The 72089-nt window shown below is 41.4% G+C and overlaps 2 protein-coding genes across 2 annotated transcripts; one reads left to right on the top strand and one right to left on the bottom strand.

Moving 5' to 3' along the window:
* Positions 1–27464: 27464 nt before the first annotated feature.
* On the bottom strand, positions 27465–42428 carry LOC307139834 (nuclear GTPase SLIP-GC-like; the record flags this gene model as incomplete). Its single annotated transcript, XM_079838953.1, has 16 exons — positions 27465–27968; positions 28379–29602; positions 29690–29863; positions 29961–30088; positions 30228–30321; positions 30431–30514; positions 30615–30654; positions 30830–31008; positions 31105–31299; positions 31417–31611; positions 31715–31773; positions 31833–32024; positions 38712–38768; positions 38878–38906; positions 41155–41321; positions 42411–42428. 15 exons carry the CDS (start codon positions 42426–42428, stop codon positions 29444–29446), a joined length of 1770 nt encoding a protein of 589 aa, XP_079695079.1. The 3' UTR covers positions 27465–27968; positions 28379–29443.
* A 4272-nt stretch (positions 42429–46700) lies between these two features.
* On the top strand, positions 46701–48176 carry LOC307139825 (general transcription factor II-I repeat domain-containing protein 2A-like; the record flags this gene model as incomplete). The annotated part of the gene is made up of 1 exon (XM_079838935.1): positions 46701–48176. One exon carries the CDS (start codon positions 46701–46703, stop codon positions 48174–48176), a length of 1476 nt encoding a protein of 491 aa, XP_079695061.1.
* Between the last annotated feature and the right edge of the window lie 23913 nt (positions 48177–72089).

Raw genomic sequence — 72089 nt, 5'->3', positions numbered from 1 at the left:
GCCCATACATTCGCACACAGTCCTACAATCAATATAATGGCCGGTGATACAGTGAGCATTCAACAATCACACAGATGGTCGGCCGTCCAGAACTTTTCTTTTTTCGTCAATTTGTTTTTTGTAGCACAGGGGAAAAAAATGCATTTTATATATTATATATATATATATATATATTTTTTTTTTTTTTCTGTGTTTGCTAGAAAAAATGCTAAATATCAGTATATGTATAATCTATACTGGTATATTGTAATTTTTCTAGCACACAGGAAAAACATAAAATAAATACAGTCTCAATATATATATATATATATATATATATATAAACAATTACATGTGTTATATATATATATGTTTTATTTACACACACATGGGGAAAATCGTTAATCGGTTATCGGCAAGTGCGGTCCAACCTAGTTATCGGTATCTGTAAAATCCACTATCGGTCGACCTCTATATTTATATAGCGCTTTTTACAATGCAGATTGTTTCAAAGCAGCTTCACAATGGTTACAGGAAAATAATGGAAGTAATTTGTAATGGACATTTGGATTCATAAATATTTATGTTTTGTTATTATATATTATGATTCATAATATATAATGTTTTGTTAGTTAGTGTTTGATATTCTGTATAAGTTTTGTTTTTGCCTGCCACTATTGTCTAGGTTTCTATGCAAGGACTTTTATTTTGATGTGTTTCCACGAGCGACGCACAGTGGGTACTCAACATACCTTTGTGATTCATCTGATTCAGTCCTCCTTTTAAACCCTGTCGAAATCATTGGCCCTAAGTTCGGCTGTACCCAAACCAGAAGCCGTGGATAAATGGGGATGTTCGCGCGGCACTCAATGCGCGGACCTTCACTTTTAACTCCGGTAATGCGGAGGAGCATAAACAAGCAAGTTATGCCCTCCGTAAAACCATCAGAGCAGCAAAACGCCAGTACAGGGACAAGATTGAAGGACAGTTCAACACCACCGACTCCAGAAGCATGTGGAGGGGAATTAACACCATCACGGACTATAAAGGGAACTCAAACTCCACCGTGAACACCGCTGCCTCTCTCCCGGACGAGCTGAACACCTTCTATGCTCGCTTTGAGGGAACTAACACTGCCCTCGCCGAGAGAGAGCTCGCGGCTGAAGATGCAGAGGTTAGTTCAGTCTCTGTAACTGTAGCGGATGTAACCCGATCCTTCCGGCGGGTGAACGTCCGTAAAGCAGCGGGTCCAGACGGGATTCCGGGCCGCGTCATCAGAGCGTGCGCGCACCAACTGGCTGGAGTTTTTACGGACATTTTTAACCTGTCCCTCTCCCTGTCTGTGGTCCCCTCATGCTTCAAAACGTCCACCATTGTTCCTGTACCTAAGCAGTCAAAAACACTCTGCTTAAATGACTGGCGTCCTGTTGCTCTGACCCCCATCATCAGTAAATGCTTTGAGAGACTAGTCAGAGACCATATCTGCTCTGTTCTCCCCCCCTCACTGGACCTACTGCAGTTTGCATACCGCACAAACCGCTCCACTGATGATGCCATTTCATCAACAATTCACACTGCTCTCTCCCAACTGGAAAAGAGGAACACATATGTGAGAATGCTGTTTGTAGACTACAGCTCAGCATTCAACACCATTGTGCCCTCCATACTTGACATTAAACTCCGGGCTCTCGGCTTAAACAGCCTGTTATGCAGCTGGATCCTGGACTTCCTGTCAAACAGACGCCAGGTGGTCAGAATGGGCAGTAACATCTCATCACTGACTCTCAACACTGGAGCCCCTCAGGGCTGTGTTCTCAGCCCACTCCTGTACTCCTTGTACACACATGACTGTGTGGCAACCCACAGCTCCAACACCATCATCAAGTTTGCTGACGATACGACGGTGGTAGGTCTCATCACTGACAATGATGAAACGGCCTACAGAGAGGAGGTGCACACTCTGACACGATGGTGTCAGGAGCACAACCTCTCCCTCAACGTCAGCAAGACCAAGGAGCTGGTGGTCGACTTCAGGAGGAATGAGAGAGAACACCGCCCCATCACCATCGATGGAGCACCGGTGGAGAGAGTCAGCAGCTTCAAGTTCCTCGGTGTCCACATCACAGAGGAACTGTCATGGTCCGTCCACTCCGAGGCCGTTGTGAAGAAGGCTCATCAGCGCCTTTTCTTTCTGCGACGGCTGAGGAGGTTTGGAATGAGCCGCCACATCCTCACACGCTTCTACACCAGCACCATAGAGAGCCTGCTGACTGGCTGCATCACCACCTGGTACGGCAACAGTACCGACCGCAGCCGCAAAGCCCTGCAAAGGGTAGTGCGCACGGCCAGCTGCATCATCGGAGGTGAGCTTCCCTCCCTCCAGGACATTTTTGCCAGGCGGTGTGTGAAGAGAGCTCAGAGGATCATCAGAGACTCTAGCCACCCGAGCCATGGGCTGCTCTCACTGCTGCCATCAGGCAGACGGTACCGCAGCATCAGAACACGCACCAGCCGACTCCAGAACAGCTTCTTCCCACAAGCAATTAGACTACTTAACTCCTGATCCATCAGGATCATAACACACACTGGACAGAATATCACTCAGCACAACCCACTGTAGATACACACACATTATATACACATTTATTTATCATTTATTATTTATCATATAGCACCTATTGTACATTGGATTTCTACTGTGAATAATAATGTAAACTGTACATTGTATATTATTATTACTATAGCTTAATGTATACTGTTTAATGTATGTTAAGTGTATATTGTTTAAAGTATATGTATATTGTAAGTATGTGTATATTGTTTAAAGCTGTGAGAACTACACTCACATTGTGTAAATTATTTATTGTTTATTGTAGTGTTTACTGTGCTGTGAGTAATTGTGGGCGCATCAGATGTGTAATCTGATGCTGCTTTAAATGTTGTACATGTCATGTCGTGACTACTATGTTGCTCGGAACTGCACCAAGAATTTCACCGGCTGTTGCACTTGTGTACATGGCTGTGTGACAATAAAGTGATTTGATTTTTGATTTAAGTTTATCCAAATAATCTATCCGTCTGTAATATATTGTAGGAGTTCAAATGTGATAATCAAAGATGTTTATGTTATTGTGGATTGGCGCTAATGTGCTGTATGCTTCTAACGGTCACCAATCTTTCTCTATACATTTACTTGTTATATTGTTGATAAGTATGATGCCATTTTGATTGTTAATACTTTTTTTTATACTTCTTTTATTTCATTTACAGTTTTACTCGGTTCAATGGCCGGCGTTTCTGCCCATGTAAACTGCTCTATTGTTGAGATTATTAAAGGAGAAAGACATATCCTCTTATCCTGGCTCTTGAACAGAGTTTGGTTTGCTGTTTATTTATATTCATGCAAGGAAACAAACATATAGAGAGAACAGTACAAATATAGTTAAATATTTAGTGTCTCCATCTGAGCAAGCCAAAGGCAACAGGGGCGATGGTGGCAAGGAACCAAAACTGCATCAGTGACGAATGGAGAAAAAAACCTTCCCAGATAGCATTGTGACATTGAGTCAATGTTGAAATTCCATCAGAATCATCAGTTTGGTTGAGGTTGATATAGAAGTAATATTGAATCAATGTTGAAAATTCGATGCTAAAAAAATAATGGACCAATGTTGAAAATTCAGTGCTAAATAATATTGGATCAATGTTGATAATTCTATGCTTTTCAGTGTTGAAAAGACAAACATTGAATCAATGTTGATTTTTAGTCAGCTTAATTCTACACTGGTGAGGCTTACTCAGTCTATCTGTCCCATCATTCAACATGTTAAAGCAAATCCAAAACAATTGGGTACATTTCAGTGAAATGTGAGCACATTCATTATCCTCAAGGGATGAATCTCTACCAACAAGTGTGTGGATTAACAAAGAACCACTACCATAAATTGAACTCATTGGGACAAACCAGTTGATTATTATTAGGCATAATGTTATTAATATTTTAATTATTGTTTTAAAATCTCCTCCATCATGGAAGACATCTCCAATCCTCTAGTGTTTTCGGCTACAGCACATGCAGTGAGATATAATGACTGTCACAGAGTCCTTAATTCTTGTGGTCATCCAGTATAAATCATAGCCTGTTTTAAATTTATAAAATGTAGGCTATTATTATTATTATTATTAAAATATTGTATAATTTACATACATTTAATTACTTATCTAAAGAATACAGGGTTAATAAAGAATGTAGAATATTTTCCCCTACCGATCGAATGCGCCACAATCCAATCCACTAGGTGGCGGTAATGCACCTTCAGATCAAAGCGGCTTCACCATTTCATCTTTAATGCAGCAAGAAAGAAAACGAAAAGAGGGAGATCTTTAAAGGTCCTGTTCTTCGTGATCCCATTTTTCAAACTTTAGTTAGTGTGTAATGTTGCTGTTAGAGCATAAATAATACCTGTAAAATTATAAAGCTCAAAGTTCAATGCCAAGTGAGATATTTTATTTAACAGAAGTTCCCTTTCAAAGCCTACAGCGAACGGTCGACTTGGACTACATCCTGGTACAGCCTGCTTTAATTACGTCAGTAGAACAGTTTGTTGACTAACCTCCGCCCACAAGAATACGCGAAAAAGGGGGCGCGGTCTTGTTGCTGTCCCACGTGGAGAAGAGGAAGTGTCGCGTGGAGAAAAGGAAGTGTTGCGTTTGAGTGTGTTTGTCGCCATGTTGTCGAGACGCTGTTATTTTCATACTGGAGTCAAATCACCTTTGTTTGGCTTTCCCAGGGACGCTGTACTTAGAGATCATTGAGCGCATACATCTCCCCGTTACGGTAAGAGGCGTGACCTTTCCGTGCAACGTGCGCTAAGTTGCTGTCGAATCACAACACGGGAACCGCTGGCACAATCAGAACTCGTTACGCATTTCTGAAGGAGGGACTTCATAGAACAGGAACTCATCAGTCGTTTTTAGGACAGTGTAAACAGCGGTATACAGATAAGTAAACTGTGTGAAAAATACTGTTTTTTTACACGCGAAACATGAACACATGTTATATTGCACACAATCAAAGCTTAAAAAAAAACACGAAAAACGGGACCTTTAAGTTCTGTAGGCAGTTATCAAATAGAAGCAATTTATCAAACTGTTACATGCCTCCAGTTTGTGTTGTAAAATGGATCATCTAAGTCTTTCAAACCACCATGTAGCCTATCCAGTGCCTCTTTTATTCATTTAGCTCCTAGATCATTAATTTACTTGTTTTACTTTCACAATTTATTTATTTATTTACTATTATTGAATAATTACTTCATTTTATTATCACGGGAAATGTGAACCGTTGTCCATCATTTGACACAAAATGTCACGTTGCAATAGCCTATAGATGTCATTTTAAATCATGAAGGCGAGTCAGTAGATATCACGCGATGTGCAAACGTGATATCTACTGACTCGCCTTCATAATTTAAAAACGAAAACATTTTGTGTCAAATCTCCATCTTTTCGTTTTCTTGCCGATCGGGAGAGGTTTGTCGTCTCTTGTTTCCCTCTGTACACTGCACAAACACTCAAAAAAAGAGTTGCACGTGTCAGAATTCGGCTCGAAATCGGACAGAAATCACACAGTGTATGCCCAGCTTAACTGATGTTTATCCACTGTATGATTATATGGTAAGAGAAAAACAGTTAGGAGAATTTGTCCATTTGTTCTAACAAATATTTAGGAAGAACCAATTACATTTGTGTTCAAATTTTCAGATTAGGAGAAAGCACAAATTGATTACTGTACTATGCAGTAATATCACAATGTTACCTTGAAAATGTAAAAAAAAAAAAAAAGTTTGATGTTGAATTTTGGTTCCCTGTTACTTGGGACACAGGTTTAAGACTAAAAAGTGTAACAAGAGTCATAACCACAGATGGTCCAGGCATGAGACTGAAAGTAAACAATTAAAAAACATACAAAACTTAATTTGTAAAGTACTGTATTATGTCCTTCTTGCATTTTTTGTTTTACGTGAGACTGGATGTTCCTTTAGACTCGGAGCAATTGTACCAATAAATGTTTGAAAATTTAACATGTTTTTGACTGTTTATTAAATAGAATTAAGGAAATGTAAGATAGTTATATAAAGCAAGTAACAACAGTTTATTTGAAACAAGTAAAGTTTATTTAATACACAATCTTAAATCACAGTTCATCAGTTCACATAAGTTATTTAATTAATTCACGTCAACTGAACCTGATGGTGAAGCTTAAATAAAATGTTAACTTATACGTTGGATTTATGTGATTAAATTGGATGGAAAATTGTCATGTCATTGAAATACATAAGTTTTAACTTTTGGGGTGAAATATTTTTTTAAGTTGTTATTATTCATCTTTTTTTGTCCCTTCTGGACCTCATAGTCACTTGTAAACATCTTTGATAGAGCAGCTGAACTGGGTTTTAGCTCTCTGTCTGAGTGCTTGTCTCATGTTCATGTTTTTTTATTTACTTTAGAAGTATTTTGTCAATAATTGTTTATTTTTCTGTTGCTTCTAACTATCTACTGACAAACACTCAAAAAAAAAAAAAGGTTCTATATGGCACTAAAAGTGGTTCTTTGTCGTAATCATAGGGGAACCACTTTTGGTGCTATATATAACCATATCTTATTATGTGCTGTATATGGTAGCGGTGCTTTATAGCACCTTAGTCCGTGGTGCTATAAAGCACCTCAGCAAAAAAAAAACGCTGAAGAATCATTTACTTTTATGCTAAAAGTACTTTCAAAGAAAAAAAGATGAGATAAGAATAAAACTATATTATTCACATAACATTGTAAAGAAAGAACGGATATGAATACAAAAGAACATGTTTTAGAAATGTCTGTTTATATCTAAATGTATTACAATAAAGAATATTGAAAATGGGACAGCTATATTAAGCTTTTAAATGTTTCCGTTTCTTGCTGTAAAACAGCTGTGATAAATAAATACAGTCTAATTTGTGTATCATACATTGTCAACCAAAAATAAACCCAAATTTCAGAGAAATCTAATAAAAGCTGACCATTTAAAATAAAACTTCCACCAAAAATATACCAACACGTATACCATATACAATTTCTCTTGGGCTCTTGGGCTTTTCATTGCGCCGACAGGCTCTCCAGCTGTTCAGTCTCTCTGGAGACATCTAGAAAAGCCATAATACAGGATGTTGATCATTTCACACATTTCTGAGCGCTTGTGATGATTGAGATGAGACCGTCACTGGGCATAAATAGTCTATATTTCTTTACGTATTTCTTTGGTGTAATATGGCATTCACACTTACCCATAAATGCGATTGTGCTGCTTTGGGACAGTGCGAGTTTTATTGACATCTTTAGTCCTGATTCAAGATCATTCTTTATGTAGAGCTTCACAAAGAACAAGAGAAGTTTCAGTTTAGTCATTGTACAAATGAATACATGTTTGCCTTAATGATTGTGAAATTAATACCTTTAAGTCATTGAACTTTTTAAGCGCTTCATTTTTTGCCTTGTTGAACATGTCTTGTTTTTTCTCATTGACGGTGGATATTAACAGTTCTGCAGGAAAGACTCGGGAGAATTATATCGACAATAGTGCATTTAATGATAGCTCAGCAAGCTAATAATATACAAAGTCAATTTGGCGTAGGCCCCGTCCGTAGGCATAATCCGAGGGTATCGGATCTGCAATTCCTGCCTGAAGACAAGGGCAGGGGCGCAGCCGACCCCCCGGGAGGTATGGACAGGACCATCCTGGTGGTGGTGGGGAGGATGGGGGTAATCGTCGCTTCAGATCTGCGTAATCGTCGCTTCAGATCTGCGTAATCGTCACTTCAGTATCTGCGAACTCAAACATGTGTAAGTACTGGGCTTTTATACGGTGAGCATGAGAATATAATTGGGTTAGAATGAAGGCAATAAGTGACGTAGTAATTGAGTCTCCCCAGCAGAACTTATGCTAGAGCTTTCATTTCTTGCCTTTTCTTCAAAGATCCTTCTCCTGTTATAGCTGCAGCTTCTGAAATATGCAAAACTAAGTATTCATTCATTATCTTTCTCATGGAAACACATCAGAACAAAGAAATGTGTTTACAATAAAACAAGTGAAAATGATGGCAAGTAGAGTAAAAGCTGGTCTGACTAAATTATCAGAAAACTCAACTGGCTTTTATTTTTTTGCCATCAAGTGCATTTTGTGGCACCTAATTGATTGAGTTCACACAATTAGTTGGGTTACACTTGGCATCCCATACAGTGACAGCTACTGTATATAGGGCCACTTGAGTTGAGCTCACATCCTTTAAATCAGCAGGTCTTTAAATGCTTAAAGTTTTAGTTCACCCAAAAATGAAAATTAGCTTTATTTAAAATTAAAATAAAGTAAAAAAAATTGTGAGTAAATTAGATTTACTCACCCTCAAGTCATATTGAGGAACGCAGAAGTGCAGAGGATAGAGCAAAACAAAACACTGGTCATGAATTAGAGTCTAAAATTAGAATTTTTAAAGAGAAATGGCGGAGAGTTTTGATATAAGAGAAGAGGGGCTTGAGTTTGTTGCCCAGTACTATCTGGCACTATCCAGCTAGAGGCGTCAAAGCTAGAGATGCTCCAGTACATCGCGTCAGGGCTAATTTTCATTTGAACTAACCTAAATCTTTTGCTGTAAGTTGACTTGCGTACCGCTGACAGCCGGAAAGCTAGTTATTTATTTTAGTCTATAAAGTTTTAAATATGGATATGTATCTTACACAAACGCATCGCTTCAGAAGCCTTTATTTACCCCCCAGAGCCATGTGGAGCAGTTTTATGATGGATAGATGCACTTTTATGGACTTCAAAAACAACAATTCACTGCCATTATAAAGGTGGGAAGAGCCAGAACATTTTTAATGTAACTCTGATTTTATTAGTCTGAAAGAAGAATGTAATAAACACCTAGGATGGCTTGAGGGTTTGTAAATCATGGGCTAATTTTCACTTTTGGGTGAACTATCCCTTTAATTATTATGACAACAGATCTTGACCTAAGTTACTGTACTGATCACATTTATTTATTTATTTTTTGTTATATTTTATACATGGTTTTATGTTTCTTATAGTGATTATTTTAATTCCTTCTTTTAACTTTGCATAAAAAGAGCCAGCGTTTAGAATAACTGTTTTTATATAAAATTGAAATAGTTTGTGAATTACTAAAACTTGAATGCCCAGATTCACAGACAAGGCTTAAAGCTACACTGTGTAACTTTTTTAGTCTATTGTTAGCTAAAAACACTTAGTTCTTTCAAAAATATATGTGCTCATTAATGTATATTTACTTCTTTCAAGTAATAAAGTATTCTCGTAAGTTTATAATATGCCATTGAAAATACATAAGGTAATGGGATCTAACGGTGGTCGCCATGTTGCCCCTCCATTTTGAAAGTACATTAGCCAAAGAGGGACATACCCGTAAATTCAAGCTTCGCTTTTCGCGTTTTAACCGGTTTTAACACTCGATGGCACTGTACAAAATTCTCTGCCTCGCGCATGTGCGCGTCAACTTGTTCAGACTTGTCTGGTGCATGTGCAGAGAGTTTTCATCTCAGCAGCGTCCAGTAACAGAGTTATACAGAGTTTTCCTGGCTTGTTTATTCCTCAAAAGTCTGTTTTTCCTTGTGTGGTATTTCTGTGCTCGTAAGTAATAATAGTTATTGTCATTGTAGATGTGTTTCAGAGTGTGTCATCGCGTAATTCAGTTGATGTCACCTCAGAAGTATTTTTGTGTCAACATAGGGTACAATAGCGTAATGCTCACCTATTTGAATAATCATTCAGTTATTTTGTTATCAACAATGTTTATTCGTTTATAGAAAATATTTGCTTGTAATGTATGTTGATGGAAATATGTATCAGGTCTGATCGGCATATTAACAATTGTTATACAGAGCGCACGGCAGTGCTAACGTTAAAGCTGCGCACACACTTTTGTAACCGGACACCGCTTGTTAGCAGCGGCAGCTCCGCTCCTTTTAATGCAGCTGCCTTTAGCGCCTATATATGGTACAATAAGCTCTGGTTTACGGTTACATTATACAAATGTAACTTATAAGTATAGTTATACAGTTCTTAACTGTGTATGTATATTTACCATCCTTATTTGTTCTCTCACAGAAACCACATTTATGTACATATCCACGCAAACCTGTTTATGCCTTGCAATTGGATGACTGAATAAACATTACTATCATCAAAGTTCACTCTGGATTAGCTGCAGTTCTTTCTAGCCGAATAATTAGGCCAGTTGAGTTCCAACCATCCCACTGCGCACAGAATATCCCACAGGCACCGTGTCGAATGTGGACGAGGTCGAACTGGAAGCCATGTTAATCTTGGACTAAATCGGCCACCGTAGGAGTTGAAACGAAATCGGAATTGAGAGGAACAGAAACTAAAATTCACTGGATGGTCATATACCTTTTCACCACTAGATGGGGGAAAATATCACACAGTGTAGCTTTAAGTCTAGTCCCAGACTGAAATGCATGTTTGAGCTTGTTTGAAACCAGGCCTTAATGTTATCTTACGTTTATAGCAAGACGCCATTTCATTCTCAATAGTTGTTTGGATTGATGAGTAGATGTCATTCTTTCTCTCAACAACTTCGCTTTTGAGCGATGTCTTCAGTTTAGTTTCCTTTCAAAAAGTGGAAAAAAGCCACATATTAGTCAGAAAAATCTTGAAACATCAAGAGGCTGAAGATATATATATATATATATATATATCTCAGTTTACATATTTTTCAAAGAAAGTAAAGACAAGCACAGAGGAAAAGGCCCAGATTACAAACACAGACTGAACTAACCTCTGTTTTGATGAATTTCAGAACGTGACTTAACATGGAAGATCTGAAATAAGCAGAGTCACTCTGGATGATACTGAACTCATCAATCTGTTCCTGCACTGACTTCCCTATTTGTCCACTCACACTGAAGCCAAGAGAAAACAAAATAGAGTTTCATTTAAAAACAGTTTACAAAATGCTGTTGTAACCCCTGTGAAATAACAAAGGAAAGAGTGATGTAATTTTGGATTATCTTACTGACATGGATCTTTGAATATCGTTCTTAACTAATCATAAGTCAAGTCAAGCCATTTATTGGAGAAGTAAATTATGAGTGTGTGCAAGTGGTAGAGCGTTTGTCCAGCGAGCGTGTCTGATCTTCAATTGTGGGTTCGAATCCACCATCGTATAGTATTTTTCCTCATGAAAATGAAAGGTGTTCATCAGTGATTCTGTATCAAGAGCAGGGACACATTTGTGTTCATTTTATTTTGTGATTTATCCAGAACGAATAGAGTACAGGGCCGGCCCGCAGAATAGGCAAATAGGCAAATGCTAGGGGCGCCAAAATGAGTGCTTTTTTCCCCCCTTAATTTTATTACTAATACTATTTTATTAATAATAATTTGAAATATTACCAAATAAAACAGACTCATTCCGGTCCACCGCATCAGTCGTGTCGCCTCTCGCCGCATCTAAATGTAGACAGGATTGCTTTAGTTTGAGGGTGCTTAACACACTCAAGAACCCCGTAGAAGCAGGCCTGGCCACTCGCGCCAGGTGTAGACACGGTGAAAGTTGCCCTGATTTTGACGGATAGGTGAATTCACATGACACAGTGTCAAAAAGACCGAAGCCCTCTGATGCAGGGAAGATAAGGGATAAAGACAGAGGTAAAGTGATGTAATGAATGAACAGTTAATCTAATTAGCATAGTAGTAAAATACTAACTAAAATCATGTCAGTATTTGAAACGCATGTAATATCACTTTATTTATAATGTTTTTACTTTACAGTTGTGCTAGCCCGGCTGCATTAAATGCCTGGATTTAATTTAGCCCTGTCCACAACATTTGAGTTTGGGAAATTCGGTCTGGAATTGATCCGTTGTGGAGAAACTATGCCCAAACAGGACCAATGAAATTGTCAGGGCGGGCTTTATATGATGATGGACAGATGATAAACAGTCTTGGGTTGTCCCAAGTCCCAATAGTCCAATTTTTAAAACGACAATTTAAAAATAAATCAATGCGTTACAAATGTGTGCTAACCCTTGATACAAGGGGCACCAGGTAAATTCTTGTCTAGGGCAGAAAATTGGTCAGGGCCGGCCCTGAGAGAGTATATGATGCGATGACATGTTTTGTGTGCGCGCACGCATGACACTTTAGCTCCACGCATGGCACAGCTTTTTTCGGAAAGAGTCGGTACAGCGTTATCTATCTTTTATAAATCTAATTAAACTAAAGACTTTTTTGAGACATGAAGGATGCAAAACTACTCTGTAGGTACTCAAGTTTAACATGAGATTGGCTGAAACTGTGTGTGTTACCCCCCATTTAAGGTATCTTGCTTTATGAATGTAAATTTCTCTCTCATCAACCCTAAGTAATATTGTAAATATTAACAAATTTTTGTTTTCAGAACCTATGTAGCTGTCATGTGAAAAATGAACAAAAGACTTGAACCAGAAGACACAATGGGCGTTCGGGAGGTGAAACAACTGATTTCTGTTTTCTCATTTCTGAGTGAATGTGACCCATCGCTAGAGGGAAAACCAGTACAAGCCCAATCATATATTTGTTCCTGCCCGGACATCATAGGAAAAAAAACCATGGATGTTTACTTAACAAAACATTTGGCCTCAAATTAATCTGGCATTGCCACTAAACCCAATCTGTTTTTTTCCTGGGCAACAGTCATTTACTGGTTTACTGCTCTAATGAAATCTGCAGTTGGTCCATGTTTACAATCATTAATCATTGTCAAGTTTTGTGTGTTTTCTGATTGACCACAGCTCTGCCCAAACTTGAAAACGGCTTTATCTCTGATGAACGCAAAGGACAACTCAAATCTGTTCACTTTATGATTTTTTATTCTCTTAAAAGGTGGTCTGATAGATTTGGGATGAAACAGAATAGGTTGATAACCTTTAAGATACACAAACAAAACATGAATTAGTTACAAATAAATCTCAATAACACTCTCAAAGTAACAATACAAAAATGGTACTGAATCCTCAAACCAAACAAAGTAATTTAGATCTCTAAACCTAGGATCTCTAATAGTTAATAATTAAACAATACACATGATCCCATAATTAAATGTATAATAATTAAACAATACACATGCTTAGAGTAATTTTACTTCTGTTAAGTTCTACATTCACATAACAAAGTCTGCACTATTTAATTTAAATTACACATTACAACCAAGTCATATACTCACAATTCACAAAAAGTCATATACTATATACAAAGAGTCATATACTGTAGAACTCAACACATTAAATCCTACCAGTTGCGTCTTTGGATGATCAGGAGCTGTGGTCACAGTATCTTTCTTCGGGAACAGGTGAGAGAGCTAACAGAGCTGTTACCAAACATTTTAATGCCATGCCCTCCCAGTGGGTGCGCAGGTAAATATGGTCCCAAGAGCACTTCCTAGAAGTTGGTTCCACCAACTCTGGTTGCATGGTTGCCCCCTGCAGTTTGGGAGTGCCCAGTACAACTTGTCCATGAACTGACACAACACCTCCCACTTGACCTCCTGGTTCTTCAACCCAAGGAGGTCACACCAGTACTGTGATATGTTGGATTTAGTTACTCCATTTTTGATCCTGTTGTTGCTGCTGCTCTTCAACTGGAAGCAGGACAACTATCCGTCTGACATCCCTGTGAAGAACTGTTGCAGGTATCTTGGTTGAATGTTTTTTCATCTTTTTGGTGGGCTTCACAGTTGCGACTGGGTAGCTGGGGAAGGATCGGAGATATACATCCCTTACAATTCCCTTCCTGTCAGTGTTGACGTCAATGACTCTGGCAAGCCTGAATTGACCTCTCAAGGCGTTCTGGTCAGCCAGCCAGATGACATCTCCAATTGCCACATTCCTGTGAGCTGTGTGCCACTTGGTCCGGACAAACAGGTTTGGTCCGGCTAACTGGCTCCATTTCCTCCAGAACCGGTCAACTTCTGTTTGGATGGTTCCTAACCTCTTGTAAGAGTATCCTTCAAAGTCAAAGGTCCCTGGATCTCCTCTGGGTCCAGTTCTTCCGAGCAGAAGTGAATTTGGGCTAATGTATTCTACACAGTCTTCCCGGCTCTGAGTCCTGGCATCAATAGGTCGTTCATTTGCGAGGTTGGAAGCCATATAAAGGAAAGTTTGAAACTCACCCCATGTAAAGACTCCATTACCCCCCAGATTTTGCAAAGCCCGCTTCACAGTCCGGACAGCAGCTTCAGCAGCTCCGTTTCTGTGAGGTGAGTCTGCAGGATGGATCTTCCAGCTCCATTCCGTGCCATGCTTGGAGACTTCATCTTCAAGCTTTGATTTCTCCAGTCGGTCCGGAAACATGTAGAGCTCTTTGAGGGCAGGTCTGGCTCCGACAAAGTTCTTTCCAGGATCCGACCACAATTTCTTTGGATGTCCTCTCAGTGCCGTAAATCTTTGGTAGGCTAACAGGAAGCCTTCAGCTGACTGGTCACTGACAAGGTCTGTGTGCATAGCTCTGGACGCCATGCAACAGAAGACGATTCCCCACACTTTAAGTTTCACCTTCTTTCTCACCTCATCCTTCACTTCGTAAGGTCCAAATAAGTCCACTGTCGTGTACTCAAACGGATTAGCTGGTGTTATTCGCTCCAATGGAAGGTCACACTGCATGAAAAAAGGTGTATCCGGACCAGGATACTCCTGTATACACTGCTGAAATTCGGAAGAATCCAGGAGTATACTGGCCGGATAGGTCAAATTCCATGGATCCGTATATGTCCGTATTCATCCGAAATGGTACCAAATCGGATGTATGTTGTGGCCATATACTCCCATGCTACAGCCATTTGTTGCCATGGCAAATAATCCCATCAAGTTTTTCCCAGGAGACATTTTCACACCTCTAAACAGCTTTGCCTTCCATCCCCTATTGGTCCTTCATCTCAAACTGGATTGGTTGTTTTTTTTAAAACCACTCCCAAAACCCAGACTGCTATTGGAGGACAGGACGCATTGAAAACCCAGTCAAGTGACTTTATTGGTTACTTCTAAGGCTAAGGGTGGGCTAGGTTTTGTAGCATAGGGACTTGATTGGTTATAGGCCAGCTATGCAGATTTTGCTAATTAATATATAATATATATATATATATATATATATATATATATATATATATATATATATATATATATATATATATATATATAATAATCCCCTCTCCCTCCCAAAAGAAAAATACACACAAAACAATTTGAGAAAGTCTGAAATATTTATTAAAAAGGTATAAAAAAAAAAAAAACATTCTTAACAGCATTATAAACGAACATTAAAACAATGGTGAAACAAAAACAAGTGAACTAAATGTATTTAAAAGGGATGAAAATGTAAAGGAACAAATGTAAAAATATAAACAGTCCAAAGAACATAAATATACGTTAAATTGAATTGGTAAAGAAACAAAAAGGGAAAAAAAATTAACAAAATGCATTTAAAAGACAGATGTAAAGGAATAAAATACACAGTGAACATAAAAAGGAAAATAATAAATATACAAATTAAACAATATAAAATGAGAACAATACATTTATAAGACAAAAAAAAGTGTATATAAAATACACATAAATATTCCAAGTAAACAATATAACCAAATAAAAAGAACAAAGAGCATTATAAACATACATTCAAATGAATGGGGGAAAAGATAAGTGAACAAAATGTTTCTAAAGGAAGGCGACGTAAGAGGAACAACAATACAAAACATGGAGATCAAAAGCAACATGGACATCTAAAAAGGAACAAACATACAAAGTATACAATATAAAACGAGACAAAGAAATCTATAAATTAAAAAGTGTATATAAAATATATGTAAATGTTCTATATATGGGAACCAATAAAAGTATAAGTATATAAACATAGGAATAAAGAAAATATAAAATGGAACAATTGAATATTAAAATTATAAAATAATTGTGACCAACTCTAACACAATGTTGTTTGAGCTAGCCAAACCATCCACACTGGCCTTCCATCAACAACAGCATCATCTTCATCTTCATCAGGTCTATAGTTGCGGTCTTCCACAGGTTATGTGTTGGTTTCTGCAACCCTGGACCTGGTCTCCAGCAACTGCAAAACATGACAGTAAGTTAACCACTAAAACTCAGAGAGGAGTATAGTAACATTCTGGAGGGAAAAAGCTTAACCGGTTTCTTAACTTACCCGTCTCTTTCTCTGACGGTTCTGTGTGATGTTCTTCATAGTGTTTCTTTTCTGGGCCTTTTCAGACTGAGCCAAAGAATACTTCCTCAGCAAAGTCTCACAAAATAAAATACATCTTGCAACCTGCCAAATAAATCATGAATAATATATAGTTAATGTAATTAATAAAAGTAAGTAAAACAATTCAATTCAAATTTATTTGTATAGCGCTTTTCACAATACATATTCAGGGTTTTTCCTGGGTCAAAAATGGTCTTCGGTGGTGGCTGACAGACATGGTCATCCATACATACACACACACACACACACACACACACACACACACACACAGTAAAAAAAAAAAAATACCCTACCCACTTGATCTGCAAGCGCAAAACTGACAATAAATTTGAAATAAATTCAAAGAAAGTTTGTAACTTTTGCTTATCTTATTTTGATACCTTGATGTTTGTTTTTTTTCCTCATTTTTACACTATTTACTGATAATTGTTTGTTTTGGTAATCATATCAATATTAAAAAAATGAACAAATAGCCTAATTTTCTGCCATATACAATCAGCTAGCTAACAACAACTTTGTTCTGGGAACCAGTCGTTAAAATGATTCAGTTCAAATGAGTCATTAGGTGGCGAATCGGACATTAGCAGACGCGTTGTGTGTGAATCCCGTCTTAAGAACATCGCGAAAGATTTGTCAACACACAGAAAACACTTCATAACCGGATAGGATTTGTTTCCTGTTTATTTAAAGTATGCTTTATGCAGCTGGTCAGAGAATCAGTCAATGTTTTTTGAGCGCATTTCACACCCAGCGGTAATTAAAGGAAGACGTCTGATAGCGCCACGCCTGATAGCGCCACGTGCAACATGGATTCGGTCTTCCGACCTTTTGATTTTGATTAACGTAATTTGTGAAACATTAGAAAGCTAAGAATGCTTATTTTGAAGACAGAGAGCATGCGAGCGGGAGGAGCTCACTGGTCGTTCTCTCTGTCACTCAGTTAACTCAAGTGCAGCAGTCATCTGTTCTACATCACTCATAAATCACAATAACTGATCAAATAAGGCTTTGGCGGGACAAAAATTTGTTTTGGCGGCCGGCAAAAAATTTTCAATGTAGGAAAAACCCTGATATTGTTTCAAAGCAACTTCACAGAAAATGCATGCGTCTACATTACAGAAAAAAACAGAGAACATTAAAATAATTTTTAAGATTACCTTTTACACATTCAGGGTCAACATCTGTAAAAGTTCTTCAGGATCATGGATCCAAAACTTCTGGATCATGAGGGGGGAAGAAACATGCACACACACAAATGAATATTAATTTGTTTGATAAAACATTAATATTAATTATCAACTTACGGACAAGGACTTGCAAAACATACTCACCAGGCCCATACAAAAACTTCACAGTAGATCCAAAATCCTGGTTTGCCTATAATTTTTCAGAGTCCAAGTATGGTGGTTTCCTGTCCTCTCTGCTGAACAAGTGTACATGACAGTGTTTTCGGATAACTCATTCCAAAACTCTGTTACATTTTATGACAAGCTTGATCTTAAAACTAGCTGACAGTAGGGATGGGCATTATGACCATATAATTATACATACATGAGAAATTATATTTTACAATAACGATATCACAATATATTTATTTTGATGGATATTTTATTAAAATGCTACAGAATAATACTGCTTTAAAAGTCTTCACTGTATGATATTCAATTAATTAATATCACTTGATTCTTAAAGAAGCAGAAGGTCTTCTCTATTCTTTTGTTTTATTAAAATTATGACAAAGCTGCAGCCCCTTTAAGAACGGATGCACATAATGACACGCATCCGGGTTTCCCCACGTTAACTTGAACTGTTTGACTTTACTTAAGACATAACTGACTGTTTAAATCAAGTGAATACCTCACATGACAAGGTTTCTGAGATAATTGTGTGCATTTTACAGAAAGATAATTGATTTCGGGATCGCATGCTGTCTGAGAGAGGCTTATTTTAACACATGCATGTCCCGTTCATTATTCTACATTCATGCATGTTTCCTTGTCAAAATGTCAAAAAGTTTTAGTACAGTCAGTGCTGCGTTATATAGGCTACGCTATATTCCCATTCCGCAATATAAAAAGGTAATGTTAACGTTTACAGCAAAATCGCTAACAATAGTCAGTATCATCAGATCGCCATAACACCCAGCCCTATCTTAACAATATTACAACACAACAAAACACAGAAACAGAATATGTAAGTTAATCACGATTAGTATATGACTTTAATGCACTAACGTTATATCTTGATGAGCAGTAGAAACAATATAAAGGGATTTACGTTACCTTCTGCCGTCTGCTGTCCGCCATTGGAAACTTAGTCTGTTCGTATTCATGTTTTTTCGTTCTCAGTCGACATCCCACCATCAAAATTCGTCCAAAATAAGATTTTAACAGGTTTAAATGGTCCATGCAATGCCATTAATAGACCGACGTGAAGATTAGAAGCCGCGATCGCGTCGCGTCCCCGCGAGCCACGAGCAACTCCAACGGCAACGGGTGTATAATTCAAACTGAAGGCGCGCACTGTCATTGGCCAGATTTCTGGATGACGTTCAGATTGACCAATCACGCTCAAAAGAACACGGAAAGACAGCAAATAGCCTTGCAAATATAGAAAAAAACTTGTTTTAAACAACAGTTAGAAAATGTGTATATTTATTTTTATTTGCTGTTATATTTAATTAATTGGTCAAATGGTGTTTTGTGGTGTGGGCAGAGGCCTGGAAGTTTCAACCTGGAGAGCAGTGCAGATTTGTACTCTTTAAAAACAATTATTGTTTGATATTTAGTTTGCTATATATTTTGTTATATTTGTATCCAGCATTGAATGTAAAAATACACCTTCACTGTAAAACAGAAAATTAAAGTAAAATATCTTAATTTAAATAAGGAAAAATCTGTAAACTAATAGTGTTTTCTCTAAAACGTTTAATGTAAATTTCTGTGAAGTTTTTTAACTTTATTTGACTTAAGATATTTGACTTTAATTTTACGGTTTTTGTTTTGCAGCTGTAGCTGCTGTTTTTTTAGGTTTTTATTTTTACAGTGTAAATATAAAACTAATAAGATTTACTTTAAAATGACAAAGAATAATGTTAAATTGTTAGTATGGACATAAACATAAACCTTTAATATAATGAGCTAAATATTGTATTACAGTTGTTAATTTACAGATATTGTTTGTAATTTTGCATGAATTTGTTATTTATGAAAACAGAAAAATAATACAGTGATGTTCCTGTATAAAAAAATGAGAATTACTGTAGTTTGTCATTAATGATATAATCCTTAAAATAACAGTCAAGTTGTTTATTTAGATATTGTTTGTAATTTTACATCGTTTTAAACATAATTCAAAATTTTAAATAATAAATAAAAGTTCATAAAACAAACTTTTTCATTTTCCACATTTCATCTCCTTTTTATTTAATTCTATTATTGCCTACAATTTGTAAAACTTTGCAAAAATTGTTTGGGGATACTCTAAAATGTTTGGTTAATTATCCTTTGTTAATTCCATTACATTTCTTTGTTTATTTCATTACATATTCAGATTTTTTTGTGAACGTATATGTTCAGACAGGGTTTTTATTTTGTACTGTTTTTATAAAAAATATTTGATTAAGAGACTCTTTTCATGCAGTGGCTTTAAGGCCCTGACACACCATTCTGATGGTTTGGCCCAGACCCAGGCAACGTGAACCAACCCCACAGTCGGCTTTAGTCATTGCTAGTTCAGTTTAGTGTTTCAGGGCCTTAAGAATTCTTTTTTCTGTGTAAAAAGCTTGTTTGCTGTAGCCTACAGTAGACCAGAGATAATTCTCAATCCTGAAGTGCTCCCCTGCCCCCCCTCCCTCTGAGAACAGCCAGCACAAGTGTCAGTCATTAACATATGAAAGGTCTTCTTCACACCTAACAGTCCTCAGTCCTAGCACACCCAGCAGTGTTTCAGCTGTATATGTCCGTGAAATTTCACGGATTCCTGTATACGTCCGCATACGTGAGGTTTCCGGGTTTTTCTGGAAATATACTGTTCCGTGTTACTCTGATCCGCTTTTTCCCACATACATCCGGTAAACATCAAATTACACAGGAGTATACCATGCCCGGATAGTGCCGGATTTCAGTGTTTTCATGCAGTGTCACTCATGATCTGTTGGCATCTTCGGGCCTTAAGTCTCCTGCATGTCACACAGTTATCAACGATCTTCTGAGCTAGTTTCCGGCCTCTTACCACCCATGCTTTTCTTCTCATCCGGAGGAGTGTACCTGCGATTTCTTCATGATTTGCCCTGTGGGCTTCTTGAGCTAGAAGAGTGCATATCCATGATGTGCAGGGCAAGATTGGTACTGCAGTTTTGTCTTTATTAAAGATTTGGAATCTTCCTCCACAGAGCAAAAGTCCAGTGCTTTCCTCTCTGACCACAGCAAGCCTGCTGAGTGTGGTGTCTGGCAAGGTTACCTCCTTTTGAGCCGCAAGGAAGAGATCCCTGAGTGCATCTTCACACTCCATGATGGTAAGTGTAGCTTCCTTACCTCTGGTCTTGATCTCAAGAGCTGAAGGAATCTCCTTCCTCTTTAGCTTGCTTGTGGTTGAGGTCTTGGTCAGCATTTCTTTCCACTTTGTGGCAGCTCTCCACACCCAGGCAATGACTCTTATCAACCTGGTTAAACTGCTGAACTTATTAACGCTAAGGATTTTCCTTACTGAAGAACCAGAAGGTGGCCTCCGGACTTGGATTTGGTGCCCTTTTCCGCTAGGGCTGTTTTGCAGGTCCTTGCTTTGGTCAGAGGTTGGAGACATTGGCATTGCAGTTGCAGGTGGAGCATGTTGTTTTTTTCTCACCTGTGCTCGGGTCAGAGCTGCTGTAAAACATTTCCTTTGGAGCTTGTTTATACCTTCTTTGGCATCTGCAGCAACATCTTTGGCTGACTTTGTCGGCCACTTCTCCACAGGTCGTTTCAGAAATTCTGGGCCATTTTGCCACACAGAGTTCTCTTTGAGGTCTTCTGGGGTTGCTCCTCTTGTTGTGAGGTCAGCAATGTTTTGCTCACCTGGAATCCATCTCCAGTCTTCAACTGATGTGGACTTCTGGATCTCTCCCACTCTGTTTGCAAAAAAGCTCTGGTACCCATAACTGTCCCTTTGGATTGCACCCAGCACAGTTTGACTGTCCAGCAGATGAAACCACCGTTCGACTTGCATCCGACTGTGCTTTTCAATGTATTTCTTGAGTCTTGCAGCGAACACAGCACCACAGACCTCAGCCTTCACTGGTTCTCCCTTTTGGTCAAGTGGTGTGAGCTTGGCTTTGGACTCAACAAGCCGGACCAGGACACCTTGCTCGGTCTCCCACCTGAAGTATGCAACAGCTCCATAGCTCTGGTCACTCCCATCTGAGAATGTTATTCCCCAGGGTTCTCCAATACTTTCGACTGGTCTGAGGCTTCTATGGAAGGTAATTTGGTTGAGGCGTGTGTACTCCTCAAACAGATGGATGGCTTCTTCTCTAAGTCTTTCAGACAGAGGTGTGTCCCATGTGTCTCGTGTTAGAGTTTTGCCTCCAGCTTCTTGAAATGCTTTTCTGACTAGAATGGCTCCTTTCTGTTTGGCAGGTGTTGCAAGCCCTATTGGGTCATACAAACTAGCTACTTGGCTAAGCAGTTGTCTTCTAGTCAGTGGATTTGGAGTTTTCCCTCTCACCTCTTCCCTGACGAGATTTTGACTGATTCTCATCTTCTGTTTTCTCTTTGAGAAGTTTATCGAGGTCATGAGGTACAGTTTGTCTGGTTCGACCAGGTAACCAACTCCAAGGGCTTTGTTGTCTCCTTCTCTCATTTGGTTAGGGAGAATGAAGACTTCATCTGATGATGCTGGATGTTCTGATGTAGACGTCTGCCTCCCACTTTGGCCTGATCGGACCCACGGCTTAAGAAAGAATCCACCTGCCTTCAGAATTTCTTCGACTTTTTTGGTGGTTTCGTCTAGCTTTTCCAGGTCATTATGGGATGTCAGGATGTCATCTACATAGGAATCCTCTTCAAGGACTCTCCGTTCCTCCTCCAGATGAGTGAACATGGGCAGCTTTGCTGTCTCTCTCATGGCCAGTTGTGCGATGCACCCTGCTGGTCGATCGCCAATGTTGACCCTGGTGATGGCATATTCCTCAATTTCTCCATCTTCACTGTCTCTCCAGAGAAATCTATGGAGGTGCATCTCCATATCTTCAAGCCACACAGAATTGTACATCTTCTTGATGTCGCCGAGGGCAGCATGGACTCCTTTCCTGAACCTTAGTAGCACTGCTCGGATGGGATTAAGTACATCAGGCCCTTTCAGGAGAAGGTCATTCATGCTGATTCCTCTAAACTTCTGGCTGCTGTTCCATACCAGTCGGACAGGTGTTGTTACAGAGTGTGGGTTTGGCGCCACCAAGTGACTGACGTACCATACTGGTCCTTTGCAGTCAGCAATGGTCTCTCTAGTGAGTTTCTTTGCTGCCTTCCTTTCCACCATCTCATAGACTTGAGTTGTGTATGCTGCACGCCACTCTGGTTCTTTCTTAAGCTGTTTCTCCGTCCTCAGAAACGTGGCTTCCACTGCATTTCTGTTGTTGGGCAGGGAACTTGGATCTTCAATCCAGGGGTATTTTGTGTCCCAGTGAGGCTCCTGACTATGCTCATCTGAATTCACATAGCTGAGGCCTTGCCTGATCATCTCAAGCTCTCTTTCTTCACTCAGAGTCATGTCTTTGCCTCCTGGTTGACAGTTACCACACCGACAGCCTCCACACATGGGTTCGCAGGCCGCACCAATGCTGTCCCATTTCCACCAGTCCAAGAACTCTCTGCCCATAACAGTGGTTTTGGTTTCAGCTCTAGATTCTTGCATCTCAGCAATTTCTTGATACTTCACTGCTGTGGTTCTCATTGATCGTGCAAAATGAGTCTCAGAAATTCATCCAACCCATAACAGATCAGCTCATGAGCTCTCTCCGTGCCTCTAGGTGTCTTGACTCTTACCTTGAGTAAGTATCTTTTGGTCTTTACCTTCATGGCCATGCCTCCAACTCCATGGATGACAAGCGTGATCTTTTCACTTTGAAGCTTCAGTCTCCTGGCAGCTATATGAGTGATGTAGTTGGTATCTGATGCTAAGTCAATGAGAGTTCCAATTTTCTGTCCTGCGTTGGTGGTTACTTCAAGAAGCATAAGAATAACTGGTAACTCACGTGTGCTTGAGTCCATCACTCCAGGAAGGCTTCTTCCAGTGCAGTGTGATTTTTCAGCCATGTTGGTGAAGGCTCTCCTGAATTTTTCTGCTATGTCCGGGGTAAGCTCGGATATTAATTTCTCTTGCTCCTCTGTGAATGTTTGCCTCCTGGTGCTGGGTTTTCCCACTTTCACAGATTCTTTCCCCTTGAATCCTCCTTTCAGGCAGAGAAAGAAATGGTGATCTGAAGAGCTTCCTCTTCTGCAGGCTCTGTTCCTGCACAGGTAAGTGTCCGTACATTCATCATCCTCTGCATGACATCTGAGGCATCTTCTGCATGCTCCCAGCCTTTCGACAGCATTCAGCTTCTCACCAGGCTCTAGTTCTTTAAACTGCTTACAAAAGAAGATCTTCTCACGGTGCTTTTCATCTCCACAGACAACACATCCTCCTTTCCTCGTGGACTTTGTGGAGGCATACCTCTTCTCCAGGTACGTAGCTTTCTTTTCAGGTTTTTCACCTACACCCAGTTGGTCTAGTTTTTCTAGAATGTCCTCTTGTGTCTTTAAGAATGTTAGAAGGATGTCGAAGTGATTGTCAGGTGTGACTCCATTTCTTGGATTGACCATGAATGTCAGCCAGTCCCTCTTTATATTATCTGGCAACTTGCTCTCTATGGATCTGATCACAAGGGGATTCTTTATGGCTCCAGTGCTTTCGAGCTCCGCGAGGTCATTCAGGGCCTTTTCCACAGCTTGAATTAGGTCAATTACCTTCCTTGGCTGGTGTGACTTTAAAGGAGGGATCCTCTCTAAGTCCTCAATTATCTCCAAGGCGATTGTTGGCTTGTTTCCATACCTGTTTTGAAGTACTCTAAATATGTCTTCAGCACTGTTGTATGTTGACAGGCTCAGGTCTCTACATATTCTCTCGTCCACACTGTCAAGGAGTTGGAACTTCTTCACTTCCACTGAGCCAGTCGGCTCTCCCTGCTTTTGCAGACTTTCCCAGTCTCTCCTCCATCTATGGAAATTCCTCCTAAACCCAGTGAATTTAGGTAGACTGGTTGGCTTTATTCTTACCACTGGTTGTGGAACTGCTGTTGGTTGAGGCTCTGGACCTCTTCTTTCCTCGTCTGCAATTTTTTGTGCGGTAAGGAATTCTGCTCTTCTGGCCTCGAGGTTGCTGCCGAATGTTCTCAGGTCTTTTAATCTGCCTTTCAGGTGTGCTGTCTGATCATGTGGGATCCATTTTTCCCAGTCTTTCAGGCTTACAGTTGCATCATGGATTAGCCTCCTCGCTCTCTCCAGCTGCAGTTCATAGCCGTCTCTATTGATAGCAGTGATAGGGCTTGCTTGGGCTCTGTCACAGGCTCTTTCCCCTTCTTGGATTGCAAAGTCTACCTCCTCTTTACCATATCTTGGCCAGAGGTTGGATTGGACTGCTTCACGGATGTCCCCCAGTCTCATGTCGCACTCTTCCATTGTCCTTTCAAGCTCAGCCTCCTGGTGCTTGTCGAGCTTGACTTCTTCATCCTCCTCAGTTTCCGCTTCAGCCTGTAAGCCAGCCCTGTAGTCATCATTTGCATCGCTGACATACCTTGCCAGGGAACTGAGCTTGCTGAACTCCTCTTGTAGTTCATGCTTTATCATACCATCTACAGCTTTGCTCAGGTAGTTTGCTTGCTTGGTGAAAGCAGATTTAGCTAAGGTCCGCTCTTGCTTCAGTTGCTTGACTGTTTTCCCAAGAGTTTCCTTTGCCATGGTGAAGAGTTTTCAGTCAATTCTTCCTTTGCGTCGACAGCTTGACTTCAGGCCTTTGACCCTTGTTCTCACTGCCACGCTGGTTATCAACTGTCAAGTTTTGTGTGTTTTCTGATTGACCACAGCTCTGCCCAAACTTGAAAACGGCTTTATCTCTGATGAACGCAAAGGACAACTCAAATCTGTTCACTTTATGATTTTTTTATTCTCTTAAAGGTGGTCTGATAGATTTGGGATGAAACAGAATAGGTTGATAACCTTTAAGATACACAAACAAAACATGAATTGGTTACAAATAAATCTCAATAACACTTTCTCAAAGTAACAATACAAAAATGGTACTGAATCCTCAAACCAAACAAAGTAATTTAGATATCTAAACCTAGGATCTCTAATAGTTAATAATTAAACAATACACATGATCCCATAATTAAATGTATAATAATTAAACAATACACATGCTTAGAGTAATTTTACTTCTGTTAAGTTCTACATTCACATAACAAAGTCTGCACTATTTAATTTAAATTACACGTTACAACCAAGTCATATACTCACAATTCACAAAAAGTCATATACTATATACAAAGAGTCTGTGGCAGAGGGGGCGTGGTTCAGCGAGGTTTGCAGCAGGAGAGAAAGGCGGGAGACGAGCGGTAAGTGAGTGGGTTAGACACAAACCACCTACACCTGTCTCTCATTCCAGTAATGGGCGCGGGGAGAGTATAAGAGCCATGGAGAAACGGAGGACGGGGAGAGAGAGGAGGAACTACTGACGTGCCTTGAGTTCCCGGATGGACGCAACCCGGAAGTGTTTATGACGAATGTTATGAGTTGAATGTGCACTCTAGTGCGAATACGAAACGACCTTGAGTTTATCAATAAAAACGTCAGTAGTTCAGCCGACCCCTGTGTCCTCTTCCTTGCCCTCCTTACCCGAACCTCTACAGAGTCATATACTGTAGAACTCAACACATTCAATCCTACCAGTTGCGTCTTTGGATGATCAGGAGCTGTGGTCACAGTATCTTTCTTCGGGAACAGGTGAGAGAGCCAACAGAGCTGTTACCAAACATTTTACTGCCATGCCCTCCCAGTGGGTGCGCAGGTAAATATGGGCTGCGTTCGAAACCGCATACTTCCCTACTATATAGTATGTAAAAAGCAGTAGGCGAGAGAATAGTATGTCCGAATCCATAGTATTCATAAAAGAGTAGGCGAGAACTACCAGGGTTTTGGACTATTTCTCGCGAGATTCGGACGTGCGTATACTGATGTTGCGTTCGAATATGCCTACTTACCTAATATATAGTAGGCGAAAACAGTATGTGAAAGGAGTAGTATGTTCGAAACCTCAGTAATCATAAAAGAGTAGGCGAGAAGTTCCCGGATGGCCTACTGATTCCGCCCAGATTGTGAAGCATCGTCGGATACTTTTCTATCCCTGCCTTCCCATGAGGCCACAGGAAAGGATACGTCAGGCGGAGAAAAGCCAATCAAATGTGAGTATTACAAACCAAAATCACGGTTCCTTGTGTTAAAATCGCATTTGTTGGACTACTGTAGAGTAACGTTAAACTGTTGAATTGTTGAAAGTGTAAAGACGACAGACAGTATAGTGTAGTTGTGATTGGGCTGTAAAAACACGTTTTATTATGTAATCCAAAGTGGATTTACATAAACGATATACTTAAAGATAAAGATGCTTACTAAATGTTTATTTAACATCTGACAGGAACATTTTCGATAAGTATTGCAGATGACATCACAGCATGAAATAGACATCTGATAAGAGTGATGTGTGTGTGCTATAATGTAGAGTTCACTGTGGTCAACACTGCTTACTTTACATGAACGTCAGTAATGTTAATAAATCTACATAAAGTAACTAAACATAAGTTATCTTTTTTATTTGTCCATTATACTGTTGATGAATTGAGGAACATTAACACATCAGCAACTACCTCAACATTTAAGGCTATTGAGCACATAAACTTTTATGCTTTTATCAAGGTGTTGTTTAAGATACAGGTAACATGAAAGTTGTCTGATGTTACAGGTGCAGAAGAGCACGTGTGTGTTTATCTGGTGGAGACTGGAGAGAGGGTGATGAAGTAAGGCTGTCATCAAAGGCTTTGAGTATACTACAGAAATTAATAAAACATACATTTAAATATTAAGTTCTATTTTATTTTAATTTCAAACAGAGTTATTTTTAGCACTTTTCTGATTCTTGATGTCTGTGCATTTGCTGCAGAGCTTCTGTGGTTGAGCCTTGCTCAAGGACACACTGGTGGTGACGGCTGCGGAGATCCAAGCAGAAACCTTCTGCTTATCAGTTCAGTGTTTAGCCCACAAAAGTCATAAAGCTACAATACAAATAGCATGTAATTGTAAAAATATTAAATCAAATATGGCAAGAAATGGGATGCTGACAACATGAATTGTAAAACGTTTTAAGTAGTCATGCTGATGGAGAGCAGGCACACGGATGTTTGGAGCAGACATCAGCAGTCAGATTGTCCCGCACATGTTCTCCACTCTTGCTTCAAGGTTGTGGGGTTCAGAAGGGACAGGAGGGACATGATGGACGGCTAGGACAGGCGAAGGTGTTCACGGTGGTCAACTGCTTCATCAAGCTGTGTTGAGATGGCAGCAGATGTGGTGTTCACCGTCTGTAAATGCGTGATGGTTTGTTAGAACAATACGTTTGAATAAAGCTTTGTTTCATGGTGACTTATTCATTTGTGATGTTTACTTTTATTCATTCTTTTACTCATTAATTCATGTTTCGTATTGTTGTCAGTAAATAAAATATTTTATTAACGCATTTATTCATTGCTTGACTGAAAATTGGTATTCACATCGGCTGCATTTGTCTAGTGTGTATTCATGCATCGCTATGTCATATGACAACAAGTTGCATTTTGCTTGTTTTACTAAAACAATATAATTTTCAGTAAAAAAAAAGTAATATAATTAAGTATTGGTCAGCATTTGTTATTATTATTATTGTAAGTGTTTTAGTGGGCTAGCAATGCAATTCATTCTGGGGTAATCTTAATTTTGAATAGTGATAACTTACATTTTAAGAGCATAAAATCAACAGTGTTCTCCCAAGGTGAGATCTTCGAGCAGCTGAAAGAGGTCCTCGTTGCAGACTCCGAGGGAAACCGCACAGGTCGGGCTGTGGATGCTTTGAGCTGTTACTGCACCTGTCACTCATAGGCCTATCTTTTATTTTATAATTACATGGTTGTATCTTTAACAATCCTAATAATAAAACAAATATCATGGGTTTGCATACATTATAAACAAAGAAAAAACAAGAACAAGGTTAGATATCTTTGAATAATTCATCATAATGCAATTAAATTTTATTTCATAAGCTTGAGGGGTAAAACAGGAGTTAAATTTAAAAAGGAAAATATAAAGGAGATTTAGGCCAATTTTGCTTGTGGATGAAATGTTTTGCATATAAAATAAAGAAATTAACAACATATTTAAGAGATCACGATTGTGGGTTTTGGTAAGGATAAAACTGGGTCAGATTAGTAGGGTTAATATGACAAAATAAATGGGCAGCTGTTTCTTCAACAAGCCCACAAAATTAGCAAGTTTAATCAATATTAAGATATTTATAGATCGATGAATTAAACCTGTCACTCGTCTTTCAAGTTGTTGCGCTTCAGATAACGTCGTAGGTCACATGATAACGTCAACATGGCGCATAAAGTGCGGATCACATTCATACTTAACGAGATCAGGCAATATAGTACCTACACTTTTAGCGCTCGTTAAGTAAGTACTTATTGAAAATGAGTACCTACTCAATGAGTATGCGGTTTCGAACGCAGCCATGGTCCCAAGAGCACTTCCTAGAAGTTGGTTCCACCAACTCTGGTTGCATGGTTGCCCCCTGCAGTTTGGGAGTGCCCAGTACAACTTGTCCATGAACTGACACAACAATCATGCTACAATTTAATGTTAACTGTAAATGTAGTGTCAACAGCCTCATCTTAATCATATGCACTTATCTATAACTGATCATGCTGATGCCTTAAACATCCTAAATCACTGACTAAGCATTGTAGATTATTTATTCTAAACTAAAGAAAGGGGGACTAAAAATGGAATTATGAATCGGCTCTTACGGAAGAATCTGTTTGAAATCTCCTTCAACACATTCATGCAGGTTTTCAGCCAATGCCTTGTTTAGGTCTAGGAGTTCCTTTCTACTGCTTGAGAAAAAACACCCACCATTCCTGCACAAAGCTCCAATGATATCATGAAATCCACTGCCTTTATTCTGAGTGACAGCACAAAAAAATAATACCAGTGTTAAAAAGGCAAGAAAATTGTGACTGATTATTCACAACACTTGATTCACACTCACAGGTAATATCATTGCTTTTGTTGAAGCAACACATAATTTGACAGATTTTTCCACTCCCTCTGAGAGACACTGTTCCAGAACACTATAAATTGTGTCCAAACGACTGTCCAAATCATTCAGTGCCTTCATTAGGTTCTCCTCAAATTCCATGCAGACTTTTTCTTTCATTTTAACCTAAAACATCCATGTAACAGCAGTGAATTACAGAATAATGTATATTGGCAGCATTCTGTAAACATGCATGTAAAATATATGCTATTCATACTCATACCATTTCCCTATCTGTGACACTTTGGATCAAGGACAAAACTCCCTTCGCTTCATTGAGATAATCTATGGTAAATTCTCTGGTAATGTTCTCGTTAAGAATCCTCAGATCATCCTGCAGCTTTGGGATTTCTACAGGCACATACCATTTCCAAAACACAAAGGCAAGATTTGGATTAATGTGATCAGAGCTGGTTCATAAAGTATTTAACTTTAGATTAATCAAAAATGTATTCTTGTCATAAATAATGTGGTAATAGGGATATTTTACCTGTTTCCTCAGGTTCCAGATTTAATTTAGGGTCAAAGAATGCTCTGGAATTTACAGTGAAAACTTGAAAATCATTGTCAGTGCTGAATATTTTCTAAAAGAAAAAGATAAAAAAGAATGGTAAAATATTAAAGAAACACACATGTGAGTAGAAATCATTCAAAATACTGAAAACAATACATAGAATTAGGAAATACAAAAACCTTAATATCAGAATTTTCAAACTTTTCTTTGACACTCATCTTGACATGTTTATTTCTATGAAGTATGCATAATTTTTCCTGATCCTGAAGAATGATTCAAAACACCAAAATATGAGCATAAGTTGTTTAATACAAACGTATTGTGAAATAAATGTATGCTATAACATTTCTAAATGTTTCAAACCTGATCTCTTGTGAGTTGTTCTTTAGTAAACCTTGCATATCTAAAAAGAAACGTTCAAAGGAAATAAGTCACAAATTATTTCTTTTTAAATTGTGATCTTTGCACCATACAGAATTAAAACACATGCTGTATTAAGAGGTGTTGTATGTTGCTAACATCAGTCTTATAATAAGATTCTTCCCCTTCACTTCATATGTGTCATTTTAACTAAATACCTCATATAGGCTGATGGATTGATCTCATCAGTCTTTGTACAGATGAAGTTAATGTGTTCGCATTTTCCTCCTGGTCCCAATTCTTTAGTATAGTGCTTTAAAATCCCCCAGGGTTCTCTGTCAGTGATTGCTCGATTGATATCACTTACAATCCAAACAAAAGAGCACTCTCTCAGTTTCTACAAGATTGGAAATAGTGATTTAGATGATATGGTTGTAGTAGCATAATAGATTGTGTTTCTATAATGATTTGAGAAGTGCAGTAATATATTTACAGATTTCCACTTGTCATCTCTTATTTTATTGCAGTCTCCAGTTCCAGGAATATAAACAAACGCAACATGTTTCAGGAGTTCAAGACAACCTGGGATCTTGATCGTCACACTCTTCACAAGCGGCCAGTACCAGCCACCAGGACTGGACACACTGTGTTGTGTGTAGCTTGCAACATCATTGGTGAATTCAAAGACCTGTTGAGAATTTGTTACTTCACTGCCAAACAAAACTTCAGAATACATTATAATACATTTTATATTGTAATATTGAAACCTTTGGTGTTAAAACATATTTACTCTCAAAAAACTTACATCACTTTTTGAGATTTTCTTATTGATAGTCTCAGCATATTGATCATCTTTCTTGAGCTCTTCTAAAGTTTTCTTGTCTGCACCAGCTCCATACAGCGCAGTGATCTTTTCTACAGCAATGTTATATAATTCATCATTGTCCTCACTTTCATCTGACAAAACTCTGCAAAGATCTTCGAGCTCTTTTCCCCACTCCTACAGAGGTACAATATAGAAAGTAAGTGTTAATTTCCTTTTTTTATGTTAACCTGTTTATAAAGAATTCTCTCTAAAGGCATGGTAAGATAAACAATTAAACCTCTTTAGAGAAGAATTCAATCTCTGCTATGTGATGGAGTCCTCCAGATTGGCTTCCACCTGAGTAACAACAGCTGTGCAGGCACCAAAGCAACCAGATGGCAGTAGATCCTTTTTACCCAAGACTGCATTCAATAGGGTGGTCTTCCCTTCTCCTGATTTTCCAAAAATCCCAATGGTTGCCTTCTTCCTGCTGACTTTATCCATTTGACTTATCTTTGAAATGATGTCTCGATTCATGGAAGCTTCGTCTGAGTTCAGATCAGTGACTCTCTTTATGATATTCTTTAGATTCTCCATGATCTCCATAACTGTGTGCAATAAAGAAGGAAATCACAATTGGGATGATTTTAAAATAAATACATTATATACATTTTATTTGGATTCTTTTCTAATTTTATTTATAAAACTTCACACAACCAGTTCAGTTCAGACAACCAGTATGTAACAGATCAACATAATCCAGTTAGCCCCTGCTGATAGGTGCCATGACTACACCAGTTTATAAACCTTATATCTTTCTCAGTTGACAGCCATTCAAAAGCAGACAATCAACATATAAATCACAGATATTTAATTGTATTATTGTAGAGTGGACAATCTTTGAAATAGACTTATGTTTTCCCCGGTGTCACCACTCTGAATCCAAACACACTAAGATGGATATTCTGATTTTAAACTTCTTTAATTAAACACAGTCTTAAACACAAGGTAGCAAATTAGCAGGTCAATTATGTATATGATGCATATTATGATGTTATGTTGAACTATATGCCTTTTTCCACTGACATTCTATGATTTCCAAAGCGTTTCTTAGGATGCTAATGTTTAGAAGGCTTCTGTCTGTCTCTGAGATGACAAACATGGATTGTCCCTGAGAGGGAACGAAATGCTGTGAGAACGCCTCTGCGTGATTGCGTCTTGAAGCACTTGTGGAATCAGTCCAATGGACAGACGGAACGTCATAGGAGTGTGATGTCATAGACCCGGAAACTATAAAGCACCTGTGAACACAATCAGATACTAGCTTCTGAAAAAGCCTGAAGTAAGTCGCTCACGGGTACGCAGGGAGTATGGCAGGACGACGCAGCGTCTTGTTCCCTCTCAGGGAACCATGGTTACATACGTAACCTGAGATGTTCCCTTTCAAGGGAACTTGCGCTGCGTCGAAACGCTGTGAGAACGCAATACCCACAACGCCATAAGAGCAAGTGACCGTATGTGTGAAACCATAGCGCACACTACTACGATAGCACCTGCACCCCAGGAGTGGGGCCAACATCCAGTTCACAGAACCTGACAAATATATGCCGCGAGGACCAGCCTGCCGCATACACACATATTGGGGCAGGTCAGATACATGTGTCTCTTCTTTTATACACCTATCCTTCTCAATGTTTCTTTTTATTATTTCCATAACCTGAATAATTAAGTTAAAACCATTTTCTACATTTTGGAAACACATTTCTTTAGGTGCTGCTCTGAGGTCTGTGTTAAACGTGCTGACAGGCGAATGTCCTTGGTGTGTGTGTGTGTGTGTCAACACCCCGGGAGAACCCCTCTGCAGGTGTTGTGCTATATGTCTTCCTAAAGTGACCTTAGGGTCATGGGATGTCAGGTCTACGTGACTTCTTAGGGACCCAGAGAAACTGTACCTCATTTATGTGCCTTTCTTACTAAAAGAATAAAATCACTTCTGTCCTAAAAGATAGTATCAGCATGTTTGGAGAAGTGCCTTGTTGATAGTTAGTTAAGATGTTCTCAACCTTGAGCAAGCTGTTATTCTCGGGAGCTTTGTGTGTATGTGCGTTGTATGATCTTTGCAGATTCAGTGTTGGAGATGGAGTTTCTGCAGAATATAGCAGACCTGGAGACGCTTTTCTGTGACCTCCGAGGTCATTCTAGTCCAAATCTGGGACTGGGCGACAACGAGTCTACGCATCTACGAATTTTTAGTGATATGTGCTCCTATCTGTTTACGTGTGGAAAGTTGCTTACATTGCATGTTGTTAGAACCAATCAGAATCCTTCCACATGACAATAATGACGTGGTTAGACCTTGAAAACAGTATAATTGTTCAGAAATTGTATGTACGTTAGGCGGAAGGCGGGGAGACTGTTAGAGGGAGTGCAGCCTACGAACTCCTTGTGAGACTTGAAGCTGGCTTCTGCTGATGAAACTGCAAACTATTCTTCAGTAAATTTTTCTTTAATTAATCTAACTCCTGACTCTTGGTCTTCATTTTTCTACTACTGGTCCTGGGTCCTAAGCTGTTACCCCAACACACATCTTACAGGAAACCCCCATGACAGTAAAGTTTAGACGCAGACAAACGACTGTTCGGCTTCCTCCACAGGGCTCCTTTACTGTGGATATGAGCATCCTGAGCCCTATATTGGCAAAGCAGATTTGTTTCTCTTGGTCTGACGCCGAGTAGGACATAGGCCTGCAGCACTATAGGTCTTAGGCCAGCTACACACTGTAAGCGTGGCGTGAGCGTGGTGTTTCTGTTGCGTGTCAGCTGCGTGACGTTTTCTATCTCTTTGCACACCAGAAGCGTGTCTGACGCGGCGCTGCTGCTGCTGGGTGATGTACAGGGAAGGCCTATACTTCATGTTAAACATAAATATATAGCCTACTGATACAGCAAAGACCAAGTCTGCAGTATTGATGGCAAAATAGGCTACAGAATATTTCGTTCTGTATTGACAGGTGCAATATTTGAAAATCTATAATTATTATAATTTTTTTAATTACAATTATATCTGCATTTATTTAAAAACCTAGAGACTTTCAAAATGACATTAATTAATATGTATTGGTGTCAAAATGACATAAACAGCTTTTCCTATTCTGCCACGGACCCTGAGTTGAGCGATCACTCATGATCGCTCCCCTAGCCCGCAAAGGAAAACTCTGTCGTTAGCGCAACACGACGAACATGAGTCCCCAACACGGCCTTTGGGACATAAACCAAGGATCTTTCCACATAACTAAAGCATGACTTCAATCATGCGGAGCAGGTATCCCCTCAGGGAAAACCCCTTGGTTATGAGCCACCACTGTCATGGTCTCATGCTCAGCAGGCCATAAAGGTATCCCCGTTGGACGCAGCTGCCATAAAAACCTAACAGATTCTGAAACTGTTTGACAGAAAGTGGTCGTCCAAGCTTTGCTGAGAGAATCAATGCAATGCATACAGGTGATAAATGAGCCCACATCGCTACCAACTCCCATATCATGCCCAGATAAGTAGCCTCCTTTTGCTTCTGCCTTCTTTTTTTTTTCACCAACAAATCTTTATTGGTAGCAGTCCCTCAAGACTGACCTCTGGTATACTGCGAACAGCAAGCGCAGTGCCCTGAAGCGGCAAACTGGCAGGGAACAGCTAGCCTGACTGCTCTTGGACCCTCCCCGCACATCCCAGGACCACTATGTTTCCGGGTGGACCGCGAGATATGTGCTCGCCAGGGACCACTGTGCCCCAAAACACACGAGGGGGCGGAGTTGGCAGAACGGTCCCCCTGAGGGCACCTAAGGGAGACGGGCACCGTATAATGAGGTGGATACCACCTTCCTACGGAGGGGACCCTCAGAGACATGACATTGATATCCGCAGAAATATTAAAGATACCAGTCTCTCAAGGCTGGCCTCTGGTGTACCAGGAGCAGCAAGCACAGTGCCCTGAAGCGGCGAACCGGCAGGGAACAACTGGCCTGACTGCTCTAGGACCCTCCTCGGAGGGGGTGTGCATCCCAGAGCCACTACGTTTCCGGGTGGACCCTGAGATATGTGCTCACCAGGGACCACTGCGCCCAGAAACACATAAGGTGGCAGGGTTGGCAGAACGGTCCCCCTGAGGGCACCTAAGGGAGACGGGCACTGTATAATGAGGTGGTCATAGAATAGTGGTCATGGACATTTAGAAATATATATATATATATATATATATATATATATATATATATATATATATATTTATTTATTTTTTTAGTTTTTTTCCATAGGTATAAAAAAATTCTCAAGCCACAAAGAAATATGACAATTTGTCAAAGTTAAATACATTAAAAACCACTCAGCTTTTCACAGGCTAAATATTCTTATTAGCATGTAAAATGCAAAAAGAGTCATGACATGAACATAGGAACAGAGAGAAAGGGCTTCTCTTTTTCTTTTTCTCTCTTTTTTTTTCTTCCCCCACTTATAAATAAATTGCGGAAACATAATCTACGTGTTGCCTCTGTGAATTGCTTTCACATTCATTTTTCTTTCATGTTTTTCTCTTTTACAAGAACAAATGTGGAAAACTCCTGCCTAACTTTATCTAAAGACACCAATTTTACAGACAAGATTCACACAGAGCGCTTTTGAAGGCACAGAAGCTTGTATCTGATTGTGTTCACGGGTGCTTTATAGGTTCCGGGTCTATGACATCACCCGCCTATGACGTTCTGTCTGTCCATTGGACTGATTTCACAAGGGCTTCAAGACGCAATCACGCAGAGGCGTTTTCACGGCATTTCGACGCAGCGCGAGTTCCCTTGAAAAGGGAACTATTTTTTTTTTACATGGATCTTTGTCAACACATGCAAGTGACCACTAGGTGTCGTCATAGAGACGGGTGTCGGATTGATTCAAAGCTTCAACTGGTTCAGTGCTTCACAAAGCCTCTAGTCTGCCCATCATAGGCCTTTATCACAGAGGAATTGAATACCGGAAGTGCGCGTCGAAGCAGTGTGCTGATTCTTCCGGTTATGCATGTTTTCAATGTGCTGTGAACACCTAGCTGAACAAACGACAATTAAAATAAGCATCTGCAGGATGATTTAAAAATCCGGACATTTTCCGAGACAGGAGAAGAGATAAACTGATCATTACTGTGTACAGGATTTTTCAAACTCTGTTGAACTTGTAGTTTTTTAATCCGACATAAGCCGAGGGTCGTAAACATACGTGATTATTTCACCACACGGTGTCAGTGCACGTCTAAATAGTGTCCGCGATTAAGTGTGTGTGAGACCTGACGAATAAGATCTGAATGAACATATTGATTTGTATTAATATTTTAGTCATTTTTCTGTCACTTTTCAGTGACAATCATTTCACTGTAGCCTACAGTATATGTAATTCACACATTTATGCCAAAATTCAGTCACGCTGTTAACGTATTACTGTTTAAGATTAATTAAATGCTTAACATTGTTTACTTCTTTAAGGCAGTTACCGCGCATTCATTCATCTATTTATTACATGAAAATGAACCATGGTTTTTATTACAAATAAAATAAAACATGGTTATTGTAGTTTATCATGGTATGTGTGGTAAAACTAATACAAATGGTAGTCAATCCACGAAAAAAAAACATGGTTACTACATTCTTACTATAATAAAACCATGGTTAACTTTCGTAAGGGTGTTTATCAGTCAAATTAATTTAAAAATGTAACAACAGGTATGAAATATGATTAGTAAGAGACACACTGTTAATGAGAAGACTCAATCACTGGACTGCGGCAGGTTAGAAATGTATTTATTATTCAGAATGCACATTTGGATGGGAACATTTCAGCAGGCTGACGATATGAGACGTAAATATCCGCAGTTTGGAAATGCATGCAAGACACACACACACAACTTCATCCCACCATATCAGTCTCACCCATGCTCTCCTCTATTCTTTTAGTGTCAGGAAATGTTCAAATCTGAGGTAAGGATGTCATTATTTAGTATTAGAGCACGGGATCGCTGCAGTTACACCCGCGTTTTGATTGAGTCGCGATGGCACCGGAAGTAGAGGTGCACTGCTTCACTTACCGGAAATAGGAAGTGTGATAAAGGCCTATTAGCAAAAGGCTCCTTTGATTTTATTTTCCTCTAAACCACTAGATGGCACAAAAACTTGCCTCTACACTTTCCAAAACATCCGCTTTTCAAGATGCCTGTGGAAATTTGTCTGATCTTTGAAATGATCTCAGGCAGCAGCGCAAAGTTAATTCTGCACTAATCTAATATTTGATGTTTTTAAACATTTTGTAGATTTATGTGAGGGAGAGAATCAATCACTAAAGTGATTGAATATATTTTGAGACAAAGGTCTTCTTGATGATTTTCAATTTTTTTCTAAGGTAATTAAAGCAACATTTTTCAATAAAGGAAGAGTATGTAAAAGTATGGTATTTGGGGTAAAAGACACCTCTGCTGTTGGGGTTAAAGGCAACATATTTAACATGATAATAAACAGCCAGCTGACTTTTCCATTGGTTGACATGACATGGTTAGATTCAGATTGTATATTAAGTTGGGTGTCCACCTTAGAGATAATCACCTTATTTATAATGAAACCATCATATTTAAATATAAGATCTTAATCATATAATATAATATTTGTTACTACTGTAAATCTATATTAAATTATTATGGGATCTCCTTTGCCTTTTATACTGTGCCTTTTACCCCATACTTATGAGCTGTTTACTCTGTGTGTAGGGTAAAAGACATATGAATTGAACCAGTATTTCCACTTGCCTTTGTGTAAGCTGGTGCGAGTGAGTGGAGGTGGGGCTAATTTGCATATTCATGGTTCCACATATACTAAATGAAGCAAGGGTGTAGAGTTAAATTCAAGCTATTTTAAGGCATGATGATTTTATTTCTTCACTGGAAAAAACTTATAAATGTCACTTTGGTGATCATGATTTGATGAAGTGATTTGTGGAAACACCGCTGAATGAAATGACAAATCAAATCTGTAACCATGATTACAAACACAGACAGGAAAATGGTGCAAATGCAAAACAAAGTCCAGACTGAATGATACTGAGATGCCGTCTATTGCAAAAAATTATAATATATATATTGTTCCGTCACATGGCATTTATTGATCAGATGGCTCAAAAAAAAAATAGCCTCCTGTTAAATAATAAAAAGTCTGATATAACCCATTAGTATATACTTTGTCTCTAAATTAAAGGTGGGCAGATTCAGATTTCACTTGCCTGTTGTCTGCGGCATGCTTGTGTCAGATGAGTCATGATCATACTTTCTTTTTGTACCTATAAGAGAATTCATTCCACTCATTATATCTCCTCAATCACTGGCTGTAAAGCAAACACATAGTGAAGGAAATAATTTGTTGTTGTTTTTTAATAGAAACTTTCATACCTTGGCTAGCCATTGTTAGATCGATGGTCCTGAAGGGGAAAAACATACACTTGGATCAAGCACATGGTCTAGATTATACTAGAGAACTTTATGTATCCCATTGCTGAGGGCAATACCATAAAGAGACATCAGAAAATTAATTTCCATCGTATTAGGACACAATTTCATGATTTTTTTTAAAAACATGACTTATTTTTTATTTTAATGTTTGTATCCTCCAGGATACGTCACCCCTTTTTGGGTATAAATTAATTGGGGGAAAAAAGAAAAAAGAATGCTTGTTTAGCAATGTGTGTTACAACATTTTAGAAACATTTATTCTCTTGCACCTTAAAGTAAACATTCTTTGTAAAATTCTGTTAACCAATACATATTTATGAATATATCAGCCTACTGTGTCATACTTAATATGCAAACTTCTAGGGCCTATAAATGATCAAGACAACCAAAACTTTGCTGAAAAACCTGTTGTACACAATCTACTTCATGCCTTCAGATTGATAGTTCATACTTTTTTTTAATCAATAAAGTCTTTTTTTGCTCAGAAATCTTTAATGATTTTTATAAAGTAAATGTAAGATAAACATTTAAGGGACTGAAGTAACTTGGGTTTACTTGAATATTCATACATAATTAATTTGTAATGTTAAAAAATTTATATATTTACGTATGCATTTTTTTTTCATGTTCATGTAAATATCAAATATGACAACAGGCTTTTGGGGAACATTCATGTGTCCATCTCACAATTATCATTGATTTGCAATTGTTTTTTATATATGAGCCGTAAAAGCCTGATGTATAAAACATGATACTCAGCACACACAGCCATTGTATATACTGTATATATGTTTTGTGTATAAAATATGATACTCAGCACACACTAGTTTGCATGTGTTTTTTTATGAGGAGCATATTTCATACACACATGTATACAGTATATATATACACTGTATGTAAAATTACTGAAATATAAACAAATTGCCTTAAAAATCCATGTATTGTTGACCTAAAACTGAATTCAATATAGATGACTAAATGACTATTAATGACTAAATGATTGAATATAATGTTTCATTTAAGAGTTTTAAGTATTGAACTGATTTTATAAAACAGGCCACAAAGTATAAAGTCCATAGAACACTTTCTATTTTTATAGCCCCAAAGAGGTGATGTATCCTTGGAGATACAAACATTTACATACAGATTATGAAACATTTTAAAAATCAAATTAATAAAATTCAACATAAACAACTTTTTAAAATTCCCCTCCAAATATTGTAAATATGAGAAATATATCAACTTTTATCTGAAGGTGAGTAGATTTCCCATTACAGGTGGTCATGTTGTTTTTAAATGTTACCCATGAGCTAAACAAAAAAATGTATAAACAAAGTATCTAAATATTCACAACGAACACCCTGAGACTTTCACTTTCCCTGCCTCTCCCCACAGCCTCTCAAATGTTTGTATCCCCAAATCTTTTTATGGTTAACATGCTGCTATTTCTATCAGAAATGGAATATCGTTAACATATAAAATGTTTATATGTTTTTATTGGATAAAAATAATTTTATCCAATTATCCTGGAAGGATTATTTATTAGATATATAGGGGAGACTTGGAATGACTGTAACATTTTTTTTGCTTCAACATTGTTTCATTATTAAACTTTTTATCTTATTTCTTTATTTATTTACCTACATATACAGTTAACACAACTTGAGTAACACTAACAAAAAACAAACATATTGCTATTTACAATTAAGTTTTCAAATTTGAACAAAAGTTAAGAACCATAATAATTTGAGGGAAGTGTTACCTTGTATGTCTCAGGATAATGTCTGTGGAACAGGACACTGCTGTCAATTCAGCTATCAAGTTGAGCTCCAATGAGAGTTCAGACATTAGATCTGCCTTTATACAGACTCAGCTTTTGGGTGTGGACTTCTCAATAAAACATTATGACATCGAATGAAACACGCTGAGAAAATTTGTCTAATTTTTATTTAACTTCATATTGCACTGAATTATTATATCTTAAATTACTAAATCCTTAGCTTTATAGTGTGCCAAAAGAATGTGTTTAAGGAAAACTAAAGTGAAAGTAGATAAAGTTAAAGACTAAAGCATCATGCATTGTGTTAACAAGGAAACACCAGACTTTGCCTATTCTTTGCATATCTTTTGCATCTATATTAAAACTATATATTTGACCTTTCATGCAAATCATGACAGAGTATGAGTCATATGAGCCTCCAGCACATGTTCAGATACCCCTTCTCCACCGACATGGTTCTGTTGCTGGTTCCTGGCTTGTGTCCATTCTCAAACAGCTCTGTGCATTTCCAATGCAGAAAAGGTGGAAACCGTGTTGAAAAGATCGGTTTAATGCTGGTCCTAAAACTTGCTCGTCTTTCAATGAAGCCAGGGATCAGGACTTTCTGCGAGAGCGCAAGATAATGATGCATGGATCATGGTTATATCCGCAAACACTGCGGACAATCCGCGAGCCAAGTAATAAAAAGTAACATTCCAATAAATTTTGGGTGGATAAGAGATTGAAATCAGGTGCTTGATCAGGTTGATAAATCACAGAAAGCCATAGGTTTGGGTGGGTGATTTAATTTTAAAAGTAGATTCGGGTGACGTTACAGCTGATCAGTGCATCTCCAGCACACAAGCCCCTGCCCCTCCTTGACATTCCTCGTCAATCGTCACATCCACCACAGTCAATGCTAAAAAGTCAAGTATCCTGCTTTGAAGCGTCGCCGTTGAATTGGTATACACTTGCTGCATGTCTCATAAAGCAGGGCTGCCAACTCTCATGCATTTGACACTTCTCACGTTACACATCCATTTTCTCACGTAGTGAAAAATCACAAAGCAAAGAGGACACTAACTCTGTCAGACAGATTAGGTTAATTTTGATATGAAACAAAGTCTCAGCTTTCAAATTTTGCCAATTTTATAAAAAAATTCAAACAATAAATACCGTTTTGGCACTCTTAAATGTAGTGTGACAGATCACTTTAGCACCGCAGCTCAAGAGGCAAGTGAACTAATCATATCTTCCTCTTTATTACTACTGTCATTAGAGATCACGACGGCCGCGGGACCTGGGGGTAAGAACAGCCCCAGTGAGAGAACGGAGCGGGGAGCATGAGGAGCGACAGAGACGAGAGAGTGGAGAGAGGAAAAAAAAAAAAAAAAATTCTGGTCCGGTTCCCAGACACACTGCCGCTCGGTCCTCAGCCAGCCGAGAGGCTCTTCCTCGCGGTGCCATGCGGTGGTACTGGACGCTCGGTGGACGGCCCGATCCTCCTTTGCCCCCAGGCGGCCGGCGGTGGCTCCTCCTTCTGAGGGCGGCCGGAAGCGAGTCCCCGTCCGCGCTCCCTGCTCCTCCCCCATGCGGCGGACACCAGCAGGCTCCGGCTCCAGGCAAGCGCTGGGGACTCCTTCACCCCCCTCGCGGACGGCAGCCACCCCACCTCGACCCAGGGGCACGGCAGCAAGGTCTCCGTCCCACTGACCTTCATCCGCTCCAGCATCACCGCTTCGGGCTCTCCTCCGCGCTGCCCGAACTCCGCGGCACCGCGATCCCCCTCAGCTGCGAGGGCTCTTCGACAGCATGTCCCTCCTTCCTCCCGGGCTTCGGCACCACTGTAGTAAAGCTTGTTCGTGGGAAGAAGGAGGCGGGAACCGGCGAACATTCAACAAATTTTAATCAAACAAACACAAAATAAAATGCCAGCAACAGCCCCTCACGGTCGACTGCCGCCTACACACAAACAAACACAAAATGAAAATAAAAAGCTGCAGCCCCTCGCGGACGACTGCAGCGTGCACATAACAAAACATAAATAAAACTCAACATAAAATCCAGGCCTGGTCCTCTCTCGTCCCTCACTGTCGTCGCTCCTCCTTTATACTCCCGTCACTCCTCCGCGAGAGCCGAGATCGCTGCGGCGCGCAGCTGGCGCTCATCCTCCCTGATGAGCGCCGCCTCGTCCCACCCTCACGGTCCCTCTGCCTCGCTGCTCGCCACAGCCCTATTTGAGGGGACAGCCATTTGTAGTGGTGTCCGAAATAATAGTGGACGATATTAAGTGCACTCATTCAATCCCACAATGCACTGCATTAATGAGTGTACAATTGATGTACGTGTACATCTGTGAGAGTCCCACGTCAAATTAATTACAGTGTTTGACCAGAAAATGGCACCCGCAGCTTTTCCAAACTGCTGATCCAATGTGGCTACAGCGTAATATGTGACCAGTCACGGAAAGTAGGGACACAAGTCAGTAGCACAAGTTTTGAGCAAAATGAGAAAGAACCCACTGAGCAAAGTTATGTCCAAAAGACGTTTTTTCAACATCTTTGCAACTAGAGGCGTACATTGAAAAGACGTCCACTGAGGAGCCAGAATTAAAGTTTTTATGCCGTCTGTTTTTGACGTGTTCTGCACGTCCGATATACAGGTGCTGGTCATATAATTAGAATATCATCAAAAAGTTGATTTGTTTCACTAATTCCATTCAAAAAGTGAAACTTGTATATTATATTCATTCATTACACACAGACTGATATATTTCAAATGTTTATTTCTTCTAATTTTGATGATTATAACAGACAACTATGGAAAATCCCAAATTCAGTATCTCAGAAAATTAGAATATTCCTTAAGACCAATACAAAAAAAGGATTTTTAGAAATCTTGGCCAACTGAAAAGTATGAACATGAAAAGTATGAGCATGTACAGCACTCAATACTTAGTTGGGGCTCCTTTTGCCTGAATTACTGCAGCAATGACCAGCACCTGTAGATGTTCATGGAACCTCAAGGTTAAAAACTAGTTCAAATGTGCTCATTGTGGACATATTTTCCATTTGTAATTGTAAAGCAACTCACAGACAGTGTGTGTTTGTCCAGAAATCATGAAAATAAAAGAAACTTAGCTCACACCTTTAGACACTTTAGACAACTTAGCATCTGTAATTCACACATCTTTGGATCGTGAGAGAATCGTGGGATTCAATCCAGGATCTTCTTGCTGTGAGGAGACAGTGTTTCCCACTGAGACACTGGTGCTGCCCTTAATCACAGACATAAGACACACTTTGACTATTCCTGTTAGAAGTCTACAGAAGCTCTTACTGAGAATTAACAGAGGTTTAGATGGTGATATTTATGGTTCATTTGAAGTCACCATTGTGGTGGGGAGCGTTTGCTTTAGTTGGGATCTTGGTCCCCATACTTCTTGAGTTAGCTTTTCTTTGGCTGCTGTAACGGTGTGTGTGAAACACAATAGTTGTGGCTGAGAAAGCAAAGATTAACGGACATCAGGTGTTGTCTCCGGTTACAGCGTTGTCGTGAAGACGGTGAAACCGAAGATTTCGGCTTGATAAGTCAAAGTGTACGCCGTTCTCTCCTTTGTTTGACGTCAGGTTGTGCGCCGTTATCTCTTTTATTTACTTGAGTGGAGTCTATGCAATGGCGGATGTAGCTTTTAATAACTCTGCTAAGAATTAAAACAGAACAAATTAAAATAAATGTGAGTAAATTAAATTTGAAAAAAAATAAATGAAAAGGAAAAGCAGATAACAGTGGTGGAAAACAAGGGAAGCACTCGTCTGCTTATTTGGACTGAAATGGACTACCCCCCTTGCTCTGTGTCCTGCTATATGGACCATCCAATATAAAGAGGGTTTTATTCAAGAATTTTCTAACCTTTTGGCTTCCCTGAAGCCACATTATGACAGTTTTCCGATTCTCTGTGACTTTAATATTCATGTCTGCTGCCAATCCAAACCTTTGGTGGAGTGTCACATCTGTTCTGTGTCTGGCACTCTGTGGGACTTTTATGTTGTAGTTTATCTGTGGATTGGATAAATGCACAATTGTTGCAATGCTAGGATCTCAGTTGTCATTATGTCAGACTGTACGACAGTCAGACGCGAAAAACGGACGCAAGCAAGAGACTCGTATGGACTGAGTTTTACGTCATCAATCCATGACACGTTCGGTAACAGTTCGGCTCAGTTGGGCTTTCATTCCTTCCTGTTCTTCCTATTTAGATCAAGAGGGCATGGAATAATCTATATTCACTGACATCAGCGGTATGGTCGCTGATGGCTGGAGGATAGGAGAATATGGATGTGTGTCGTCGCCTCCGATTTATGGGATGTGTGCAATCTCGCATCTGGGAAGCTGAGAGCTCCAACCCTGCCACCTAAACGATGTGTCGCTTTAATGGCAGGGCATACACGGCAGCAGGTCAGCCTGGTGCTACTTCTCACAGCAGTGTCTCATGCGCAACAGGCCGGTTTGCTGAGGGATCTCGATCAGGGGATGTTCCCTGATGCAGTGGTTGCGCAACAGGCGGAGACTGGGCCCGAGGGCCAGCATCGCGGAGGAACAGCGCATTTGGCAGCGTCTGAGGACCTGCATACCACTGAGATCCTGGTCCAGGCAGGCGGGAGGTGTCATGGTCCGAGGACCGGAGACGGGGCCCGAGGGCCAACATTGCCTCTTGTGCACCCCCACAGTCGAGGGGGAGGCACAGAGAGACGGACTCCCGGGAAAAGTAGGAGCTGTGTATCACAAAACGCAGTCAGCGTTCATGATGGGTCTCCTCCCTGAGGGTGAGCTGAGAATTACATTGACCCTCACTCCTCTTCTTCATCATCTCCCCAGGCGCTTCTTACATCCGGCCTGGGGTGGGCCCGTGATGATGATATTCTAGGCCCCACCTGGCTGGTCTGTGAATGCGCCCCCTCAGGATGGCGTATACTAGATTGATGGCTGGTTGTTTCAGGTTTGAAGTGCCGGAGGAGCGAGTGGTGAGTCCCCCTCGAGAAGGGTGAAACATTACTTACTATGTTTTTCAGGACCCCTTTATTTTTCGCTCTCCTGAGAGGCTTATTGGGAAATTATGAAACATCGCTGGACTTCGCAGGGCCAGCAGCTCCCCATGAGTAGCTAAGAACGATCTTCTTTACAAATTTCAAATCAAATCACTGTATTGTCACACAACCATATACACAAGTGCAACAGTAGGTGAAATTCTTAGGTGCAGTTCCAAGCAACATAGCAGTCATGACATGACATGAGACGTACAACATTTAAAGCAACATTAGATTACAACATCTGATGCGCACATAATTACTCACAGCACAGTTTACACTACAACAGGGGTCACCAACATGGTGCCCCACATGAGTCGCCCGCGGGCCTGTTCTAAAAATAGCTCACCAAAGCCCCACCAGTGAGCTGCATCAGAATTAACTTTTTTAAATCACACTTGCATTGGTCTAAATTTGAAAATGACAATATAAAAAAAAAACTTAAAACATTGTTTAATATTAGATTAGAGCTAGCTGGTCTCCACGCCATGGCAACGGTTGCCGTGGAGACTAGCTAGCGGGCGCAGTGCAGGTGAGGAGATGATTTACCCCTGAAAACATGGCAGAAAAACGAAAGAAAACATAGTTTTCACAGTGAATGGGAGGAAGAATTCTTTTTTACCAATGTGAAAGATTCCTGCGTGAGTCTCATTTGCGGGGCGACGGCAAAGAGGCACAATGTGGAGAGACATTTCCGAACGTGTCACGCAAACTACCATGCTAACTACCCGCCGGGCAGTGCACTACGAGTGGAAAAAGCCCGCGAGTTAAAGGCAGGTTTGTGCAAACAGCAGTCTTTTTTCACGAGACCGGTGAAAAACTCCCAAAAAGTAACCGAAGCCTCATTTAGAGCTACACATTTCTTGATTAAGAAAAAGGCGGCATTTTCAGACGGGGAGGTTTTCAAAGAAGCAATGATGATAATTGCAAAAACTGTGCTTAAAGACGAGAAATGTGGAACGGATGTAATCTCCACTCTCTCCGATGTCCAACTGGGGGCAACTACAATGGTAAGAAGAGTGTCGGCTATGTCTGGGAACTTGGCCGATCAGCTGAACCGGGATCTGGCGAAGTGCAGGTGGTTCAGCATCCAGTGTGACGAGTCCGTGGACAGCAGCAGTACAGCGCAGCTGATGGTCTTTATCCGTATGGTGTTTGATGATTTCTCCACAAAAGAAGAACTTCTGACACTACTGCCCCTAAAGACAACTACGAGGGGAGTTGACATCTATAACGCGGTGAAGGAGTTTTTCGCTGAGAAAAAGGTACCGTTGGAAAAGCTAGTATCAGTGACTACTGACGGGGCTCCTGCTATGATCGGCCGACATATGGGATTCATCGCTCACTGTAAAGGTGACCCAGAGTTCCCAAACTTCATGAATTACCACTGTATCATTCACCAGCAGGCGTTATGTGCAAAGGTGATCGGCTTTGGGCAGGTCATGACTCCCGTCGTGACGATCATAAACAGCATCCGCTCCAGAGCCAAACAGCACAGAACATTCAAGGTGCTATTGGAGGAGCTGTCAGCTGAATATGGTGACCTGCTACTACACACGGAAATCCGATGGCTCAGCAGGGGACGAATTTTGCTTCGTTTTTTGTCACTTTTGGGGGAGATCAAAGAGTTCATGCAATCCAAAGGCGAAGACACCTCGCTGCTGGAGGACACTGAGTGGACACTTGACCTTGCATTTTTAACGGACATTACTGGGAAACTGAACCATTTGAACTGTGAGCTGCAAGGCAAAGGCAAGACTGTTGCTGACATAAGTGCTTTAAATGCATTTAAAGCCCAGATGAAAATTTTCTCTGTGCATTTACAGAGAAAAAAGGTGCTGCACTTTCCCTCTGTGCAAATGGTGCTGAAAGACAATGCTTCTGCGTCTGAGACGTTTGACAAAGTTGCAGAAAAGTACTCTCAAGTCATAAACAGACTTGGGCAAGAGTTTGAGAACAGGTTTAGTGACCTTTATCAGCTTGAGCCATGTGTGTCATTAATTTCCAATCCTTTCATGAACGTGGACACAACATGCATTGCTGAACAACTAAGTGCAACGTTCAGCTTGGATGCTGGACAGGTGGAAATCGAAATTGTAACATTGCAAAATGACATTCACCTCAAAGCCTATCAGGCTGCACCAAACTTTTGGTGCCTTGTTGACACAGAAAAGTACAGTGGTGTATGCACAGCAGCTATGAAGGTTGCCAGCCTGATTGGTTCCATCTATCTTTGTGAATCAGCCTTTTCTGACATGAACTTCATCAAAAACAAACACAGAACACGCCTCACTGATGCACATCTGCAAGACTCACTCAGAGTTGCAGTGTCAAGTTACACCCCAGATTACAATACACTGGTGAACAGCATGCAATGCCAGGCTTCCCACTAACAGACAAAGAAACTGATAACAGATGTTCTCAGTGGCAACATGGCAGTTGAATTCAGTTATTGGAAAATCGTTAAAAATGCTGTAGATTTGGTGATAAGTTCAGGGAAATCTGAAAGTTGATTTTTGTATGTTATTTGATTGTATGTAACATGTAATTGATAATCTGTACAAACATGGTGCAACGTAGTGCATGATTTGTTATAAAATTGTTAGTGGCTAGTGAAAAGGTTGTAGAAGTGATCATTTGAAAATGTAAATACTTGCAGAGATTTATAGAAATAAAGAGTTGCATATTGATATTTATCTGTTTCTTGTTAAATCATTGTTGATAATTATTCTGAGAAATCATTAACTTGATCAGTGTAGATGAATATCATTAATTATTAATAATGACATATAATTAAAGGTAAATTGAGCAAATTTGCCATTTCAGAAATGTGTATATAAAACTGGTAGCCCTTCGCATTTATCGGAACCCAAGAAGTAGCCCTCAGATTCGAAAGGTTGGTGACCCCTGCACTACAATAAACAATAAATAATTTACACAATGTGAGTGCAGTTCTCACAGCACAATATACTTTAAACAATATACACTAAACATACATTAAAACAATATACATTAAGCTATAATAATAATATACAATGTACAGTATACAATATTCACAAAATAGACATCCAATGTACAATAGATACGCTATATGATAAATAAATGTGTATATAATGTGTGTGTATCTACAGTGGGTTTTGTTGAGTGATATTCTGTCCAGTGTGTGTTATGATCCTGATGGATCAAGAGTTAAGAAGTCTAATTGCTTGTGGGAAGAAGCTGTTCTGGAGTCGGCTGGTGCGTGTTCTGATGCTGCGGTACCGCCTGCCTGATGGTAGCAGTGAGAGCAGCCCATGGCTCGGGTGGCTAAGTTTCTGATGATCCTCTGAGCGCTTTTCACACACCGCCTGGCATAAATGTCCTGGATGGAGGGAAGCTCACCTCCAATGATGCAGCTGGCCGTGCGCACTACCCTTTGCAGGGCTTTGCGGCTGCGGGCGGTACTTTTGCTGTACCAGGTGGTGATGCAGCCAGTCAGCAGGCTCTCTGGTGCTGGTGTAAAACCGTGTGAGGATGTGGTGGTTCATTCCAAACCTCCTCAGTCGTCGCAGGAAGAAAAGGCGCTGATGAGCCTTCTTCACAGCGGCCTCGGTGTGGACGGACTATGAGAGATCCTCTGTGATGTGGACACAGAGCAACTTGAAGCTGCGTACTCTCTCCACTGGTGCTCCATCGATGGTGATGGGGCGGTGTTCTCTCTCATTCCTCCTGAAGTCGACCACCAGCTCCTTGGTCTTGCTGACGTTGAGGGAGAGGTTGTGTTCCTAACACCATCGTGTCAGAGTGTGCACCTCCTCTCTGTAGGCCGTTTCATCATTGTCAGTGATGAGACCTACCACCGTCGTATCATCAGCAAACTTGATGATGGTTTTGGAGCTGTGGGTTGCCACACAGTCATGTGTGTACAAGGAGTACAGGAGTGGGCTGAGAACACAGCCCTGAGGGGATCCAGTGTTGAGAGTCAGTGATGAGATGTTGCTGCCCATTCTGACCACCTGGCGTCTATTTGACAGGACGTCCAGGATCCAGCTGCATAACAAGCTGTTTAAGCCTAGAGCCCGGAGTTTCATGTCAAGTATGGAGGGCACAATGGTGTTGAATGCTGAGCTGTAGTCTACAAACAGCATTCTCACATGTGTTCCTATTTTCCAGGTGGGAGAGAGCAGTATGTATTGTGGATGAAATGGCATCATCAGTGGAGTGGTTTTTGCGGTATGCAAACTGCAGTGGGTCCAGTGAGGGAGGGAGAACAGAGCAGATGTAGTTTCTGATTAGTCTCTCAAAGCATTTGCTGATGATGGGTGTCAGAGCAACAGGACGCCAGTCGTTTAAGCAGATGATTTTTGATTGCTTCGGTACAGGCACAATGGTAGAAGTTTTGAAGCATGTGGGGACCACAGACAGGGAGAGGGATAGGTTAAAGATGTCCGTAAAAACTCCAGCCAGTTGGTTCGCGCACGCTCTGATGACGCGGCCCGGAATGCCGTCTGCACCCGCGGCTTTACGGATGTTCACCCGCCGAAAGGATCGGGTAACATCCACTACAGATACAGAGAGTGTACCAACCTCTGCATCTTCAGCCTCTCTCTCCGCGAGGGTGGTGTTAGTTCCCTCAAAGCGAGCATAGAAGGTGTTCCGGGAGAGAGGCAACGGTGTTCACGGTGGAGTTTGTGTTCCCTTTATAGTCCGTGATGGTGTTAATTCCCTGCCACATGCTTCTAGAGTCAGTGATGTTGAACTGTCCTTCAATCTTGTCCCTGTACTGGCGTTTTGCTGCTCTGATGGTTTTCCGGAGGGCATAACTTGCTTGTTTACGCTCCTCCGCATTACCGGAGTTAAAAGTGAAGGTCCGCGCATTGTGTGCCGTGCGAACATCCCCATTTAGCCACGGCTTCTGGTTAGGGTACAGCCGTATTGTTTTGGTCGGAACAACGTCTTCTACACACTTCCTGATGAAACACGTCACGCTATCAGCGTAGACCTCGATGTCATCATCAGAGGCAGACCGGAACATCTCCCAGTCCGCGTGATCAAAACAGTCTTGTAGCATAGAGTCTGATTGGTCCGATCAGCACTGGATCGTTCTGAGGGCGGGTGCTTCCTGTTTCAGTCTCTGCCTGTAAGCGGGCAGAAGAAGAACGGAAGAGTGGTCCGATTTGCCAAATGGTGGGCGCGGGAGGGATTTGTAGCCATCCCGGAAGGGAGAGTAACACTAGCCGAGTTTCCATTACAGATTTGCGCAAAACTTTTGCGATATTTTCTAAAAGTCGATAAAAAAATATTGCGAAATGACGGCGTTTCCATTAACTGATGTTATGCGACTAAAACCATGTTTTTCCTCTCGCGATAAATCATTCCAAAACTCATGCTATGCATGTTGTTAGGTTTATGTATATCCCAGCCACCGCACGCCATTATTTTTAATGAGACGTGTGTGTGTGTGTGTGTGTGTGTGTGTCATCCAAGCATTGATGGCAAGGAAAGCACCTACTTGAGCGGCACACATGAGGTGTTATGATAAATTGTGGCATTTTTTATTCTATTGTTTTTTTTATGAGTTTAATAAAAAAAACTCGTCTTCTGTCCAAACATACCATCATCTGTAAAGAATGATCGACTTTTACATACGGCAGATTATTGTGACGCATTGCAGCCACATACAGAGACGAGCGAAAAGTTTGAATTTACTCAAAGGTTTTTTTTTTTACCACTTCGTTATTTTGGCTTGGAATTTCGTTTGTTGTAAATATAAACTGAATTTAGAAATGCTTTTGAAATGAAAAACTTTGCGTTTAATAAACGAAATATATTTTTGAAATGAAGACAGCGTTTGGAGTGGAGTACATGCTAAATAATCCGTTCCCTGAGTTTTGTATAAATTGTATTTTAATTTTGATCAATGTTTAATCAACTTATTTGGCTATATATTCAATAAATAAGAAGCAAACGAAGATCGTCGGGAATGGATTGACGTGTTGGCCTGTTTCCTCAGTCTTTGAGCAAGGCTGAAACTATAGCGTCTTTCTGTTTTAATATCTTGAATATATGTCTTAATTACAGTAGGCCTATAGATAGTTATGATATTTGTGGATGCACCGGGTCCGTCATTATAAAGTTACGCCACTTTCCTTATTAGGAGAAAATATAGTTTTAACGACACAAGATCTCGTTATTAGACACTTGAGTGGAAAAACAAATATATGTAGGCCCTGTGTGAGAGCAATGCATGACCGTACCAGGTGACCTGTAAATGCGAAAAAAACTGTTTCCATCGCAGTTTTGCGAAAATTTCCTTTTTCGAATTGCCTGAAAAACCACCTCATGCGAGCGCAAAAACCTTTTTGCGATATATGGGAGTTTTTGCGAAATTGACGCGTTTCCATTGGGCGTATTTTTAATTCGCAATTTCAATTTGCGCAATTTGAAGGGTAATGGAAACGCGGCTACTGATCCAAAACTCGGTTCCCTCGTGTGTTGAAGCTAACATGTTGGTGGTATTTAGGTGCAATACGTTTGAAGTTGGCTTTGTTAAAGTCCCCGGTCACAATAAACGCAGCCTCAGGATGCGTGGTTTCCTGCTCACTTATTGTCCTATACAGTTCCTTTAGTGCCCGGTCTGTGTCGGCTTGTGGGGGAATATACACAGCTGTGATGATGACCGCTATGAATTCCCTCAGTAGCCAAAATGGTCGACACAAAACCATGAGAAATTCCAGATCAGGAGAACAGAAAGACTTGATAGAATGTACGTTCATCTGATCACACCGGGATCTGTTGATCATAAAACATACACCACCGCCTTTGCTTTTCCCTGAGAGTTCTTTTTCTCTGTCCATTCGATGCACGGAGAACCCTGTGGTTTCGATGGCCAAATCTGGAATCTCAGTTTCTGTAAGGCAGATAATGCAGCAGTCCCTCGTCTCTCGTTGGAAAGAGATCCGTGCTCTCAGCTCGCAGAGTTTGTTGTCCAGAGACTGAACATTTGCCAGTAAAATACTCGGAAGCGGGGGTCGGTTTGCGCGGCGTCTTACTCTGGTGAGCACGCCGGCTCTTCTTCCCCTTCTCCGGCTGCGTTTCCGCGGTCGGGCTGCCCAGACAAAGGGCTCCGCTGCCGTGTTTGTAAACAGCGGGTCGTCATTGAAGAATTTAAAGTCCGGTTTTCGGTGTGCAATTGCCGAACCAATGTCCAAAAGTGTCTGTCTGTCATACACAGTAAGGCAGACAACATCCAAGACAAAAAACACAAGAACAGTAAACAGAACAAACAAAACGTCAGCAAGACCAAGGAGCTGGTGGTCGACTTCAGGAGGAATGAGAGAGAACACAGCCCCATCACCATCAATGGAGCACCGGTGGAGAGTCAGCAGCTTCAAGTTCCTCGGTGTCCACATCACAGTGGAACTCTCATGGTCCGTCCACTCCGAGGCCGTTGTGAAGAAGGCCCATCAGCGCCTTTTCTTCCTGCGACGACTGAGGAGGTTTGGAATGAGCCTCCACATCCTCACACGGTTCTACACCAGCAACATAGAGAGCCTGCTGACTGGCTGCATCACCACCTGGTACGGCAACAGTACCGCCCGCAGCCGCAAAGCCCTGCAAAGGGTAGTGCGCACGGCCAGCTGCATCATCGGAGGTGAGCTTCCCTCCCTCCAGGACATTTATGCCAGGCGGTGTGTGAAGAGAGCTCAGAGGATCATCAGAGACTCTAGCCACCCGAGCCATGGGCTGCTCTCACTGCTGCCTTCAGGCAGGCAGTACCGCAGCATCAGAACACGCACCAGCCGACTCCAGAACAGCTTCTTCCCACAAGCAATTAGACTAATTAACTCCTGATCCATCAGGATCATAACACACACTGGACAGAATATCACTCAGCACAACCCACTGTAGATACACACACATTATATACACATTTATTTATCATTTATTATTTATCATATAGCACCTATTGTACATTGGATTTCTACTGTGAATAATATTGTATACTGTACATTGTATATTATTATTACTATAGCTATGTATACTGTTTAATGTATGTTTAGTGTATATTGTTTAAAGTATATGTATATTGTAAGTATGTGTATATTGTTTAAAGCTGTGAGAACTACACTCACATTGTGTAAATTATTTATTGTTTATTGTAGTGTGTGCTGTGAGTAATTGTGGGCGCATCAGATGTGTAATCTGATGCTGCTTTAAATGTTGTACATGTCATGTCGTGACTACTATGTTGCTCGGAACTGCACCAAGAATTTCACCTGCTGTGCACTTGTGTACATGGCTGTGTGACAATAAAGTGATTTGATTTGATACTGTGAATAATATTGTATACTGTACATTGTATATTATTATTATTATAGCTTAATGTTTACTGTTTAATGTATGTTAAGTGTATATTGTTTAAAGTATATGTATATTGTATGTATGTGTATATTGTTTAAAGCTGTGAGAACTACACTCACATTGTGTAAATTATTTATTGTTTATTGTAGTGTATACTGTGCTGTGAGTAATTGTGTGCGCATCAGATGTGTAATCTGTTGTTGCTTAAATGTTGTACATGTCATGTCATGTCATGACTGCTATGTTGCTCGGAACTGCACCTAAGAATTTCACCTACTGTTGCACTTGTGTTATAACTGTCTTGGCTACCTTGCACCAAGGGGTTACAGGAAATAAAAGGGAGGGATCATATTTGCAAAATACCCAGGACTGGATACAAAGTATCTCAAAGATCAAAACAAAGAAGAAAGGAAAAAACAAACAAAATACTAGAAATCCACAAATATACTCTTTTATAAGTGATGGTTACATAAACAAACAAACCATATAACAAAAAAAAAAAACAACAACCGTGGCCTGTTATAGGAGGGTTCTGGAGTACTAATTAGTGATTGGAACAGGACATCAAATACCAGTTTCGTAAGGATGAGATCAGTCTTTGTTAATAGTTGGCAAGACAATGTCTAGATGTCCTTATAGAGAAGTTATTTTCATTACAATCCTTTGTTCAATAGCTTAACCACATCCAAAAGGTACTCAAACCAGTAGGTCCTCTGGCAAATAATCCAGGATTAAGTATGACATAAAAATCCTCTACAAACAAAAGAAATACAACAAGTTACCTCCTCATTCGTAAACAAGGAACTTAAATTCAAACAATATATTGACAAAGAATGGATCTCCAACTAAATCAAAAATATACAAGGAACAAAACAGGGAATAAATCAACACTTACAGTTGGGCAGCAAACAAACAGTTTCCCAAACAAGGATTCAAAAGTGAGTGCAGCAGACGGCAAACCAAACTGGTTCTTCTTCTGTTACTTCTCAAATTTATACAAAACATGGAGTACTACTAGTGACCCCTAGTGATGAGGATGAACATAGCCTCCCAGAAAAGATAGAATGCCTTGTAATAGGCTGTGACTGTTACAGTGTATATGGTTGAGTGACAATAAAGTGATTTGATTTTGATTTGATTTGTATTGCAAAACACTTGCTGATATTGAGGTGGGATATGGGTAGGCCTGTCGCGATAGTCAATAAATCAATTAATGGCACGATTAAAAAAATTAGCTTGATAATTTTCCCGGCCGCGATCATTTCCAGCGTCCGTTTTTATTTCCATTTTTACTGAGCATTACATTATATGATCACGCTTTTATACATGTAAACACTTCTATGCGCGACAAGACACGAGAATGCGCTGTATGTCAATGTCCTGTGTGTGTGTGTGTGTGTGTGTGTGTCAGTGTCCTGTCTGTGTGGCTCTGCTCATGTCAGCTAATCGAGGGACACTGACACACACACACACACACACACACACACACACACACAGACAGACTCGCGTCGGTCTCCTGCTCACATCGAGTTCTCTTTTGCTAAGTTCCTGCGACTTCTTTATATAATGTTTGGGTAATCTCATGTACTGATAATGTGGTTTAAGAAGTCCATTGTCCTAATGCATTCTCCTTCTTTTTGCAGGTCTAAGCCAGCCACAGTGGACACAGTAAAGCCACAAACTTACATTTCATATATACATTAATTAATAAAAATGTCATATTCATTTTTTGAGTCAATGTTTATTTCCAGCTGGATTGAGTAAAAAAGCAGGTCTCAATCCTATGTATAATTTTGATTTCAGGTGCATGTTCTTCATTCTTTGCAAAACACAACCTTAGCTGTTAACTTATATCAATAAAAATGTTATATTTTCATTTTTTTTAAGCAACGAGGACAAAACCAGTATAATTGTAGTAATAATTTAAATTACTTAGTTAATCAACAGCTACCAGTTAAGCATACAAATCAGAACCATTAAATATGTGCAAATAAAGACCAATACAAATTTGTAATGGAACCATCAGAACCAGTACAAACTGCAATGGAAACCATTAAATATGTGCAAATAAAGACTTGTAATGGAAATCAGTCGACCACTTAAGAAAATATTAATATAATAATATAATCACATCAGATACAATAATGCCATTTAAGCAGTGAATGCCTTGTTTAGATTTCACTTAATGCAGTCAGCAGTGATTGAATATAAAATAAATATATCAAAATATATGTAATGCATCACACACTTATTCATATTCAACTCATTTAGTTTACCTCCTCAATCACATACATGTACAATATTTGATACAGGGCTCAATGACATGATGTGCAGATCTGTGTGTCCAGGTGCATTATTTCCTTTAGAAATAATTTGATAAATTCATGAAATATATCACTTTATTTTATCAAACATACTTAATTCAAATTTAACTTTATAACATTAAAATAATTAATAGTTTTATGTTTTGTTATCTTAAACCCCCAAAATGTCAGGTGGTACAGACTGATAAAACTATTTAAAATGGCGTCTAAACAATAAAAAATTAAAACTTAATACTATGGGACAAGATTAGGCTTGAAGCCGTTCATATAAACAATGTTTACATATATCAGTTGTTTTAAAACCTCACAAATTGTATAATTCCCAAATGTGAGGGTGGCACAACTGCAAACATGGCTCTTTGATTATGAATTGATAATTAATAACAGTAAACATGATAACAGATCATCCAGAGGAGCTCAACTGATCCATGAGCAGTGAAAAGGTTTGTAATCTCTCAAATATTCATAAAAACTCAACATTTCAAGTGTAAGTTGGTGCACTTTCCATGTCAGGAGGTACAACTACAGCATTTATGCACACTATTTGGTTGAACCGCCTGTTGAAAAAATGAATTCTGTTGTCACAAAACGAATGACCACTTTAAAATGTTATTTAACTAAAACTAGTTTAAACACAATGTTCATGACTCAAAAACATTACATCAGTTTTTAAAAGATATAAATAACAAAAACCTATACAGCCAAATCAGTTTTTAACACGCATGAATAAATCACACAAACACATCACTATGCCTGCACAAGCTGTAAACATACAGTTATTAATCAGTGTGTTATGAATTTGCCAAACACTGAAACACAGGAGAGAAATTAATCTCCACAGGCGAACCGCTCTCATAAACCCTCACACTCATTCCCTCGGTTAAAACTACACTAATGCAGATTAAACGCCTTTAAACTCGGCTCTAATGAAAGAGAACATACTCGGTGCTTCTCATTCACACATTTAAACAAAACACAGATCAATTAATCATCGATTTTTAACCTTTAAGACGCTTTTGAACACGAGAGAACAAAACACGCGCCTTTCTTCCCTCAGAGCTCCCGCGGACTGAAGCGAGAGCGCGCAGCCGCTGCAGCGGGAGCGCGCCGGTGACGTCACAACTGCGCCGCACATGCGATTTGAATATTTATTATTTTGAGAAATTCAGTGTTAGCTAGCCTCAAATCAAGGTACATTCATGATTTTTTAAAAGGTACGGGGGACATTTCAATATTATAAAATATATCCTGACACAATCTGTTCTCAGAGGAGGGTTTCTGACAGGAAAATGTACTTTCTGAAGTGATTTTACCCTCAAATCACGGTACATTCATGATTTTTAAAAAGTATGGGGGACATTTCAATATAATAAAATATATCCTGACACAATCTGTTCTCAGAGGAGGGTTTCTGACAGGAAAATTTATTTTCTGAAGTGATTTTACCCTCAAATCACGGTACATTCATGATTTTTAAAAAAGTATGGGGGACATTTCAATATAATAAAATATATCCTGACACAATCTGTTCTCAGAGGAGGGTTTCTGACAGGAAAATTTATTTTCTGAAGTGATTTTACCCTCAAATCACGGTACATTCATGATTTTTAAAAAGTATGGGGGACATTCCAATATTATAAAATATATCCTGACACAATCTGTTCTCAGAGGAGGGTTTCTGAGAGTAAAATGTGTTTTCTGAAGTGATTTTGCCCTCAAATCAATTAACTGGCTTTACTGATGAGATGCGCATAACAATCTCACAATATATATCGCCCATCCCTACTTTGTCCCAACCCTGTTAGTGTATACTGGATGGCATTATTACAGGCTTTGTCCCAACCCTGTTAGTGTATACTGGATGACATTATTACAGGCTTTGTCCCAACCCTGTTAGTGCATACTGGATTTTTTGCACATATTTATGATACCTATCTACATTTGTGAGTTATGAATGACAAATTGTAATATAATTATATCGATTTCTACATTTTAAACAACTTATCACAAACGATGGATACAAACACCCTCTAAACAAACCTGAAAGTTTGGTTGGAACTTTAACCTCATAGGTAGTAATGAGTATTTATGATAGCTTTTGGGGACATTGACCTGTATTTTAACTGTCCTTATGGGGACACCTTTGTTGCTAATATAATTTGTGTAGAATTCTTAATACCTTTATATTTGTCATGTTTGACTGATTACAGGTTGCCTTCCAAAACCACATGGACACAGATTCCAGCTCTGTAGAAGATGGGAATGTGTCCCACTCCAATCCCAAGGTAAGAAAGTATAGATGATGGCCACAGTTCATAAAAGTTTGAAGAATTCGTTAATTTTATCTTGACTGATTTTCGTAACAGTTTAAAAGGCAACCCTTTCAATGTTTGTTTGATACTTTAGACCCATTCATACTTGATAACTTGCATTTATTTTTGCATTTATTCATGCAATTAGATATTAAACTAGAGTAATTGCGTGCATGTAACAAAAATGCTTGCTTTTACATTTTTTTTAGCAGTTTAAAATATAGGGTATTTTTTGTGGATGTTAGAAGGAAATACTTTTATTCTACAGACATTGGGAGATATTGGAGATATTGTAGTTCTGTTTCAGTGACACAGACCTTGTATTTAGGAAATTTAATTTGCTGAATTCTGATTAATTTCAGTTTAAAAAACAAATGCTTGGATATGATTCTGAAGACTCACTAAGCAGCATGGAAATAACAGAGGATGAATATGTGCCAGGGTCAGATTGTGAAAGTGAGACCAGCTCAGAGGGAGGCAGTATATTAAAGAAAAAAGCATGGCCAGTCCTGCTGATAAAGATGGAACAAGAAAAACATACAAGGGACCTAGAAACCGGAACTCTGAATCTGACACATCTGGGGAAAGCTCCATAACTTCACTTACAGTCATGCACATTCAAAAGACTGACGATGGATCTAGAAGATACACCAAAAAACATTACTGTCTCTTTTGTGAGAAACCACAATCCAAAATCGCCAGGCATCTGGAACTTGTTCATAAAGATCAATCTGAAGTCGCTAAGGCCATTTCATCTCCAAAGAACTCCAAGGAAAGAAAGCTCCAACTGACTATACTAAGGAAACAGGGGGACAGAACACACAATGTAGATGTCATTAGAAAGGGAAAAGGTGTCATTGTTCCATGTAAACAAGTGAGTTCTCCAAATGTCAATCCAAATAAATTCTTACATTGTGCAAATTGCCAAGGACTTTTCAAAAAAAGATTTCTTTGGAAACATATGAAAAGGTGCCCACTTCGAGGTGTTCGTCCAAAACCTGGTAGAACTCGAGCCCAATCGATTTGCGCCTTTGCGCAACCTGTACAGGAAGGAGTTAGCAAGGGACTGTGGAAACTTATCAGTGACATGAAACAAGGTGAAGTGGTAGATGTCATAAAGAGTGACCATTGTATCCTCAAGTATGGCGAGCAGAAATACAACATCATGGGACACCGGCGTTCTGATCATGAACTGATCCGTCAGAAAATGCGTGAGTTAGGGAGACTGGTTTTGAAAGGAAGGCAGGTGTCCCCTCTCAAATCACTTGAGGAATACATTGATCCAGCCAACTTCCAACACACAGTTAATGCAGTTAAAGTTGTTACTGGCTTTCAGTGTGAGACAAATAAGATAGCGGTGCCAACGCTAGCCAACAAACTTGGTCAGAGCCTCATGAAGGTTGCCGACATTGTAAGTTGTGATGCAAGGATCTGCGGTGACACAACAAAAGTTCAAAAAGCAGAGGACTTCAAACACATCTATCAGACACGCTGGAGGGAGATGATCTCATGTCATGCTCACAATACCCTGGAAGAAAAAAGGTACAACGCTCCACTGATCTTGCCATTTGCAGATGATGTCAAGAAACGTCTCGGTTACGGATGTAACCCTCGTTCCCTGAGGAGGGAACGGAGACGTAACGTTAGTGACTAACGAATGGGGGTTTCGCTTAGAAGCCTATCAACTTCGAGTTTTGAGAAAACGCCCAATGGCGTGCCAATGCCATGGGCATGCGGAATTTGCATACGTAACTCCGCCTCACTGCGTGAGTATATAAGGAAGTACGAGGCAATATCGCATTATGTTACCTGCTTGAGGAGCCAAGACTGAACTCCTGCGTTCCAGGTAGCACAGCTGATGTGGCAAGGGGACGTTACGTCTCCGTTCCCTCCTCAGGGAACGAGGGTTACATCCGTAACCGAGACGTTCCCTTTCGTTCAGTCACTACGACGTAACGTTAGTGACTAACGAATGGGGGTCCCAATATAATCCCGCCACTCAGCTGTCTTCCAGCTCCCTGCGTAAGTGTGAGTACCCTGTCGTAAGACTAGTACGGACGAAGGACTCCCACTTAACACAGGAATACCAAGGTACACTGGGAAGCATATCCCAGTGAGGGAATGCCAAAAATGCCTACCCGTGGGGAGGACTTAAGAGACACATATGACCCGCTGAGGGTTGCATATGGAAGATCTCTAGGGTACCAGCCGAAGGTGGATTTTTAACCCTAGGGGTGGCGGGGACACACCAAGGGAAGAAACCCGCTCACTGCGGAGACTTACGGTGAAATACACATGTGGGGGTCGCCGGAGGGAACCATGCACATGGGGCACCTGGCCGGACATGAGGGTCTGGGCTCGAAAGGGCAGACTGAACTGATGTCGGCATCGACAGTGCTGGAGGAGCTCAGGGCTCTCGGGGAGCTCACCTGAGGAAAATATCGCACGTATCCAGTCCGTGGAGTGGAGTGGCGAGCAAGCGAAGACACCTGAGCCTGGCCCATCACCGGCCCCTCGGGGGGGCGAGTACATAGTCGGACACTGGCTCCACTCGGAGATTGTAGAATCTGGCGAATGTGATGGGTGTCGCCCAGCCTGCAGCTCTGCAGATGTCTGCTAGCGAGGCGCCATGCGCTAGAGCCCAAGAGGAGGCCACACTCCGGGTGGAGTGTGCCTTCACACCAAGGGGACATGGTCGGCCTTGCTGCTGGTAAGCCAAAGCAATGGTGTCCACTATCCAGTGAGACAGCCTTTGCTTTGAGAGAGCACTTCCCTTCCGCTCTCCACCATAACAGACAAAGAGCTGGTCTGAGGTCCTGAAACACTGCGTCATGTCTACGTAGGCGCGGAGGGCGCGTACTGGACAGAGCAATGCCAAGGCTGGGTCTGCCTCCTCCAAAGGCAGCGCTTGCAGGTTCACCACCTGGTCCTTAAACGGAGTGGTGGGAACCTTGGGCACATATCCAAGCCGGGGTCTCAGGATCACGTGAGAGTTAGTCGGCCCGAATTCCAGGCACGCTTCGTCAACCGAAAATGCCTGCAGGTCCCTGACCCTCTTGACTGAGGCCAATGCGGTCAGCAGAGCCGTCTTCATAGACAGAAACTTAATATCAACCAACCGCAAAGGCTCAAAGGGAGGTCTCTGCAGAGCAGTTAACACTACTGCGAGGTCCCAAGAGGGTACGAGAGGAGAGCGAGGAGGATTCAGTCTCCTGGCTCCCCTCAGAAACCTGATGACCAGGTCGTGCTGACTTACCTTCTTGTTCTCCAAGAGATCGTGGTGGGCAGATATTGCGGCCACATATACTTTGAGGGTGGAGGGAGACAGCCTTCGCTCCAGCCCCTCTTGGAGAAACTCAAGCACGGACCCGATCGGGCATTTCCAGGGGTCTTCTTGGCGGGAAGAGCACCAGGTGACGAAGAGGTTCCACTTCAACGCATAGGCATGCCGAGTGGACTCTGCCCTAGCGGAAGTGATGGTGGCGACCACCGTAGGTGGTAGGCCACTCAAACCTGCCGCGTCCCGTCTAGGAGCCACACGTGGAGGCTCCAGAGGTCGGGACGCGGGTGCCAAAGGGTGCCCCGTCTCTGAGTAAGGAGGTCCGGTCTCAGAGGAATAGGCCAGGGAGGGGCTGTCGCAAGGAGTATGAGTTCGGGGAACCAGGTCCGGCCGTGCCAGTACGGGGCGACCAAAAGGACCTGCTCCTTGCCCTCCCTGATCTTGCACAGGAGCTGTGCGAGTAGGCTCACTGGGGGGAACGCATATTGCGTAGGCCCCGCGGCCAGCTGTGCGCCAGTGCATCCGTGCCGAGCGTGCCCTCGGTCAGGGAATAATACAGGCTGCAGTGGGAAGAGTCGTGGGAGGCAAACAGATCTACCTGTGCGTCGCCAAACTGTTCCCAAATCAGCTGAACCGTCCGGGGATGGAGTCTCCATTCTCCCGGGAGAGGCTGAAACCGCGAGAGCTCGTCGGCTGCGTGGTTCAGGACTCCCGGAATATGGACAGCACGAAGGGACCTCAGGCGCTTCTGACTCCATAGGATGAGATGGCGGGCGAGTTGAGACATACGGCGGGAGCGTAGACCGCCCTGGTGGTTGATGTACGCTACTACAGCCGTGTTGTCTGTCCGGACAAGCACATGTTGACCCTTCAGCAGCGCTCGGAAGCGGTGCAGGGCGAACCGTACTGCCAGCAACTCGAGGCAATGACATGCAGGAGGCGCTGGGGTCCTGTCCAGGAGCCCGCGGCTGCTTGTCCATTGCACATGGCACCCCAGCCCGTGGCAGAGGCATCCGTCGATACGACAACATGCCTGGAAACTCGTTCTAAGGGCACACCGGCCCGTAGAAAACTGAGGTTCGACCACGGGGTGAGCGTCTGTAAGCAGGCCCGAGTCACTTGGACCCGGAGCGTGCCAGACTGCCATGCCCATCTCGGGACTCGATCACGAAGCCAGTGCTGAAGCGGTCTCATATGAAGCAATCAGAGCGGCGTTACCGCGGCTGCAGATGCCATATGCCCCAGGAGCCTCTGAAATAGTTTCAGTGGAACCGCACTCTTGCTCTCGATTTGTCGGAGGCAAGTCAGCAGAGACTGCGCGCGCTCGCTCGAAAGCTGCGCGTACATGGCGACCGAGTCGATCTCCATACCGAGAAAAGAGATCCTCTGCACGGGGCAAAGTTTGCTCTTCTCCCAGTTGACCCGAAGGCCCAGACGGGCTAAGTGGTGGAGAATCAGATCTCTGTGTCCGCAAACCTGCTCTCGAGAGTGGCCTAGTATGAGCCAGTCGTCAAGGTAGTTCAGGATGCGGACCCCGTGCTGCCGAAGGGGCGCAAGGGCTGCCTCGGCAATCTTCGTGAAGACGCGAGGGGACAGAGATAACCCGAATGGGAGAACCGCGTACTGGTATGCCCGCCCCTCGAAAGCAAACCGTAGGAACGGTCTGTGTCGAGGAATGATGGAGACATGGAAGTAGGCGTCCTTCAGGTCGATCGCTGCAAACCAATCGTACGGACGAACGCATTCGAAAAGGCGTTTCGCAGTCAACATCTTGAACGGAAGCCGGTGAAGGGATCGGTTCAAGATGCGAAGGTCCAGGATTGGTCGTAACCCACCGGTTTTCTTGGGTACAATGAAGTAGGGGCTGTAAAACCCCGACCTCATTTCGGCTGGAGGGACAGGCTCGATCGCACCCTTCGCCAGTAGATTGGCAATCTCCGCACGCATGACGGGGGCATGGGCCCCGGTCACGGTATAGCGGACTCCCCTGTAACGGGGAGGAGCCTGCGCGAACTGAATCGCGTAGCCGAGCCTGATGGTCCGGGCAACCCAGCGGGACAGCCCCGGAAGCTGAAGCCAGGCTTCCAGAGACTGCACCAACGGGGTCATACGGACGACAGACGTACCCTGGGTGGGGCAGCGAGGCAGCGTTACCGGCGCGGACAAGGGAGGCTGTTGGGCGTCCCGGGGTCGGAGCACGGTTAACAGCTGCGCCCTGACAGAGGAGACCAGGGAAGGACTCGCGTTCCACTGGGGTCTGCTCTGCCAGGGGGCTGGCGACAGAGAGGGATGCGAGTGGCGAGACCCGAGGGTGGCGCGCACTGTCATCACCGGTCTCTGGGTGCTCAGAGACAGGAACATGAGTTCTTCCCAAGCGCTGCTAGCCCGGGGGCCAGCAGCGGAAGGATTTTCCCCCGCCCCTCCACCGGGGGAAGGAGAGGCCCTGCTACCATCCCCTGGGAAGAACTGGAACCCATCTCTGAGTTGTCCACCTCCATCCTGGCGTTTAACCAGTCTGGGGAGCGGACTGGGCAACATCCTCAACCACCTCCACGGCGCGGCCCAGGTGAAGGCTGCTGCTGGGGCCGGGCGGGAAGAGGGAGGGCGCCCTCGGCGGCGAGCGGACTGAGGCGACTGGGCCGGCGACTGGTGCAGCAGCTGGCCGCCGGGGCAGTACGTGTTACAGCCTCAGTCTGCTCTGGGGCGGCCGAGAACTGTTGGGCGCAGTTCTCAGCCGCGCCACCGAAGAGGCCAGCCTGGGATATGGGTGAGTTGAGGAGGCGGGCCCGCTCAACGTCCTCCACATCACCAGGTAAGGCCCGGTGTTCTCCCGGACCACAGCTGTGGACATCGCCCGACCCAGGGAGCGTGTGGCCACCTTCACCGCCCGGGGGCGGGGTCAGTTGCGGCACGCAGCTCAATGAAGAGCCCTGGGTCGGCTCCACCCTTGTGCATGTGCAAAGGGGCGGCGGCCTGCCCGTAGCTCTGCGGGACCACGCCACCGAAGTAGACGAGCCCACAGGCTTTGGGGGGGGTGCTTAGGACAGCCACACCACGCCACGTCAAAGCCCTCTGTGGACACCGTAGTGCGCAACAGAGAGTTCAACAGTGGGGGGGGGGGGGGGGGCCCCAGTGTACCCTAGGCCGCGGCCCCATCAAGGGCAGAGAAGGCGGAGGAGGCCACCAAACGGTCACGGGAAGCACGGGGACTTCCGGGACCGCGTGATCTCCTCATGCACCCCGGGAGCAAAAGGCATTGGGGGCGGGGCCCAACAGCTGTCGGGTGCCGCCCCCAAAAACCAATCGCGCAACCACGAGCACCCGCGACTGGGCGGAGTTCCACACCAGCGCGAGACTCGCGGCTGCCCGAGATAACATGGCTGTCAACTTTAGGTCAGATCAGGCAGTGCTAACACACCCGGAGGCGGAGCACAACCTAATCGTCATCCCCAAAGGACTCCAGCCCACCTTGGGATGCGGCGATCGACATCTCACTGCTATCCGGAGCGTGAACTGAACGAACGGGGCGTCAGAGACGGGCCGTAGATTCAATCCAACACTCACGGAAGCGATGTATAAGAGGGGGGCGTGGCCCGAGGAATGAACGTCGGGGTTCTTAATACCACAGAACCGCCCTCAGGTCACCCTGGCCACCAGCCAAAGTACCATCTCACTCGGGGACGGTAGATTGGGGTGTGGCAGAGGGGACTCTCTCTCCTCACGGAGATCATTGAGTCTCGACCGCGACATCGCGATGGTCACGCCCCCGCAATGGGAACGTGACACATCCGCAAACACTGCCCGAACGTGCTGAAGCCCAAACACGCTCGAGCAGTGAATGCGTCCATAGACAGCAGCGGAAAATCGATCGCACCCGGAAGTGCACGGGCGAGACGTCTTGAAAAAGACGTGCCACGTGCAAGCTCTTTTTGTGAGAGGAAAGCCTCGCAGTCGATGCCGAAGCGCCCAGGGAAACACACACCAGCTGTCAAACGGACCACTGCGCAGATCAGCAGGCAGGAAGTATGCGATCACTGGAACGCGCCGTCACACCAACACCGACTGGAAAGCTGCTCGTCTCGAAGAAGCTGACAGAGTCTCAGAAGGCTGTAGGAGTGAAGAGGTAGGTACTCTTGGCTCCGAAAGCAGAACATAATGCGATATTGCCTCGTACTTCCTTATATACTCACGCAGTGAGGCGGAGTTACGTATGCAAATTCCGCATGCCCATGGCATTGGCACGCCATTGGGCGTTTTCTCAAAACTCGAAGTTGATAGGCTTCTAAGCGAAACCCCCATTCGTTAGTCACTAACGTTACGTTGTAGTGACTGAACGAAAGGGAACTCCATATATATTTAAAGGAGAAACAGCAAAAATACTACAGCACACTTTTTAATGCACCGAACACCAAGACCTGGGCAAAACTGGCTAAAGTCACTCTTGCACAAATGATCATCTTCCACAGAAAAAGGCAAGTGGAAGCCTGTCTGATGCCAGTACAATCATTCGAGTCTCGAGACAAATCTACTTTAAATATTGGTATTGCTGACTCTCTCTCAGAAGTTGAATGAGCACTATGCAAGTACTTTAGTCATGTAGAAATCCGTGGAAAGCGCGGAAGGAAAATTTCAGTACTTTTGGCACCGGAAATGATAAAATCCATGGAGTTGCTGGTTAAAACACGTGAAGTTTGCGGTGTTCCGAAGGAGAACATCTACATGTTTGCAATCCCAGGCTGCGAGACATCATTTCGTGGATCAGACTGCCTGCGCTGCTTTGCCATGGAGTGTGGTGCTAAATGTCCCAAAGCCCTATCGTCCACCAAGTTGCGCAAACACATCTCTACAATGTCCAGAGTTCTTAACATGAACGACACCGAAATGGACCAACTTGCTGATTTCCTGGGACATGATATTCGTATCCACAGGAAATATTACAGATTACCAGAGGGAACACTCCTGCTGGCAAAAATCACCAAAGTCTTGATGGCAATGGAGCAGGGAAGGCTTAACGAATTCAGAGGGAAAGGTCTTGACCAGATCGGTATCAATCCAACAGGTATGTAACCTGTTAATCATGGGCGGAGCGGGGGGGTGGCTAATTGGGCTTAAGCCCCGAATGTTTTGTCAATAGCCCCGAATTTTTTAGTTAAAAAAAAATAAAAAATACTTAAACGTTGTTTCATTTCCTCTCAGTCTTTCAGACTGGAGCGGCAAAAAATGAAACAAAAGCTCTATTACCGTGTGTGGTGGCGGTCGGCAATGCATCGCACATCACTCAGCTTGTTTGCCAATGCCAACTGCCAATAAAAACTAACGAAGAAGAATAATACATCTTCTAATTCGTCGTTGTCATCAGGGATTGGCGGGCTTTTATATTTTACCGGCGTCGTAGTTAACCGGTCCTGCTAACATGGACATAACTAAATTTTTTAAAAGGAACACTAAACCTCACCGCCCAGAGAGAGATTCAGCGTCAGACCAAACGCGGACAAGTGTTACAGGTTTGTGAATCCGCTGTTGTAACACTTGAGTTACATGACTGTATTGCTGGCGAGTTAACGTTAGGTGTTACTTATTAAGGCGAGACACGACAGGTGAAAACATAGTCAATTTTGAGATTTTGGGCCAGTTTGCTCCCTTAACATGTAAGCTTTCATGTCAAAATAAAAAAAAAATTCAACATTACACATTAAGGTGGTTATTTCATTATATTTTGTCACCGTGCGCCTTTAGATTTCTACCTGAAATCACCAAAGTTATTCTAGCGCGAGCTCCCGCGCGTCTCCATTCACAGAAACATGTCATGCTAAAGCTCTCAGTCTCACACACAGCGTTTGCTAATCCAAATATGGACATTTCCTTTGTAGAACTAACCAACCGCGAAGGTTTACACCAAATTCCAATTTTACCTATGCAGGCTAACTTAAAAATAGTCAGATAATGGTTGCCTTTTTTTATTTGCCAGGGGTGAAAATGAGTCATCCTTAACATTTTTGGTGTTTTGGATTCACTACAGCTGGAGAACAGTTAAATACAAAACAGGTTTATGCTCTACTGGGTGATTTTTTTTTTTTACTGAGTAACTTATTATTTTCCCAGATAGTATATAGATTTTTAGGCATTCTATTATCTCAAACAGCCTGAAAAATAGTGCATTTAGCTGATGTAAATGGGAAAAAAATCTCCCCGGGGGAGTATGCCCCCGGACCCCTCTACACTGTAAAAAATTTCCCTCTAAAAAAACGGTAATCTACTGGCAGCTGTGGTTGCCAGCATGATACTGTAAAAATACGAAGCACTACTGTTTTTGAAATTAACAGCTAAATTCCGTTTTTTCAGCTACAGTAGACAACTGTAATTTAACCGTTAAATTACAGTTGTCTACTGTAGCTGAAAAAACGGAATTTAGCTGTTAATTTCAAAAACAGTAGTGCTTCGTATTTTTACAGTATCATGAACACAGATCTTATTTTTTGCGATTTTCCAAAAGTCTATGGGGAAAATGAATGGCTTTTTGATCGAGGGAACCCATGCGCCGCTAACTTCCGGGTTGGCCTACAAAGTGACGTCATTACTTCGGCACTCTATACATGGATTTCTCTGCGACGTCATCACTGCTTGCGCACGCACCCGAGAGGCAGAAAGAAGAAACCTCTCGTGTTGTAGGTTAGTAGCGGCGTGTCTGTAAGTCAAAATGCCAAGGAGTTGCTGCGTGGTTAATTGTACCGACAGAGCCAGTGCTGGGTGCCTGATGTTTAACATACCTAGGGGGAAGCATGCGTTTGCCAAAAAATTATTTTTGTTATTGCAGGTACATTTTGATAGGTAGACGTACCCTGCCATGCATTTGCAGTTAGCTGTGAGGATGTACCCAAGGGCCTTGTGGACATACACCCAGGCATCATAAGGCTTGGCTTTAATCCCTTGCCTTTGACTAGGGAGCACACCTGACCTAAACACGCAAAAATCCGGTGCAGCATCAAAGTATTTAACGAGCTGCACATGAGTTGTATGCATCGAGGGATTTGTACGCTCTGTTTCTCTAGTAGCTATACACACTTGGTGTCTGAATTAGATAATTGTATATATCAGGCCATTCAATTGCTGGCCATTTTTTGTCATCCACAATCCACAGATCGTCATGTATTGCGTAAGGATCTGGCAAGATCTCACCATTGCTGAGAGTAAGTTTTTTTTATATAATCGGCACGGTCTGAGGTACTAAGGCTTCCCATGTAATCCATTGTCAAATATTTTATTTACAGTTTAGTATTTTGTGTATATATGTGCAGTCATGAAATGTGGCAGGTCGTAAAGTAACGTAAACAAGCTTAACGTAAATAAAAACAAATTCGCGCTGTATGCGGCTAGTACATTACTAGCCTCATTCATACATGTATCACAGCAACACTGCAAAATTAAAGACAGACAAACAGATCCAACTAAAATCACGTTTTATTGAGTCAGCAGTTATATACAAACAATAAGGAAAGCTTCAATACTTAAGGTTGTTGCAGTAGCGGACCAGCTGAGCGATCTGTCTTTCTGCCTCCAGGATGCGCACGCACCCTGTAATGTTTTGTAAACAGGAAACCCGTGTATACTGTTGTTGGTCGACCACGCAAACCGAAGTGAACAAGTCTTCCCATGATGCAATGTAAATAACAGCAACTTGCTGTTATTACTTGAAAACATCATTTTACTGTTAAATTTCCATGTAAATTTACAGGAATTTTTTACAGTGTAGGTTTGGGCTAAGCCCCGAATGTTTACATCGTCTGGCTCCGCCCCTGCTGTTAATCGAGTTTAAACTACCTGTCAAGTGTTTCCTAGTGACTTTGGAAGAATCTGTGCATATCTCTGAATACTAAGACTATATTTCAGAGTGTGTTGAGCCTGATGCTGGGATGGAGAGTGAAACAGAACTGTCAGATCATTCTCATGATGTGACGTCAAGTGAGCCAGGTAAAGATTTGTAAACACATTTTTTAAAGATGTTTGTCATTTCCATTAGTTAAATAATAATTAAATCATGCCTTCAAGCAGGCACTTCAGGAGTGAATAGCAGCAGGCCAGTAAACACGAATGAAGGTAAGATGTATGAACAGGCAGTTAAATGTTTAATGCAATCAGAATATCAAGAATTCCCCCCAAACAGCCTATCAGTAATTAGTAGTTTGATTTAGAAATGTATATGATTACGTTTCTAAAGGATCTCCAGAGAGGACACGGGAGGTCATGAAAATAACATCAGGTAAGGAACCTGTCCAGTAATAGTTTTTATTTGCTTTATTTATAAAAGGTCAACAACATCATAAAGAATAGTATAAAAATAATGCAGTCTTGCACCTACAACACATGCAGTGCAATTAATGTAATTTTCTTGTCATTAGTTCCTAGGAAGAGAAAGTGGAGTGAGGTGGAGATTGCGGCTGTAGAAGAGAAAATTATGAAATTTATTCTCTCGGGAGTTACTCCTGGAAAAGTCGACTGCATTGCATGCATTACAGCAGCCCCCAAAGCCCTCGGTGAACGAGACTGGCAGGCGGTAAAGTATTATATAAAAAACAGAATCACAGCGTATGAGAGAAAGACCACTAAAAAGTAAGGTTGATTTTGGTTGTTGATTCTGTTTTTGCGTTTGTTGAATTATATTATCTGTTTTTTTTTTATGTCTCAATACCATAGTTGGAAACATTGTAATGTAATTTAAGTTTTGAAAGAGTTAAAACGGCTCGATGTTAGTTGTAAATTTGGTGCTTGGACTTCCTTGTTTTTAAGTCTGCAGGCAAAATGCTGTGTCAGGTGATAAGGAGTTGGTGTAAATGTTTTTTCTAATTGCGTAGATTAGTTTTACTGTACAGTAGCCATACGACAGAGTGCCTATAGTTTTCAATGCCTTTATGCAGGCCCCTTTACGTTTCACATTTTTAATTGTGTTGTGGATTTAATTTTAAATTGATTAATTTATTTTCTGATGGCACATTAAACAAAACACATCATAAAAAATATATGTTGTAATATCTGGTGGCAAGCACGGAACCCATACTGTACTGATTAAATTTGGCTGTAGATTCAATTTGTATCAAGGTCGTTTTTATTTCTCTTGGATTTTTTTAATGACTTAAAGATTATATTCTTAGAGAATTTCAAAACAAGACAAAAAAACTCCATTCCACTGATATCCATATAAGTTGTCACCGTGTCCCTATGCCCATATAAGGAGTTGTCCCCGTGTCCCCACATGTGTTAACCTGACCTGTCCCCAGATTACCACTTTACCTACTACCCTTATTTTAATGAATTAATTACATTTTAAGAGAGGTATTTATTAAACTTTTTTTTTTGTTTAGATTTTTTGATGTGTTTATCTAGTCTCTAGGATGTCAGGAAAGTGGTGTCCCCAAAATGTGGTAAATAACTGGTGCCCCCACGAGGCACCCCAAACAAGTATGTGTGTGTGTGTGTGTGTGTGTGTGTGTGTGAGTGTGTGTGTGTGTGTGTGTGTGTGTGTGTGTGTGTGTGTGTGTGTGTGTGTGTGTGTGTGTGTGTGTGTGTGTGTGTGTGTGTGTGTGTGTGTGTGTGTGTGAATGAGTGTGTTTCTAATCCACTGACACTCACTTACCTTCCATTCTATCTCATATTTCTAATCTATCTGTCGATCTATCACTCTGAGAGAGAGAGTGTGTGAGAGAGAGAGAGAGCGTGTGTGTGTGTGTGTGTGTGTGTGTGTGTGTGTGTGTGTGTGTGTGTGTGTGTGTGTGTGTGTGTGTGTGTGTGTGTGTGTGTGTGAATGTGTCGTAACACACTCACTAACAGGGGACCTCTGAGCCAAGAGGGGACATTTTTCAGGTCCCCTGTTGGTCATGCTTTAAATCATGTTAAAATCAAGTAAAAACACTAAAAAAACACTGGTGATTTTTTTTACTTTTGACCAAGTGGGGACCTACAAGTGTGTGTGTTTAAATCATGTGAAAATTAAGTAAAAACACTCTGGTAATTTTTTTAAAACTTATGACCAAGTGGGGACCTAAAGGCCCGGGT

Source organism: Gobio gobio (genome assembly GCF_949357685.1).
Source record: "Gobio gobio genome assembly, chromosome: 2".
In the NCBI taxonomy this organism is placed as follows: domain Eukaryota; kingdom Metazoa; phylum Chordata; class Actinopteri; order Cypriniformes; family Gobionidae; genus Gobio; species Gobio gobio.
This window is presented reverse-complemented; position numbering and strand designations above follow the sequence as displayed.